General features: G+C 49.1%; 2 protein-coding genes across 2 annotated transcripts; both read left to right on the forward strand.

Moving 5' to 3' along the window:
• Positions 1-2,904: 2,904 nt before the first annotated feature.
• Positions 2,905-17,076, forward strand: BLACAT1 (BLACAT1 overlapping LEMD1 locus; the record flags this gene model as incomplete). The annotated part of the gene is made up of 2 exons (XM_081120965.1): positions 2,905-2,981; positions 16,940-17,076. The coding sequence occupies exon 2, from the start codon at positions 16,975-16,977 to the stop codon at positions 17,074-17,076; it is 102 nt and encodes a 33-aa protein (XP_080977091.1). The 5' UTR covers positions 2,905-2,981; positions 16,940-16,974.
• Positions 17,077-28,126: 11,050 nt separating this feature from the next.
• Positions 28,127-60,438, forward strand: LEMD1 (LEM domain containing 1; the record flags this gene model as incomplete). The annotated part of the gene is made up of 6 exons (XM_081121902.1): positions 28,127-28,207; positions 37,605-37,725; positions 38,288-38,410; positions 41,096-41,166; positions 59,265-59,341; positions 60,240-60,438. Exons 2-6 carry the CDS (start codon positions 37,644-37,646, stop codon positions 60,436-60,438), a joined length of 552 nt encoding a protein of 183 aa, XP_080978028.1. The 5' UTR covers positions 28,127-28,207; positions 37,605-37,643.
• Positions 60,439-60,948: the final 510 nt, after the last annotated feature.

The following is a 60,948-nucleotide window of genomic DNA, read 5'->3' on the forward strand; positions in this document are numbered from 1 at the left end:
CCAGCATGTGGAAAGGAGTCTAGGTTGGTTCTAGGGACAGCTTCCCTGTGTGAAAGCCAAGTGTCACTTAATGACAAAGTAAACAGAGTGATACAAGACTCTGGGAAGTGTTCAACTGGAGCAGGAAAGTCATCATCTGTGTCCTTTATTTTAGGGTTATCTTTAGCAGGCACAAGTTGGTCCAGTTGCAACAGCAACTAGAGGTAAAATGGGGGTAGGGTGTGGGGTTAGCCTAGAATGAGAGATAATACACCAGTGAGCCTCTTTCAAAACCTTAAACTGCAGGACCTGGAAAGGTCCGCTCTGGGCTATCCTTGCAAATATTACTCTGGACAGTTCTCTTAGTTCCCCCAGGTACAAGGGCCTTCCCAGTCCTGCCTCCCTCTCTGCAACGTGAATTTTTACTTGCCTTCTAAAGCTAGTTACCAGCAGCTCAAACTCCTTTCTACGAGTTTCTTTGCTCAGAACTCCTCCCTTCCTTCCCAGACCTGTCTTTACCTAGCTATCTCAGTCATCTTTAGGCCTTCCCTTAGGTCTCATCTGCTCAGAGAAGCCTTTCTGGGCTCTCCAGAGTAGATTAAGGACCCCTGTTATTCACCATCATCCCTCCCCCCTGTTCTACTGATTAGCTCATATCACACCAGTCAGTGCCCGTTTTGTCCACCAGACTGTCCATTCCAGGGAGGTGGGCACCATGCCCACCACCAGGTCACCTATGTATCCCCAATGCCCAGGGCAGAGCCTGGCCTTTATGACATGCTAAATCACTTGTTGAATGAATGGCTGAAGTTAGTCACCCCTACTTCTAAGTTCAAAACTTGCCTGCACCTTGGTGTAGCACCCCTCACACAGTTGTAATTTTATTGTATTTATTTATTTTTGTATGACTGCTGACCTGAATCTTTTCCCTTTATATTCCTGGTACCTAGCCCACATCCTGGCTGGCACAGGGGTGGTCGTGCATATTACTTACTGGCTGAATGAATGAATGAATGAATTCTTGGAAGGGAGCTGCTTTGAACCAGAAAGTATTTCCTTCCCGCGCAGTTAATGAGCTGTCTTCCAGGTGGGGCATGGAAAGGCCCAGGAAACAGGGAACAAGATTGGGCTGGAGCTGATGGGGCTGGAGAAAGCCAAGAGCCTTAGTGCCATCTCCTCTTTGTCATTGCTACCGCGTGGAGGGCAGGAGATGGCCCCCAGGGAGGGGTCTTGGTCACTAAAGGGATCCTCTGGAAGGGGTCTCAGGGCCCTCTCTAACTGAGGTGGGCTTGGCTCTGGTGGCTGACCCCAGCTGCCCTTGCCTCTCTCCTTGGAGAGGGGGGTGAGAGCAGAGGTTGGGGGGAGAGTCTGAGACCCCCATCCTCCGGGCTTCTTTTCTCCAGTCTCTTCGTCCCCAAGACACCAGCCAGAACTGAGAGGGGCTAAGGGTCAGGCCGAGCAGGGCGGCGGGGGAGGGGCGGCGCAGGCAGCCGGCTGCTGTCCTCCGGTGTCTGGAGCCAAGGCCCGGGGCTCTTGGCCCCCGCGAAGGGAGGCGAGCCGGAGCTGTGCGGTGAATGCAAAGAGCCGGGCGGGCTCCCAGCCCGGCGCCGCCGACCGCGGCCTCGGCCACAGCCCAATGAGAAGAGAGCAGATAATTTATTCTCTAATCCGCGAGCGGTGCGGGCGCGGGCGAGTGGCTGGGCCAGGGGGTGGGTCTCCTCTGCCCCGCGCCCCCTCCCGCGCCCCCTCCCCGCGCCCGCCCCCCGGCTCCCGGCTCCCGGCTCCCGGCTCCCGGCTCCGGGCTCCGGCTCCCGGCGCGCACACACGTTTCCTGACAATTAGCAAGCACACCTTGGCCGCGCGGCCTCCGGCGGCGCCGCAGCTTTTGTCTCCAGCCCGCCGGGCTGCGAGCGCGGGCGCCTGGGCGCGAAGTTGCCGCCCGGACGCGCTGCTCCGGAATGCCGGCCGCCGCCGCCGCGGGGCGCGGGGCGCGGAGGGCGGGGGCGTGGGGACGGGCTCGCCGGCGCGGGGCTGGGGGGCTGCAAAAGAGTGGAGAAGAGAAAGAAAAGTAAGGCAGCGCCAGCCCCTCTTCCTTTGTTACAACCCTGAGTGTGTGCGGGCGCGAGCGCGCGCGGGAGTGTCTGTGTGCAGATATGTAGGCGCGCGTGTGCAAGTGCGTGCATGTGTGCGCGCGCGCGTGTGCAAATGCGTGCATGTGTGTGTGCGGGTCCGGACCGGCCGGGGGCGGCGGGACCCCCAGGCTCCAGGCGGCTTTGCCCGCAGGGAGTCGCGTCCTGGGCCTTTCTCGCTCTGCCGGGAACTCGGGCGCGCGGGGAGGTCGCCGTCCCGCTCTCGCCAGCGTCTCCAGGCGCTGAGCTCGGAGTTTGTTCCCAGACCCGCACCGAGCGGGGGGCGCGGTGGCCCAGGCCGGGCCTGCGGCGTCGGGGGAGTGGAAGCGCCAGCTGAGGGTCTGCCCTGACCGCAGGGGGCGCGCGAGGGGGTCTCCGGGCACAGAGCAAGGTAAGGAGGCCGCCCGCGGCCCCCTGACACCCCCGTAGGAGCTCGCGGTGACCCCTGCGAGGCCGTGGAGGTGGCTTGCGGGGCTACGGAGGGAATGGAGGGGACGAGGGCAGAGAGAGGAAGTCTGTCTAAACGCCAAATCCCTGAAGTTCAGCGCATCGGCTGTCATTTCATACCTTAATGCATATTTATGCTGCGCCGAAATAGGTTTGGTAATTAACTCCCGGAGTCATCCGCAGAGGTTAAAGGGACCCCGAAGATTTGTGCATTGATTGGGTACCTCGGCGGGGGTGTGTGTGCGCGCCCGTGTGTGCGTGCGCCCCGTGCGAACCCATTGAGAAGAATAATTATTTTTCTCCACTGGAAGCTACTGCAGAGACTCAGACCAGGAGGGAAGAGAGGAAGCTTGGAGAGGGAGAGAGGGAGAGAAAAAGAGACAAAGGAAGTGAGTGCGAGAGAGCAGCCGGCTCAGCATCCGAACTGTGAGTACTGAGCGGAAACACACAGGCGGAAAGTGCTGCGAGTCCGGGGCCCCCGGCTGGGCTGAGGGCCGGGAGCGCTTCGCGGGGGTTTTGGCTGGGCGGTGAGGGGTTCGGGGGGCATGGGCGGACTCCAGGAGGCGGCTCAGGCACTCACCTGGAAGCCGGCGCTGACCGGCCGCGGCTGCGTCAACCGCCTCCCCAGGTCGGCCAAAGGGAACCCCTCACCGGCCCCCATTGCCTTTGTTCCTTTTAAAGGTTTTTGCAGCTGGTGGGATTCAGGGGCGAGTGTGAGAGAGAGCCAGGGCCCCGGCTCAGGAGGTCGCCCAGGCTCCACTCCTGCAGGAGAGACTAGCTTTGGGTGCCACCACCCTTTCCTTCACCCCTCGGTGTGGGTGGGATGGGGAAGGAGCTATGTATGAGGCAGGGATCAGGACTTTGTGACACCTGTGCATGGGGTTGGCACTAAGAAGGGAAAAGCAGAGGTATCTGGCACCCCTGAGGCAAAGGTCCTCAGGGGACCCCATCATGGGATGCTAAGAGAAACCCTCTGGGCAGGACCACCAACTCTTGGCCCTGGGTGGGCTTCCCACCTCCCTCCTCAAACCTAGGAGCCTGGAACACCTAAGAGGGGCTGGAGCTGGATGCCAGGGTGGGGCTGGGAAGCACCACTGGACAGGAGAGCTTCCCTCTTCTCCTGAGAAAGGGTCCCTGACAGAGTGACCATAGAGAACCGGCCGGCCACCGGCCCCTGCCTCTATGGGTTGGTCAGGAGAGGGCGCCTGGGGGCCCTCCCCTCCTGACTGTCATCCCACAGCCTGCCTTTGGAAGCACTAGAACCCGCCCTCCTCCCCTCAATTCTCATTAACAAATTGTTCAGGTTTGATTTTACTTTTTTTTCTGGTGATTTTTCAGTGTGCCTTCGTCTGCCAGTGAACAGCTTAGCCCAACTTCAGCCTTGAGAAGGGCTAACTTTGGAGAGATAGTTGGCTCAGTTGAGGCTGGGATGAGAGCCCCAGGACCAACAGCTCTGAATTGATTGTCCTCTAATAAGCCCCCTGGGAGGGCAGTTTTGGTGGCCTGAAAACCCTGGTTACATCCTACAGGAGGATACAGCTGAGGCTCAGGGCTGGGAACAGTGTCTATCTCTGTCACTCAATTCCAGCTCCCATCGCCCCATTGGGGCCTGTCACAGTCAAGTGAAAGGTCACACACACACACACACACACACACACACACACAGAATATCTGCCTGAGGCCACTTGCCTAAAGGCATGAAGAGGAAGGAGGGACCCTCAAATAGGGAGGGCCAAGTTCAGTTTAAGAAACCCCCAACCCCACCTCACTGAAAGGCAGTGTGGGGCCTTGGGTGGTGGAGACCAAGGGTCAGGGCTGTAGGACTGCTCTGAGTGCAATCATATGCCTGTGGGCCTGTCTTCCCATCACTGTCTGCTTGGTGGCTGTGCTTTATTGAGTGCTGCGTCCCAGTGCCTAGCACAGTCCCTGTCTTATTGTATGTGCTCAGTGCATGTTTGCTAAATGAGTGGCTCCCCTGAAGACCCTCTCCCCACACCCAACCCCCACATCTCTGCCTGCCTCCTCCTCTGAGACACACTCCACAGGGGCTTGGGGGAGCCCAGCTGTGTCATTCTTTAGGCTTGGCCACCATCGCCCAGTGTGGGTTGAGGGAAGCTTGGGAGGAAAGGAGTGGGGTGGGGGGAGGAAATAGGGTCTGGACAGATCCTTGGAACATTTTGATATTCATGAATTGCTCAGGTTGAAATGCATGTGAGTTTGCCAATGACCCATTATTGTATTTTTTCTTTAACAGCTTGACTGCTCTGAGAGGCAAAACTGTGGCCAGGTCCTGTGCTTGGGGAGGCTGGATTCTTGTGACACAAGCACTTCCCTGTGTTTTCTCCCTCCCATAGCCCAGTCCTGGGAGCACAGGAGAAATCAGATGCAGGGGCTGAAAGTATTAGAGCTATAAAGACCCCCCTTTGATCTCTCTGTCCCCTGGTCTCTCTCTGCCTTGACTGTCTGAGGCTATCCCAGGTCTCTCTTCTCTTCCTGTCTCAAAGAGCCCAGGGACCCTGCCAGGTGGGAGCTCCCTCTGTTTGCAGGGGGGAGGGTCAGAACTAGGTTTCTGAGACAACTAGACAAAGCCCCCCCCCCCCCCCCCGGAAAAGAAAATTCATGCTTGACCTCTCTGTGCTTTCTTGTTCAATGGAGAGCACCCTCTCCCTGGGGGGCTCTGAAGCCAGTGACTGAGAAGGAACCTGAGCGGATCATGCTTTGGAGTGGAAAGGGAGCCAGGAAGCAGTGGAGGTTTGTGCCATAGAGAAGGCTACCTGCGGGTCCAGAAATAGGGCGGTCATCCTGTTCTTGGTAGCAAGCACACCGCTGGGCTGGTTCAGGTCTAGAGGACGATGTGGAGATTGCCAGGCTCCACTGGAGCCAGTCTTCTCCTGGGTCAGTTATGGGCCAAGGACTGCACCCACAGACCCATCCCAATGACAACTCCAAATCTGGAGGCCTGTTTGGGGCAGAGGCAGCAGAATCAAATCCCTGGCACTCCTCTGAAGGTTCTGCAGTGCCCTTCCCCCACCATGGTGGGTGGAATGAGATGCCAGGGGGGGTGTTCCCTACCCCTAACCACAGCTTGCTCCAGCACAGGGACTCTCTTCCCAGAGAGTGCAGACATGAGGGGGCTCCAGGCACACACCAGACCTGAAATATGGGAGAACCTAGATCTTTTCCCCTTGTTTCCAAGCTTCACCATTTATTCATTCACTCATTTATTCACTCATTCATTCAACAAATACATGCCTGTATCATTCAGCCAACATCCTTAGAATAATGTGGTATGCTTCCAGTTTAACCTCTATGTTAGGGTGTGTGGGGTTGTGAGAGAGAGTGCTTCACTTTCCTAATTTAGAATCTTCTTAATGTCCTGGTTTCTTGCCACCATGGGTGAAGAGGCAGGGCTGCTGGGCTCCAAGCCCCTCAAAAGGTACATAAATCTATGAAAACCTTTGAGAGAAGTCAGCTACAATGTAGACTCATGAAATCTTGGAGGTGATGGGACCTTACGTTTGCTGTAACTTCCTTCCACATGCAAGAATCCCTTCGACACTAGCATACCATTTATTGAGCACCTACTGTATGCCTGGCAGTGGTTCTGAGAAGTGGTTGTGCACCTTGTGTTTGACTCTGGGACCAGAGAGCACACCGGCTCCTTGAGAAGCGGTTCTAGGTCTTGATGCTTTTCTCAGGCTGAGCCTAGTCTGTGCCCCTGGCCCTTCTGTGGCTTTCTCTCCTGTGGAGGGCGAATGGCTCCCTTCCCCCCCCCCCCACTCCTTGCAAAGAAGTGCTCTCTAGTTTGCCTTATTTTCAGCTGCAACCACCTCCAACCTCAATGCCTAGATGTAGGCTAAGGATTCAGGGTGACTGTGTGCCCTCGAGGGCAATGGTGGGACTGAGGGCTTCTTAACAAGGGGGCTGCTGCCGCCTGTTCCCCAGTGAGAAGGCTCCAGTTTCCAGGCTGGACCTGGTTCTATAGCAGGTGCGGACATTAAAGGACTTATTGCTGGAGAGGGGATGGCACCGCAGGGCCCTTAGAGTGTGTGCTCTCTAGTCAGGCTGCTGGGCCCTGCGGGGAATGGCAGGAGGCTGGGGATACCTCAAGTCCATGGCTAGCCCTCTTCCCCTCCCACTCTGCCTCCCACTCTGCTTGTTTGCCCGTCGGCCCTCTTTCTTCATTGTCAGCATTCTTCCTTCCAGGCTCTCCTTTCTCCCTCAAGCTTCCCCTGCCCCCTGTTCCAAGAGCAAAAATGCCCACCAGCCTCTGTAAGCCTCTTCTTACCAGAAGATAAGAAGAATCGTATTTGTGTTATTGAAGGCCTGGCGTGTGCATGCCACAGGGTTTTCACTTAATAAAATATTAGTTCCTTCCTCCCCTTCCTTTTTCTCTCGAAACATCTCTTACATTCCCATCTACTGCACTTTCCTCTTCTTTCACAATGTCTCTCGGTGTCTCCCCCAGTTCCGTCTCCTCCCCTCGTCTGTTTTGTCTCCCACCTCCTTTTGCTTCCTCCTGATTGTCCCCTGCCTCCCTCCCCCAACTTCTGCCACAGGCAGGCGGCTGGGCCCAGGCTGTGCTGACAAGAGCAGGGTGGGAAGGGCTGGTGGCTGTCTCGGCTTCTCATTAGAGGCCCAAGAATGTGTGGAGTCATGAGGGACAATGGGAGCCAGCCACAGGAAGAATGGGGCCTCTGTCGGGGCAGGAGAAGTTTCCCAAATCCTCAGCTCAGCTGAATGGAGTACCTGGGGGGCAGGGCGGGGTGGAAACTCGGGAGGTGGAGAGGAGGCCACAGGTGGTGCCTGGGGGAACTGGCAGGGCTCTCGCCGACTACAATGGGAACTCCGAGCATCTGTTGGCGTTTCTGGGGAGAGCGCAGACCTCAGAGGTGACTGCCTCTCTCCCGACAGTGGCCTGCCGTGGGAAACAGGGCCAGGGAAGCCAGAGAGTACATATAGTTCCTCGAGTGGCCCCAGTTCTCACCCCCAGCAGAGCTGCAGGAGGTTTGGGGGTGGCCACAGAGGAGACAGGAATGGTGGGATGACTCAGCTTGAGGAGGGTGAATCCTTGGGGTTCTCACCAAGTGGCTGCCTTTCTCTAGAAAGCAGATTCTCAGGGTTGGAGGAAGCAGGGTTTCCTCAGACAGGAGGTGAGACCTCGCTGACCTGCCTTCCCGTCCCCTACATTCCAAGGAGGTCTGGACAGGCCACTGCCTGACACCTAATAGCTGTTCTTTCCCCTCACTCCCTAGTCCTCTGGCCCCAGAAACACCTTGGAGAGAGGCTGCCCCCTTCTAGAGCTTACTAGGGGCTTTTCAGGTGGACTGGGCTGGCAGGCAGGCCAAGGACAGGGGATCCATGATCCGAGGGAAGGACCAGGTGAGGATGAGTGGAGGGGCCAGACCTGAGCTGGTCTGAGGATCTTCGAGATAGAAGGACAGACGAGTGCAGGAGCAGAGGATGTGGAGGGACACAGTGGGGTCTGGGAGTTGGGGCTGAGAGGTAGGGAGGGGCCTCTGGGCAGCTGCCTCAGGTCTCCTGCCAAAAATCAAACCATAAAAAAGCTGGAGGGGAGGAGCAGGGGAAGGAAGGAGAGAAAGGAGATGGGGAGGGAAGGAGGGGGGTGAAACAGCCCCTCCACTCCAATAGCCTGGCAGGGGGATGTGAGTAATACATGGCTAGTTCAGAGGGAGTGAGATCAAAAGCAAGCAGATACAAGAGGTTTGTGCTTCACCGACCAGACAGCCAGAGGCTCAATGAGACCTTTGTTACCCAGGCCCAAGTCAGGGTTGAAGGAATACCTGACCTCCTGCCTGCCCAGCCCGCCCCCACACCCACGGGCCACTGGGCTGGGGGAGGGGCGGCCAGGTCCTCACAAGTGACTCAAATTGAGTTGGGCACAGCTCAGAGCTGGAGGCAACTGGAAGAGGAAGAAGGCCTGCCCCGGTGGCAGGAAGAGGAGCTTCTGGGGGTGCGCAGAGGAGTGAGTGGCTGCATGGAGGCTGGAAGTGGCTCTTCGGGAATTGTGAGGGAGTTGGAGCCTCACTGGGCTCACCAGGTGAGCAGCCCCTTGGACCCCAGCCCCTGCCCAGTGTCCCTTGGGAGAGGACTGAGGGCATTCTGCTTGGAGCCCACAGTGTCTGCAGGTCCTAAGTCTGGGATTTGGGGGCCCATCGGAAGGGAAAGGGAGAACCAAAGGCTTCAGCTGTTGGGATTGATTACCCAAAGTTCAGGTGGGAAGTTGGGGGGTGTCCGGTTTGGCCCTTAATACTGGGCATGACTAGTGTGTGTGTGTGTGTGTATGCCCACGCATGCATGGGAGCGCTGCTGGGGAGTGTGGGAAGCCAACCAGGCTCCTGCAGAGAGCCAGTGAGCCTCCTCCAGAGGCTGAGAGTAGGGCTAAGGTGGGGGTTTCACCTGCTCCCTGGCAGAGACAGGGCCTGATCTGTGCCTAAGGCCTCTTACCATTCCATTGAGGGTCCGAGAGAGGTCAAGACCAGGCTTGGGGATCTGAATTCCCTGAGGCTTCCTGAACTCTCCTCCAAGGCTGATGTGTGCCCACAACGAACCCCATCAGGAAGGGGGAAGAAGAGACAGTCTTGTGTTTAGAACACATCTTTTCCAGAGTCCTGAGACCTTGGTTTCCTTTGACTCAGCTCTTCACCCTAGTCCTGGACATGCCTGTGCCACCCACCATATCCTGCCCATGAGGGAGGCAGAGCACCAAGCAGCCCTCCCACAGCATCACCCAGCGATAGCTCCAAGGCTAGCTGTTCTCAGACGGTGGGAATTTCAAGCTCTGGCCCTTTTCCTGCTTCCATCTAGGTCTGAAGACAGAAGTCCCACTTCCCTCTAAACCACACATGAATGTGAACAGTTTGTAACCACCAGGACTAGTCAAGGAAGTGTGGGCCATCCCCTAACCTTGGGGGTGCTCAAGAAACTTGTTCATCCCTCTAAAGAAAAGGCAGGCTCTTGTCTCTGCTCTCCTCTACCCAGACCCTCCTCCCTTCTACTTCCTGTGGCTGGACTAGAAAGGGTTAAACTCTGGAAGGAGAGAGCCTAATGTGGGCTGGTCCTGGGCACTGCAGCATAGCTGTGAAAAGGTCCGGCCTTATTCTCTAAGGAAGGGAGTAGTTAAGGACCCTGGGCAGGGGGCTGGAGGCTAATTAAGGAAATTTGAGGAGGTCCTTTATGGCCTGGAAGCCACCCCTCATACCCGGAGGGAGGCCTATTGTGTGGGGACTTTTGTGGGGCAAGAACTGGAAACTCATTACTGGGATGGCTTTAGTGCTTCTGGGGCCAGGTGGTGGGGGGTGGTGAGAGAATGTAACCTGGGGGGCCCAGTACCTCAAGGGAGGCAGTGTGGGTGGGTGGGTGGGGTTGGTGGGAAGGGGCATGAGGGCACCCCAGGTACCTTCAGATCCTTGAGTCCTTTTGAGATTCCTGCTGCTGGACCCCCCTCAGCTCTGCTGTGGCCTATGGCTTTTCATTCCTATGTGATTGCCATTCCGAACTCATGTAGGGCTAAAAGCCATGGGCTACAGTGAGGGGCCTGCTCCTCCTGAAACATCTGCGCCTCCCCTCAGGACCAGGCTGGGAGACAGCCATGAAGGCCACCAGATGGGGCTCTGCTTGGGGGCGGGATGTGCAGGGGGCCTGGGGCTAGGCTGTGTGACCTTGGCCAAGTCACTTCCCCTCTCTGGTCCTGGTCCTTCACTCTGAAATGAGGCTGGACTGGTGATTCTAGAGGGAAATTCCCTCTGAGGCTGGAAAGAGACATGCGAGGGTGCTGAGGTCTGAGTCAGTTCCTTCCCCCTTGCTGAGTTACTGAGGCCTGGCCTGTGCTCTGGGATTTGGGGGCTGGAGTCAGGAATGTTGGGCCACTCAGCACCTGGACCTTTGCTCAGTACCTCCAGGGCCTCCAGGACCTCTGCTTCTTGGCCTCACTCACTTCTCTGTGGTCAGCTTGAATCTTCAGCCTTTTTCTGTGTAAGAGAGACCTTGGGACCTCTCAGTGGCTGAAATGGGAGTGCTCAGGCTGGCCACTGGGGAAAGGAGGTTCTGCACAGAGAGTAGGGAGGCAGCACCCCCCACAGGCTGCTAGGTGGAGCCCAGGGTCCTAGCTCCTGGCTTCCTACCCTGTCCAGGCATCTCCTCCCTCCCTCCTGGGTCTATGAAAGACCTGCTCTCCCTCATCCCTCCTGCCTGACTGGCCATACCTAGTCCTCTCCCACAATCTGCCTAACTCTATCCCAACCATCCTGGAAGACTCCAACAGATGGCTCTGAGGCATGCAGTCTGGCTAGAGTGGAGGAGGAGGCACCCTCCCTTCCCCCTCCCCTCCCCTCCCCTCCCCTCCCCTCCCCTCCCCTCCCCTCCCCTCCCCTCCCCTCCCCTCCCCTCCCCTCCCCTCCCCTCCCCTCCCCTCCCCTTCCCTTCCCTCTTCTCCCCTCCCCTCTCCTTCCAGCCCCCAGTCTGCCTAAGACAGACCACTGAAGTCAGAGTACTTACTATATTTGGTATTGAGAATCAGAAGGCAAGTTACTTATACTGTCTCCGAGCCTTTAATTTCCCCAGCCAACATCTACCTAGTGCCTGTCGTGTACCAGGTACAATTCTGTCCGTCTTGCCTGTGCTGACTCATTTAATCCTGGAAACCACCATTGAAAAAGGTACTATTATTATCTGAGACACAAGGGAGCTAAGAAACTGGCCTCAGCTCATAAGGCTATTAAGGGGCAGAGCTGGGATTTGAACCTGTGCTCTTACCACATCAAGCTGGAGGTTGGGAGCACCAACAGGAAGTGCTGTTCCCGCCCAGGGGTTCTTCTCACAATGTCCCTATTGGACCCAAGTCTATAAATTGGCCCCCAGGGCTGGATTCTAATCACTATTTAAAGGTCCATCACTGGTTTTCCTTCTTCGAGGGTTGGGGTTCAGGAATCAAAATAATAGGAGAAGCAAAGAGAAAGCCCAAGCCAGATGGGTTTTGCTGGGGCTGATCGAAGCCACTTCCCTTCTCACCCCAACTTTGATGGTGCACAGAACAGAGAAGAGAATTTGCCAGGGTTTTCACTTGCCCTCTGGGTTCTCTGGCCCAGAGATCAGAGGTGGCTTGCACCTTCCCCACCTCCCTCCTGCCCATCTGCCCTGGCTCAGGATCAGCCTATCCTGTTCCCTTCCATGCTCTGGGGACACCCAAGCACCTGACTTGCCTCCTTTAGCTCCTGACCTCCTAGTTGAAAAGTTGGGCTGGAGCAGTACCCTTCCTGCAACTGGAATCCTGTTGCACAGTTTGCCAGGAAGGCCCCAGCACCGGCCTGGGCCTGGGATTGAGGGGACAGGTGACTGTTCCAGACATGAAAACTCCAGCAAGGCTTAGCAGTGGCTGCTGGGTAAATGTTTGTTGAATGAATTGAAGGAATTGTGAACTGGTGGAAAAGGGGAGTGTGGCAAAAGCAGTAAGTTGTCACAATCCGGGACAGAGAGCAAGCCCACAGCTCAGCAACTCACCTGGGACAGTCCTACCTAGATGGGCCTAGGCCTGAGGAGTTCCTGGGCTTATAAAGTTGCAGCTCTTTCTGTTCTTTGTCTCTTGGCCTAATGCCCTCTCTCTCCGGACGACTTGCAGATCAGAGGCTGCATCTATCCCGTTCCCTGTTTGCAGGCAGCTGAAACCTAAACTGTTCTGAGCAATGTAAGTCTTCCGTAGTCCTCAGGGACAGCTGCAGAAGGCCTCCCTCTGCAAAGTGCGTCCATGTTAACAACACAGATTCAAGCAAATCTCTGGCTGAACTAGTCCTATTTTTCAGTGGAAATGGAGTTCGATCCTTTCTATTGAAAAAAAAATCACTGTTCTATCTAGAAAGGGCTGGCACTAACATTTGACCTCTGTGGGCCTTCCTGGCACTGCCAGTTTGGGCCACTGGGTTCTGAGCTGCCATTGCAGGTCAAGTTGATGCCCCTAGTCGTGTTTGTGACAACTGTTAGGTGAGCCAGCCTCTGCCAAGCAGGCCTGAAAGACCCCATAGGCCAGGGCATAAGGACACTTCAGGGCTGTTGGTATTCTGACCCTTCTAGCTCCCATAGCCCCAAGTCCCTCAGAAGCACTGGTCAGTGTGTGGCTGTCCTTATAGTTGGGGGGAGCTTCCCTTCTCTGCATATGTGGGCAAGCAAGAAACAAGGGGGCCTTGCCTGGGCACGCCCTGGGAGACAGAGAGGACCTCGGCTGCAGATTCCAGGGTGCTCTGTTATCCAGAGGCAGGAACTCAGTCTCAAGCAGGCCAAGAAGGAGTTAATCTCCAAGGAGAACTCGGGCTTCTCCCAGACTGGAGGCCTGTGCCCAGCTTTGCTGCTGCCAACTCTGGGAAGAAGTCCTGGGATCTGTAGTTTGTGCCACCACCCACCCCTGGCCTGCCTGTTTATCAACACAGTCATGGAGACTACAGTTCCCAGAAACCTACAGAGGCCAGGCTTTAGGGGGAGGGGTGGGGTGTGAGGCTCAGTGGTGGCAGGAGAGGGAGAGGGAGAGGGAGGAGGTGGGGAGAGAAAACCCAATTCACCCCCTTCCTTTCTAATTCTTCCTCCTGTGTGTCTGCTCCAGCGCCCGAGTTAATCCCCCAAATCCGGTCTCCCAGGCCGCAGCTGCTTCCCTTCGCAGTGATGAATGGCTCGGGGAGGGAAGGTGAATTCATATTTTAATTACTGAGGCCCTGTGCTAAGGGGGCTGGGGAGGGGTGGAGGGCTCAGTATTGTTCTAGAGGCTGAGGGTGTCCCTCCTCCCTGGGTCACTTCTCTTTGGCTATTACCTGGGGTAGGGGATGGGGTGGATGGAAGATGGGGGGTGCCTTGATGGAAACTACCCTGCTTCTGCTTTGGAAGGTGAGGGGATGGGTGCGGGGAGGGACAATATCCCTTTCTTAGTTGTCAGAGAATTCCTAGCCTGTGGCAACACTTGTAGTTATCTTCCTGCCCTTCCAACCCCCACTGCCGCCCACTTAGAGAGGACACTGCCCAAATCTGAGACACCCAGGAGTTTGGGGTCTGCGAGCCTGGAGCCCTGGCTTTCCCCTCATCTTAGTGTCCAGCCTGTTCTGAGTCCCTTCCTCTTCTTCACGTGTTCAAGAGACCTCTTACCCACTGCCCCACTTTCGCTGGAGGTTCTAGGGTTGCAGGACCCCAGGAGGGTGGCTGGCAAAGAGAGGACATGTAGGGGTGAGGGCCAAGGGAAGGGGTCAGCAGGGAGGCTGGGGAACCTCCCGGTGGTTTGGGAGGATGCTCTGTGGGTTGGCAGCTCTTCGGCTTGACTCCCTCCAAGCCGGCAGGCAGAGGGTCCTCCGTGCCCCGCACCCAGGCCATCTTGGACCTGAGCTGGAAAAGGCCAGAGAGGAGGCTGTGGAAGAAATCCGGAAACAACAGCTTGCAGTTAGATGCAGCCAATTGTGGGATAGCAGGGGTTTGTCCAGCTGCTACCTCCCTTTCCTTCCTCCTCTGTTTTTCGATCCCTTAGCCTCGGAAAATTGAGGTTGGAGGGGGAAACTGCAGGGTAGGGGGGACGTTTTCATCGTGAGCACAGATGAGTTGGGAGTGCACCCAGGCGCGGGTCCAATTGCTTCACTGAGACTCCTGGACTCTGCCCATTTCCACATTCAGACCCCTTTCCCCTCAAGTAGACACAGCAAGAGGTGGTTCCCCGGGGCCTGACTTCCCCAGGGAGCCCTCCAGCTACTGCGGGAGCCTTCTGCCAAGTGAAGGGGTAACCATAGGGGGGCAAACAGAGAGCAGCAGAGGGGCTCCCCAGGTACCTGCTGGTGGGGTGGAGGGACTCTGGGGGAGGAGAAGGCCCATAGCAGGAGAGCTAAAATAGGAAGGGGTTCTCTGCTCTACGACCCCCCACTTCTGGGGCTGACCAGGGACCTGTAAGCCCCAGACAGCCCAGGGCTTGTAGTCGTGCACCTCACAGGGCAGACCCTGGCAGGCCCTGGTGGAGAGGTGAGAGCATTTTGGATCAAAGACCTGAGCGGAATCACCAGGCTCTCCTACTCGCTGTGCTTCGAAACAAGGGCCCAGGAATCCCGGTGAGGCAGTCAGCTCTGGACGGCTCTGGGAGCCAGGCTGCAGCCCCCAGTGGCTTAAGGAACCTCCTTTCCTCCACTGCGTAGGTCCTGGCTCCTCCTACCCTTCCGCAAGGCATCCCTACAGGAAAACCTCAGGATTTTCTCACCTTCCCAAAGGAGCCCAGTAGGAACGTGAACGTCAGGGGACACGTTTTGCTGTTTTTAAGAAAGCTGGCCTTGGAAGGGAGGGAGCTTTGAGAGAGGAGTGGATCTTTGCACCCTGGGACCAGATGCCCTGAGCTGCCATGAGCTCCTGGCTGGGGTGCGAGAGGGGAGTGATGGTCTGAGCTACTCTCCTGGCTTGTTTTCATTATGAGTTCCTTCCCCTGGATCTGCTTTGTTGATTTTACCCCAGATATTTTTCCTGTAATCATGGGACTGTTTTGTTGATAGTACCTTTGACACACATCCCCCAGCAAAGAAAGTGTGCAATTACTAATGACAAGGGAACCCTCCTGTTTTCCCTCCCTCCCTGATCAAGCTAAGGTTCCCAGTGGTTTGGGGTCTAAGTGTTAGACCTTGATGAACTTCCTGGTACAATAAAATGAGGAAATGAAGGCCCAGAGAGGTATAACCACTTGCCCAGGGTGACACGGCATGCCAGCGTCAGAGCCAAGAATAGAACCCAGGCCACCTACGCCCCAGTGTAGATACCTGTCTCTCTCTAGGTTTGTCTCAGGAGGGATTCAGAGATAGCTGCAGCAGATAGATCTAGAAATATAGTAGTTGTGTCTCGGCTCTGTCTATATATACATATCTCGCAGATTGCTCCTGCTGTCTATATATACTCCAGGAGAGTGGGTGTGTGGACAGTGCTGGAAAGCGGGTGATTAGACCAGTCTACCTGCCCTTGCTGACTCACGCTGGGCCTCCTGCCCACCAGCTGGCCACTGGAAATGCATTGCACCTATAAATGGCAGTCAATCACTGTATTACCCGGACACTGAGGGGTGAGGGAGAAGAGAATCCTGACAGGACCTAGCTCCACTGTGGGCACTGTGCTTGGGGAGGGCCTGCCAGCTGGGCCCCCTGCTCTACCTGGACAAACATGAAGGAAGTTTGGCCAGGCTTGTGGAACTGTCCAGAGAGCCACCACCGGGGCCATGTCAGGTTCCCCAAACATGGTGGGAACACTTTGCAGGGGTGCCTAGCATTTGGGGCCTGGGACATCCAATGTGATCTCTATTGCAAGAGGGGCTAGGGCGGGGACAGCCCCCTGCCTCCCTCCTTCCCCTCAGTGTGTGGGCTGCCTTCTGTGTTGTTAGAGAGAGGAGTGATTCCAACCAGGCACAGGATGGGTGCAGGCCTCGGTTCCATGCAGGGCCTTTCCTTTGGACCCAGCTGTTCTGTTCGAGTTGACTGAATGCACTTCTCCCTCTGGGGCAGGCAGCCGAGGCTGGGGAGGCCTACATGAGCACTTAGAGAAAGGGATACTCTCGCAGAGTGGATCTCCTGAAGCCCTTTCCCACCCTCAGCCAGACTGCCACAGGCACTAGAGGGACCCCTGCTTCCTGTGCTGAGAGCCCTGTCAGCCAGAGGTGGGGGACAATGTGCCTGGCTGGGGCAAATCCAGCTTCTGCCTCAGACTTATTTTGTGCCAGGGAAGAAGGTATACTTTTACCCTTATTCCATACCTCCCACGCCCTTTTCCCAGCATAGGTGCTCAATAAAATAGCCTCTTGGCTAAAGGAACCTCTGCTTTCTGTTCTCTGCTGAGGACGGGGGTGTGTGCTGCCCTGAGCGGTCAAAGAAAGTGCATTATATTCCCATAGACTCCCCTAAGGGTATCAGCACCTGGGGCTGCTAGGGAAGGAAAGAAGCTAGATGAGGGACTTCAAGGCCCACAAAGTCCCGCCTTTGGGTCGTCAGACCCTGCGACCTAAAGGAGTGAATGGAACGCTCCCTCCCAACCCGTGTACAAGGGCCCAAGCCAGGGCTTTTTGGGGGCCAGTCTGCATCCTGTTCCAGCCACAGGTGTGTGGCGATGGGGTCAGCTGCGAGCTTCTCTTCCCTGCTCTGGACTCACCCAGGCTCCAACTTGAGGAATGCCATCAGCCCCCCACAGACCAGGAAACAGGTTTCAAAGCTGCTGTTTGGTGGCATACCCCTCCCCCGGCAGGTACAGGGATCGAGCAGGGCCTGCGCAGCCCCAGGGAGTGGCAGCGACTCCATCAGGACCTGGAGGGCTCTGGGAACATTAACCCCAGCTTGCTTCTCTCTCCTGCCTTCCTCCCGCCGCCTCCTCCCCGCCTTTCTCTGCAGATCTCCTGTGAGCAGCCCCCAGCCTCGCCCAGGGCATGCCCCAGTTCACTTTCGCCTGCTTCTGCGGCTTCCACGGCTTCTGCAAGATGAAGCGGAGGAAGGAGGAAGTTCGCCGGGAGCGGGAGACAGCAGTGTGAGCAGGACGGGCCCCTTCTGCAGCCCCCCAGGCTCCAGGCCTCGGGCGCCCACTTCTGGCCGAGCCTTGGAGTAGGATTTGGCCGCTGCTCCTCTCGGCTTGGCATGACTGGACCTAACCCGAGGGCATCCGCCTCCTGTGTGTCTGGGCCCCCGGTGCCCATGCCCTGTGCTTCCAGTCCCTGGAGACCTCCCTGGAGACAGGTCCCAGTCGCTCCAGGGGAAGCCCAGGACCTGACAAGAAGCCCAAGAGGCCCCAGGAGAGAAACTTCTTTCTTGCCCTGAGGGCTCCAAGACTCTGCGCAGGGTAACTCCTCCCCTGAGAGATGGCAGCCTGGCCATTGCCACACAGGAAACGGGCTGCTGGCCAGAGAAGCTCCCAGTAGCCTTGACCCTGAGAAGCCTCAGCTAGACTGGGCCTGTTGGAGGTGGAGACGAGCCCCCTCCAAGCCCAGGGAGGGGTCTCTCCTGGGACCCCAGGACATGAGGCCTCTGTGGTTGTGGGAGATGAGTCCTTTCCCATCCTTCCCACTGTCCCCCTGGGCCAGGTGGAGCCAGGCGTGAAGGGCAGGCTGGTTGTCAATAGGATGGCTGAGTGTGGGCAGTGAGAGGCCAGCTATGTCTCCCTCTGCCCCGCTCCCCCCACCACACCACGGAGCAGCCTCCCCTCCAGCCCTGGCCTCTGATCCACTCACTTCCTCCATCCTCTTTGGCAGCAGCACAGATGGGGGGAGCTGTTCCCTAGGCCCTGACTCCCCTCCCCAGGGACTGTCTTATAGGCCCAGACTGAGGGGCCCTTTCCTGGACTGAGCCGTGCCCTCCCTGAATTCTCCTGTCTCCTGTCTCACCCACCTGCCTCTTCTCTTCTCAGAAGCCATAGGGTGGGAAATGCTTGCATGTGGTGCCTGTAGGGGAAATTCTGGGGAGAGGGAGCCCTCTAGGACTTTCCTGGACTTTTCCCCTAATCTCTCTACCCCCATTTACCATAGGATTCAGTCTCTGTTCCCACTCCCAGCCTATTTCCAGGAGGTAGGAAGCAAACAGAAAAACATTTCCTTCCTTTCCTTCCTGCCTCCCTCCCCTGATTTTGATATAACTTAGCCTGTCATTGTGCCTGGACCTGTCAGGTGCTGGAGGGTCATGCAGACAGCAGAGACAGCCCAGAGACACCAGCAGATTCTGTAGCTTTAGCAAGTCTTCTCTCCACATCACAGGAGCAGTCAGCCCAGGAGCAAAGGCAGGCCCCAGGCCCCTCAGGGACAGAACAACCTTTCTGACAGATAGCAGGTGACCTGGGAGGGGGGCGGGGGGGGGATCAGCGTCCTAGGGACAGAAGGAGGGGCTGTGTGCCCCTTTCCTTGGGATGTGGGCCTCTCAGGGCAATTGAAGAGGGCAGGAGACCTATTCTGCTGGTTCATCCAGAACCTGTGAGAAGCAAGGGCACATTCCATCCTGGCAGTCTTTGCCCGTCCAGCTCATGCTCAGGGCATTTCCTGGGCTTCTGGCAGATTTGGTAGATCCAGGTCATTTCTGTGAAGCCAGAGCACAATTTAAGATTTCTCTCCTCCCATCTTTTGCCCTACTCCCCAGCCCCAGCCTTCTAAAATCTGTTATTTCCTTTTATATCCAAAGAATTATAAACAGAAGTCCTTCTCTCAAGGAAACAGCAATAAAGGCCAGTGGGGTCACAGGGCATAAGAAAAACTCCCTGGTTCTTCAGCCTCTTGGACAGCAAAAGCCTTGGGTGAGGCAAAGAGATAGGCAGGAAGGTTGCAAGGTACCCTGACTGAGAGGCAGGAGAGCTGCCTCCAGGGCATGAGTGTCTAGCGGTTGCCTGTGATCTGAAGCCCCAGAGAAGTCACTCCTGTGGTAAAGAATGAAACTGTATCCCTGAGACTCAGAGGTGTTGGGTGTTATGTCCTGACCACACGGGCTCACCCCGAGGAAAGGTCAAAAGAGTGGAGAACATATGCGGGAGGGGTGGGGAGCGAGAGCTTGCCCCCGGCACCTCTCAGGCCTTGGCAGGGATGGCAGATGCAGAGGGTTGGCAGTGAGCCTGTCCAGAGAGCTCCTTCCCCTGGGAGAACGTCCTTGGCTCTGGAGGGACACTGGATATATTGAGCCCCTGCGATGGGAACATGGGAGAGGTCCCAAGGTCAAGGTATTTATTTCTGAGTGGAAACCAGCGGTGCCTGCACACAGCTGCCCTTGGCCTCCAAGCTAGTGGTCCCGTCTTGGGGCCAACGCTGCAGCTGAAATGGCCTGAGTAGGAGGCAGTAGCAGCTTCTAGCCAGACACCCCACATTCTATTGTCCCCGTTTCCTTTGCAGCCTCTCGGGAGACCTGTTTCCACCTGTCTGTCCTCGGGCTCACCTAGGGGAGAGGTTTAATCCCAAAAGGCAGGTGTGGCCCCAGAGTCTACAGACCCTGTATGTGACCCGGGGCCTCTGACTCCAGTCCAGGCTTTTCTTCCTCAGGTTCTTTTGAGGAGCAGGCAGGGCCTGGCCCCTGGTTTCCTGCCCCACCCTAAGTCTCACTCCTTCCCTGGGGTCAGGTTGGGTTGTCTTGCCCTCTCATTTCCATGATTCCCTCCCAGACTCCACCTTAGGGTGGGGACTGGGAGCTCCTGGGGTGAGGCTGGGTCCACAGGAGTGGATGATTCTGAAGAGGGGTCTGGCCTTTTGTTTTGGGGGCATGGCACTGAGTCCTTGTAGAAGGGTGGAGCCTTAGTCTCCTGGACCTCACTTTCCCCATCTGTAAAAGGGAGAACACCCCATGCCCATGTCCTCTCTGGTACTGTGGGCTGTTGAATGGGAGACAGATATGAAGGGCATACTTAAGGTTCTGTGACTTGAATGCAGTCAGGGACCCTGGCCCAAGGTACCCTGGCCCAAGAGACCCTGAGGGGCTTTTTGTCTCAGGTTGAAGTTTTTTTAAAAAAATTAGAATGTCTTTCCTTCTCCATTCCCAGGCATGGGGGTGGGGGCTTTTGAATGTAGCATATGGGTCAATAGAAGTATATAGGGAGGTTAATTTGGGGGGGAAAAAAAGCAATAATTTAATTAACTGAAATATGCATGAGGTAGCACAGTGGGATGCAAAGGGCCTTGAGCGGGGAACCAGGTCTCCTGGATTCTAGCCCGGCTTGGACACTGATGGTGTGACCTTAGCTAATCATGTCCTATTTCTGGGACTCAGGTTCCTCAGCTATAAAGAAGAGATTGCATTCATGTTCTCCAGGTCCCCTCCAGAGAGCAGGGCTCTGGTTCTGGGAAGTTGAGCATCAGTGGGGCTCAGGGCTGTGGAGCCAGGGGTTGCAGGTTTCCTGTGCCCCAGTTGGTGTGCTCTGTGCAAGCAGCAAATGGGGGTAATGTGGTAGATCCAAGAAATGGGGGGTAGTGAGAGGGAAAGTCAAAGCACCAGAGCTTCTGCTGGGGTCCTCCCCGGGCATTCGCTACCCAGGGAGCCAAGACGCCCTGTGCCGCCGCCTCTCCTCCTTCCTACAGCCAGGCGCAAGGGGAGCAAGTCTCGGCCTGGACTCCAGCTCCAGGCCTTGTCTAGATCATCACAAGTGCCACTTCTGTTCTCTCTCTCTCTCTCTCTCTCACACACACACACACACACACACACACACACACACACACACACACCCCACTCCTTGCAGATGGGACCTCAAGGATGTGCTCCCTGCCCCAGTTATGAAACCCACGGGCTTCCCTTTGCTTAGCTGCTGGTGAGCCCATCTCTAAACCCATTCACCCCACTTCCTTACCTCCCCATCTGCAAGGGGAAGTGCCTCAGGCTGCAATCGGCCCTGTCTACACACCGAATGAGCATCTTGCCCAGTGGTTTGGGACGTGCTGGTGGTAGGATGGGCTGGTGACCGTCTTTGGGTAAAGAGCTGCAGCCCCAGTTTCCCAGTGCTCCTCCATGGCTGACTCCTGACCTCCGAAAATTGCTTCCTCTTTCCCAGCCTCTATGAAAAGGTAGCGATGAGACCCATCCCCTCCCTACCTCACTGGAAGGCGTGCATTGCAAGGGCACATTGTATCAGATGTGCCAGATGTGGTTTAAATTTTTGGAGACAGACATTTGGTTCATAACCGTGAAGACGGGCTTTCACCAGAAAAGGAAATCTCTCCTGCTTTTGGTGGGCTCCTTGCAGGCTGGTCAAGTAAACCTGGTTTGCCCTGAAAGTGGCTGCTGTGTCCAGCAGGTGATGGGGCTGACACCACCAGAACCAAAAACCAGAATCTGTTTCCAAAGAATGAACACCCATCCCTATGACTCAAGAACAAGAGATGGCCCTCACCACCATCACCCGATTTCCAGTGCAAACAGCTCCCCAAGGCCATTTTGCTAAACAACTGAGGAGCAGGGAGTATGGCTTTTCAGAGCAAGTCCACCACCCAGGCCATACCTGCAGGTCAGGGCCAACTGTGTCGGGCTTCTGGCCAGTCCTCCCTGGGCTCCCTCAGAACCACAGACCATGAAGAGGAAACAGAAACAGAGGAGCCCAGAAAGTCAGGACCACCCACAAGGAGGGTGAGGTGTGGGGCTCAAGGCATCCCTGGAGAAGCTCATTATGCTGAGGAAGAAATCCCAAAAGCCAGGAGCGCCCCCAAACTGGGCAGCCCAGGCTCTGGAGCCCCAGGGTTTCCTAGTGGGCAGCCTTCCTCCCCTCTCAGCTCACTCCTGTGTTCCATCCGAGAAGTAAGAAGCAGAGGAAAGCTGGAGGGGGAGATGGCAGGACCCAGACCAGATCCTCAGGACTCTCCCAGCCTTCGTTGCCATGGCAATGTTGCTATTTTTATCCCCTTGTTCATGATGCTCAAAGCTCTCACTCTGTTCCGGAGGCCAGGCTGGCTTCTGCCCTCACCCACTGCAGCACCTCCCAGGGGCCCGAGGAGGAATATGAGGAGTGGAGGAGAGGGGAACCCACCGGCTCACCCCTCAACCAGGGGAACTGTTTCCCAGCGGCTGGCCTCTGCACTTTCAAGCCTTTTGGTTTCCAGCTGGCTTAAGCACTCAGTTTTATATTTTCAAAGAGATCACAACTCCCCACGTCTCCCTGAGAGGCTCCAGAGAAAAAAAAGAAGATGCTGCTCAAGATGAGCTTTCCAGGCAGCTGTGACACTGGGGCGCTGCCCTGGGGAAAAACAGACCTGGTTCTGAATAATGTCCTGTTAGTACAACTAAGCGGCCCCTTGAAAGGGGATGGAGGGCTAAGTTTGCGTTAACAATCAATACACCTAACATCACCGGGGGATCTAAACCAGTACTTCCCTTTCCTCTGCCCCTCCACAAAGAACTGGGGCAGCTGAGCCTCATCTTTGTCCAGTCTTTATGCCCAAAGCAAATTAGCATATATTCTCCAGGCTGGACAGCAGACTCCTGGGTTCCTCTCCTCGCCTCCCCTCTTCCCCCCACAACCATGTTTTCCTTCAGGGGCTTGAGGTGAAGCCAGGGTTTACCGACAAGATTTCTTAGAGCCATTCAGTTTCTGTCCCAGCCTCTGGTCCTCTCCCTATATCCCCACCTTCACCCCAATAACAAGGTACCCCTGCAAGTCAATGGTACTAACATCCCCCACCTATAAGCTCAGTGAAATATGAACCCAGCAGCTGGGGTGATTGTGTTGGGAATTGTGGGAGGGGGGGGCGAGGGGGGAGCATTTCATACACTTTCTTAAGACCATGACCCTGAGACAGGTCCAGGTCTAACCCAGTCAAGTAGCAATCATTGTACTGACTTCTGGGTTGAAGTTCTACCTCAGCTGAACTGACTCCTAGATGGCTAATTTTCCTAGGGTGGCTGGGACCCATTTACTAAGCCTCTACTTGGTTTCATTTTGGCTCAAGTCCCGCGGTTTCCCAAATCTATGCACCGGGAGTAAGCACTTTTCTGGTTGCCTCTGAAAAGCTTGCCGACAAACGCTGCTCTGTTAATTGCTGTAATAAACAGACTTTATTATATCCCTTTGCAGTAAATGAATTATGTTGTCAGGGTAGGTGGGGCATCCGCGTTTATTTCGCACTGGGCTACACTGCAGCAGCAGAAGCTAAACATTTCCACCAACTCTGCTAAGGAGAGGAGGGAGAGGGAGACTGGGGGGAGGTCAGGAGCCCGAGCATGGTGGAGATGGTGGGGCCTGGGGGCTTCAGGACACACAGCCCTGGAGCCCGGAGACTCACTGGTGCCATCCATGAGCTGAGGGAGGGCAGGCCTCCTGCCTCCTCCATCGCAGAGAAATCGTGGGCTAAAGCTGGCCTGAGGAGAGGGGTGGCAAACAGGGACAGTAGTTTGGGACTACAATATGATTGCATAGACTTAAAGGTGCCTTTACTTTTTTTACAGCAAGAATAAAGACCTTTGGCTGGGCTTCTCAGCACTATTGATAGAACAAATGGGAATTTTTAGACTATAAGGAGAGAAAGATGCTATAAGATGGCCTAATATTAAGAACAAGGTTTATTCTATCATGGTATGTGAGTTATCAATAAAACTCTTGTAAAAAAAGAATTACTATATAACTCCACTTTGATTGAAGGGACAGAGATTCCAAAGTGTCACAGAGGGGCCAGAGAGTGAGGGCCATCAGGTCTGGCCCAGAGCCAGCTGCTCCTGGGAGAAGTGGCCGCCTTTCCTGGTTCAGCCACGGTGGTGCCAGTGCCTAAGCTCCCAATGAGAGTTCCTTAACCTTACCTGGCCTGGGAAAGATGAGCATCCCCACCTTTCAGTCTTCAGGGGTCAGCTGGGATGCCTTCCCCCAGCCCTTCTGCTCTCAGCACCCCAGTCCTCACCTCCTTGTGTGGGGAAGTGTGTGCGGAGCACTGTTGTCAACTCAATCCATTCAATCAATATTGAGTCCTGACTGTGCAAAGCCCTGTGGGAGGAGCTGTGGGAGAAACAGGAAAATCAGACATTGATTTCCCCTTGAGGAACTCACAATTTCATAAAAGCAACATGCCAAGGCTCAAGGGATGCAAGGGGCCTCAGAGGACAAGCAAAGTGCTTTGAGGCTTCAGTGGCCTGAGAGCACAACTGTTTAGAGAGTGGGGAGGTATCAGGGAAGGCTTCATAGAGGAGGTGGAATTTGAACTGAGCCTTGAAGAATGGAGAGGAAAGTGTCCAAAGCACAGATCCCGGAGACTTCTATTTTCTTTGCCAATATCTACAGACAGATGCCAGACAGAGCCAGCAGTAACCTCGCAAGCAGGTGCTATATGCAGCCTCTTGTGTCACAGGTGGGCCCTCTGGCTCCCCAACTTTTCTCCTCTCCAGGAGTCTGGCACCTGAAATTTCCTTAGTGCTTCCTCTCTTCTACTTTAGGCTTGGTCCCCTGGGGTTTATAATGTGAGAGAGAGGCAAGCACTGGTAGTTGTCAGGCATTTGTCCCACAGCATCAATGACTGCATCAGATTCCCTCCCTGGAGCAGGTTGCATTAGGATGGAGGGAAAAGTCATGAGAGCAGCAGTGGGCATGTGGCTGGGGGAGGGGGCATCTCGTGGGGGAAGGGGTCAAAGAAAGGTGTAGCTGAGAGCTCTGACAATGAACTTCCCCTGCCTCACAGCTCTGCTGGCCAGGCCTGTGCCTACTTACACTTCTTCGCCCTCCAGACCCCTTCTTTCTGTTCTCTCCCTCTTCCTTTCTCCAACTGCCTTCGCCCTCCTCTTCTTCTAAAGAGACAGTCCGGAAACCTCAAAAACATCACATGATGTCCCACCATGAAGCTCAGGGTCAGAGGCCTGGGCTGGCAGTCCTAAAGCTGCTCTTTCGGTCCTGGCTCTGCCCCACCTGAGATACTAACTTGTTGGTGGCCAGATAGGCACGTGACTTTGTCTCTCTGGACCTCGGCTTCCCTCCTTGTAGAATGAGTGGATCTCTGTCCCACCTCCCTTGCTCTCCACTGGCTATGGGGAGGAAGGGAAAAGACTCAGGTTCTGATCTCAGGTCTCTTCAACTAGCTGCGGCAGCCTAGAGAACTCACTTTCTCCCCAAACCTCTGGCTTCCACATGGAAAATGCAGATAATCATACCTACCCTACACGTTTTTGTGAGGGCCAGATAATATATGCAGAAGTGCTTACTTCACTCATGACCGGCACAAAGCCGGAGATCAATACAACTTAATGGAAAGGGTTAGCTGAAAGAATTACAAATGGCAAGAGATTCTGCGTATCTGACATATTGCACTTCCTCGAGCACAGTGCTGGGTACAGGGCAGAGATTCAGAAAACAAGTCCAATGGAATTGAAGACAGGTATGGAGAGGTCAGGGCTGTTAAATTAGCTCACCTGTGTCCTAGGGACCCCCTCCTTCCTCAGGAAACAGGGAACAGTGCAGAGACAGGCTTGCCCCTGCTGGGTGCTGCGGTGTCACTGAGCTGGGGTTCCTCCAACTTCTCCTTCTCCTAGCCCTCTGCCCCACACCCTGCCCCCCAACCGGCTGAACACTCCAGACATTTCGGGGAGCCTCCTGCAGGCGGCGCTCTCCCATCATCTCAGCCTCAGCAGAGTTGGGCATCGAGGGGAGGAGGGGAAGTGTGAAGGAAAAACAGGCCCACCCGTCCCTCACATATTTACATAGGAACTGTCAAAATAGTTATTTTTAAGTCGAGTTCCATCTGCTTCAGGTTTACAGTCGGCAGAGCGGGGGCGGGGCGCTGTGCGGGGAGTGCAGGCTGCGTGGGGCCTCTGGGTGCAGTGGGTGTGCCGTGGGTGTGCCTGGGCCGTGTGCGCCTGCGGGGGCACTGCCTCTGCCTATTGCCACTTTGCACCTAGCTCTGGGAGCCGCAGGAACTGTTGGCACCAGCCTGCCTGCCATCCCAGGCTCCCCTTGTCGCCAGAGCAATGGCACCCCATCCCAGCTCAGGTGGAGCTCTGTCCTGTGCTCACAGTCCACTGGTAAGGACATTCCACGACTTTGGTCGTCCACCTGGCCCTGGCCCTGATTACACTCAGTCTGGAAGTTCTCCTGGAGCCTACCTCCGCACCTCCTAGCTACAGCTTGGGCCCATTCCACATCTAAAGCAAGATTTCATGGGCTCCAGCTCCAGGTCTGATCTTGAGGATCAGCTCCCCATCCCCAAAGGGCCATCCGCACCATCAGCCCTTTCTGGAGGGTGGGAGCTGGCCTTCTTTGGGAGCCGGTCAACCCGCAGAGGGCCTGAAGCTGAGGACCCTTGGGCCCTCAAGCAGTGGAGAGAACGGACTTAGTTCTAAATATCAGGAATGTCAAGAATTAACTCCCCCCCACCCAAGAGTGAGGGGCCTCCAGGTTTGACAGTCACGCTGCTTCTCTCTAGCTCTCTTGCTGGCTCTCAGGGGCAGTGGGATTTGAGACAGACGCTGGCTGGCCTTGCTGTCATCAATATGTGTCCCAGCCCTGTCCAACGTCTGCTCTGTAATGAGCAGTGTTTTGGAATGTCACCTCTGCTAATGGGGAAGCGGCACCTGTGCACAGCCGGAACCACCTCTCTGTCTTCATTAGGCAGTCCACAGCCTGGCTGCCGGCTGCCCTCGCTGGGTGACAGATGACAGGGATGAGGAGCGATAGCAGCAGCCTCCTGCTGTCCAGGATTCAATCCCAGACAATGACCCCGAATGCCTGTCCCTGTCCTCCCCCCCCCCCCCCAGTGGACCGCTGGGGGAAAAATGCTTTTGTAGAGCAAGTGCTGCAAGGACAGATAACAGCTAAAAATCAGGCAAAGGAGAGTGGAGGAGACATTTCTAGAAACAGACACCTGCCCTACCCATGTGGTCTCCTATCTAGATTGCATTTGGGGGCATCTTCCCCCTCCCTGTCCCAGCTCTTCACAAGCCATCTTCTGTGTCCCTTCTAATAAACCTGTGCACCATGCAGCAGTCGCAGGATGAGGGTCCAACCGAGTCTAATTCCAGACTTCCCTCTAGCCGGTCCTGCTTATTGCCTTAGCAAAATCCTGCTCCTTTTAAACCTCGGCCCTCATAGCCTTCTGAGTCAAGGGGACACTGAGATGAGCCAAGCCCCCAAATGGCATGAGACACTGACAGGGCTTCAGAGGCCCCCTGCTGTCATGATAAAACATCACCATGGATACCAGATTCCTCTGATTCTGCTCAACCATGCCCTCCTCCCCCACGGCTGTTTTAAATAGCGTGGCATCTCCTTTATCTCCTCCAGCTGGACCCACAAGTGGCCTTCCATACTAGCTACAGGACCGGAGGTGGCTGTGGTGCCAGCTTTGGAGAATTCGGGGCAGTGGTGATGATCCCTTGGAATTGCCCCAGACAACTGTCTGATCTGGAAGCTGCAGGGAGTTGATCTCTGGACTGGGGCTGGTGGTCGACTTGGCTTCACTTTGCCAGGCCCTCACTTTGAAAGGCTGTGAGGGAGCCACGGGGGAGTTTGGGCTTTTCCTACTGTCCCTCTCTCCTGTCTTAGTGAAGGACAGACTTGTCCACCTAGATAATCATCCTTTGATTCAAGTCGGAGAGTCCTCCTGGACACCCCCACTCTCTACGCCACATTGATCCATCAGTAAATCCTGTTGGCCTGCCTCCTACATCTCCCTCAGATCCGATCTCCGTCCCCACTGCCACCACAGTAGTCCAAGCCATCACCTTTCTCGCCTTGCCTGTCCAGTCCCGTCCCTCCTATGCCCTCCTCCTGCTGCTCCAGCCACCCTGACTTTCTCGTAGTTTCAGGAACACAAGCATGCCCCTCCCTGACCACCCAATCTAAATCAGAGCCCTGCCCCCCAAGTTCTTCTGTGCCCCGTTATCACGCTGAAATTCCCTCAGTCACTTCATTCGCTGTGTGACTGCTCTCCTCTCCAAAGATGGAAGCTCTAGGAGGGCAGGAACCCCATCTGCTTCATTTACCCTTAAATCCGTAGCGCTAAGAGCAGTGTCAGGTATGTGATAGGACTCAGGAAATATTTGCTGAATGAATGAATGAAGGAGTTAATGCATGAATGGCTTGCTACAACCTAATGGTATCCTCGTACCCAGTCCTGCCCACTCCTATCATTCTTTCCATAGCACCTAAAGGCGTCTTTCTCAATACAGATGTCATCGCGTCACCACCGCCCATGCTCACAGCCCTTTGGTGACAGGCAAGTGTTGACAATTGTTGAAGCCGAGTGAAAGGTAGGTGTGGTTTGATTATATTTCCACCTCATTTGATCATTTACTTCAGCTTGAAACTATTTAAAATAAATCGAGTTTAAAAATTATGGAAACAGAAAAACACCATAAAACCTTCAATGGCTCCCACTGTCCTCAGGATAAAGCCCGAGGGCTTCTTCTCATGGTTCCCGGCCCTTCACCAACCGGCCCCTGCCCCTCACCAGCTACCCCATTGCTCTGCACCCCCATTGCTTTGCTACCCCATTGCATTGTTTCAGAGAAGCCTCGGGAAACATCTGTGCTTCAAGTACCAGTAACAGGTAGATTCTCTGGGACCTAATTTTGTTTTGTTTTCATTTTATGAGGATGGAATGGTAGAATTTTTTTGTGGCTGCTAGAAAGCTGGGTCACACTGAAGATCGCCCTGCATGTACAATAAAGGTCTACATAGGCTATTAGGGTTTCCACGTCCTATAGCTCGTTCTTGCCTCCATTTAATGCTCCCACTTTTTTCTTTTGCTTCCACTTTGGTTATGGTAGAGTCTCCTTTAAGCATGGGAATTCACTGGCCCTGGTTTAAGGACAGGGATGGATGTCCCACCGTGCTCTCTCCATCTCGGTTTGCCCAGTCTCTCATTAAATTTAGCTGCTCCTTATACTGAACAACACTCCCCTTTTACTGTGAGTAAAAGCCCACTCCCTCAGTGCCTTTTCTCCCTTCCACCTGTTCCTTAGAGAAAAAGCAGATCCCTGACCGGTCTTTGTTGGAGGACAAGCTACTCTCAGCTTCCCTGAACTCACAGGGAAAGGTGGGCCATCATACTAACTGAGGTGGAGACACCTGTGTCCCCTCCCCACCAAGAGCTCTGGGATAAGACCCTACTGCCACAACATCAAAATGACGCTTTATCACAACTCACACCTGTGAGCACTTACCATGGACACTTACTGAAAAAAGTGTTTTAAACACTTGAGGTGCATTAAGTCGATCCTCAATAATCCAGGAAGAATGCACTATTATTATGACATTCCCTTTTTACAGATGTGAAAGCCAGGGCCCAGGGTAACAGAGCTTGTAGTAAGTGACAGGTCCAGGACACAAACAGAGCAGTCTGGCCCCAGAGTCTGTGCTGCTAACACTCTGCACTTGCCTCTCAAGGTTCTTTGGTGGGTCCTGAGCTCCTGGCTGAGACCCTGGCCATCCAAAGCCTCCCTGCGTTCCCTCCCTACGTTCATTACTATCTCACAGGGAGACAAGGCAAAGGAGCCTCCCTCCCTACCGCATCTCCCACCCCCACCATGCATCCTGCCCCGCAGGTCAGGTTAATCTTCCTGGCGGCTTTGCTGTCATCTCTGAGCATCCTCAGTCAGAGGCCTGGTGGAGGGGATGCGAGGGTTTGGGGGGGAGGAGAATCCATCATTGGCCTCAGAGGGCCCCAGAATGGGAGGCTTCTGGGGGTAGAATGGACCTGGGGCCTACACCTTAACAGGAAATCCTGGGGCTCCTGGTTCTACCATATGCATCCACTTCTCTAAGGTAAATCCTTTGCAGAAGTCTTGTCTCATCCCCAGTCCTCCCCCTCCAAGCCTTTCTTCATGCTGTGTCCTTGCCTAGAATGCCCTCCTGCCTCCTGCCTCTCCAGACCTCACCTGTTCTTTAGGTCCCACTCTGACTTTCGTCTTCTCCAGGAAGCTTTCCCTGAACACCTCCCACCCTCACTCAGTGGTGATTTTTTTCTCTGCTCCTGAACTTGGTATTTGATTATAAACTTTGACTTCTTACATTTTCCCTTGTGTGTTTTTGGTTTGTTTCTCCATCTATAATGTAATCCCTTTGAGGACAGAAACCACATTTTTCGAGTCTTTCTATCATCCACAGATTACCCCAATGTTCTTGCTTGTGTTTTTAAATTTTATTTAATATTTTTATTGATTTATTAAAGAGAGAGGAAGGGAGAGGGAGAGAGAGAAAGAGAGAAAGATCTATTGGCTGCATCTGCATGCACCCCAACTGGGGGTCGAACCTGCCACCCCAGTATGTGCCCTGACCAGGAACTGAACTGGTGACCTTTTGGTGCACCAGATGACACAACCAACTGAGCCACATGAGCCAAGGCTTGCTTGTAGTTTATACACAATAAATCTCCTTGTGCAGGACCTACAGGATACCAGGAAGGGAGCCCCCAAGACCATCATTTGTCAGCATTTAAGGTTTGGTTTGTCTTCATAACAAGACTAGAGGCTAAACTCAGTTTGGTTTTAAGCAGCAGCACAGAAAACAGGGTAAGTGGGTAGCTTCCTAACTATGTATAGAAGCAAAATTCTTCCTTCATAGGAGCACAGTAGGTCAAAGCAGGCAGGGATGGAGTTGTTCTGGCTGCCCCAGATTGGGGCTGCCCATGCCCCCACCTCTCCACGGCAGCTCAGAGGAAATCTTGGGGCTGGAATATCATAGTTTGGAAAATCGCTAGGGAAGATCACTTCTTCACATAAGAAGAATTTACTGAATTACTGGGTTACTGAAAGAAGAAACGATATGCACTCATGCTATTAAAAGCATATTTGCTGTTGTTTGTAAAATGGCAATTAAGCGACTTTCCCCCCTTGTTTCCTACAAATTTGTTTTTGTTTTTCCTCCATTAACCTTGTTCATGCCTTATTCTCTCTCCATTTTTTTTTTTTTAAACAGAGAGGAAGGGAGAGGGAGGTAAGAGAGAAACATTGATGTGAGAGCAACACGTCGATCAGCTGCCTCTTGCACGCCCCCTACCGGGGATGGAGCCTGAAACCTGGGCATGTGTCCCGACTGGAAATTGAACCAGCAACTTTTCGTTGCACAGGTCGACGCCCAACCAACTGAGCCACACTGGCCAGGGCCTCTCTCTCTCTCTCTCTTAAAATGTTTTTATTTATTTGAGAGAGAGAAACATCTGTCTGTTGCCTCCCACACACACCCTGACCAGGGACCATGCCCAGATTGGGAATAGAACCAGCAACCTTTTGGTGCACAGGAGGACACTCCACCAACTGAGCCACATCGGCCAGGGCCATGCCTAATTCTCTTGAGAAGAAGCTTCTGCCAGAGCCCTCGCTGCATTCGATTAAACGATCCATTCACTCCTTTGCTATCCCCATTATACGGGTGGCTCTTTGAGAGCAGACACTCTGCTTTATTTATCTTCTGTTCAGTCTGAGCAGGGTGCTTGGTACGGAGCAAGTGCCCAGTAACTGAACTCCCAAGGGATCTGAGTCTAGTTATAGGGCCACCTCTCAGTGAGCCAGACCCAAGTCCATGGTGGCTTCCCGTGGATGGTCCACACTGAATTATAATGTGGAGTGGCTTTACCTTGCCCTCCCCTCCCGTGCTCCCTCCTTCCCCTGCCCAGCTGTCATGGGCTCAGAGAATATTAGTTAATTTTAATGTTAGCCTAAGAAAGATTAATTAAGGAGGCAAATTTGCTCTAAAAGGTGTAATTAATTCCAGAGCCAAATAGAAGAGTGTTATGGATTATCTGCGTTGCTGCTGCCTTCAAATAGTGTGCATAATCAAGGGCTGCCGAGGCGAGGACAATCATCTTTCAAGTGTCACTGCTGCGTAGACCAAACTCCATATGGTTCCTTACGTAAGCAGGCTCATGGCTAAGACAAAAGGTTTAGACCGAGGTGGGGCCTATGCAAGTGAAGTAAAGAGGAACCATCTAATCAGACACCCTGGCCTGGCTCTTCCAGCTCCTAAGTCACTCATCAATTGTGCATCCTCCTCTCCAGTCCTTCTCCAAACTGGCTGGTCCAAGTTTGAATCAACTCTCTCCTGGACTGTGTAATAACGCCCCCAAGTAGCCTCCAGACTCTGTCTTACCAGCTCATTCTCTATCCAGAATCAAACCTCAATTGTATCAAATGTATAAACACATAATTCTCCATCCAGTGTCAAACATGAATTTAATCATGTCACATCCCGCTTGTAAACTTTCAAACGTGCCTGGAGATAAAGGGTTAACTCCTTAGCCTGGCCCACAAGATCCTTCACAAATTGGCCCCAACCTACTCCTCTGGCTCATTTCCTCTCTCCTCACCACACTCCTAGATTGACTGTCCCCAGCCCCCTGTTGTAGGGCAAACTATTGCCCATTCTGGAAGTCTCAGCCTAAGTGAAACTTTCAGACCTCAGGGGCTTCCAATTCTAGGCTCTTGTTCACAGCTTATCTTATTTTCTTGTAATTATTTGTTTTCTTTTCTCTTGACGGAGACAATGAGCTCCTTGGTAGGGCTGTAGCTTTTGCACCTTTGTATCTTCACCTCTCCCTAATCTAGGCCAAGTATAATGCCTGCCTCACAGGAGATAAGCAATCAATATTTGTTGAAAGAAATTGATGCGTTAATGATTTCAACAAGGATGCCAACCAGACTAGCTCATTGAAACCCAAACTTTCTCTTTTATCCCCCAGTCAATAGCCCATGCACCTTGAAATATCTGGGAAGATGCCCGACTTCTCCACTTTCTTTTGCCTGCTTAGCTGAGGCTCAGAGGCAGGTGGCTTCAGGAGGAAAGTCGCAGGAGAATGGCAAGTGATGCCGACTTCAGCCTGACAGCTGCTGATCTTTGCTTTAGTTGATTTCCCCCTTTGCAAATGGTTCATTGGCAATTGAAACTGCAAATCTACTATCTGCTCCCCTATGTAAATTGCATTTACATTTAAATTGTGCATTCTTCCAAAGGATGGGGTTAGTAAATAACAGCAGATTGAACTTGAGGAGAGGAAATTGTGCCCCGCGTCAAACCTGAGACTGAAGTGACATCTGGCTTTTACTATTTCCGTTATTTCAGTTTAATAACAGCATGTGGCATTAAGGGAAAGAAATTGGATCTACATTTTAATGAAATGAGGAAGCTCTTGGGGTTTAGATATCTTATCATGTTGAATACCTAGTCGATTGGCAATTAAAACTTCCCTCAAGAACTGGAATAAAATATCTTTGCAGCCAAGGAGGAAATAAAAAACAAGCTAATGCCCAAGACTGCACAGATAAAACCAAGGGAAATGGGTGCTGTAAACATCAAAACCAAATATTTCAGGATACTGCAGAGCACAGGAATTCTTAAATGGAATAATGCTGAGAGTAGAGTCATGGATACGCTGGTGGGATCTTCAACAGAATAACCTCAGACAGAATAGTTCACACATAGTAGGGGGCTCAACCCAATCAAAGCATCTGATTGAATCCTTTGTCAACCTAGCTTGTTTTAATCCCCAGAGGTCTAATCAAAAAATATTTTAGAAATGCCTGTTTCATCCCAATAGTTTAACTGCTTAAATGGAAGTGGTTCCACCTGCTGTCTGCTTTTTTATGTAAAGCGATTCTGAGAAATGTAAACAAAATGCTTGTGTATCCTAATAACCCAAGCCTATAATTTAATTGCTTTGATTGAAACAAATGTGTTATTTTTCAGTCTTTGTCTGATGCATCCAATGTTTGAATGTTGGCAAATGCATGTATTGCATGTTTGTTTGGAAACTGAGCCATAGCTCTTGGAACTGTTGGAAGGGAAACAGCACCAGGTGTTAGACCGGTGGAGTCAGACTGGACCTTGGTTCAGAACCTCGATACTTGAGTTCTGGCTAGGAAAGAATTCAGAGCCAAGACTCAAACTAGAAGAGAAAGTTTATTTAGAAAGCCAGAGGTAAAAGAAGTGAGTTGTAGAAGAAATGGACCCAGAAAACAAGTTACAGAGGCAAAAGAAGGGACCCTTGGAGGATGGGAGAGGTGAGTGAAGGAGGGCACAGTGGGTCCTTCATCCTGAGAGTATTTATCTGGAGGTCTCAGGGGAGGATCCCAGTAGAATACTCATTAGCTTTTCAGGTGTGTCTTTTCAGGGTCGTGGTCTCCACTGATTGTTCGGAGCCAGGGCAGGAGGTCATTAATCAATGCAGCTAGTCCTGATGTCAGCCATGGCATCTGTATGGTTTTGCTGTTTTTCTGGACCTGGAGCTGAAATGCAACTGAGGCCTAGATGTTATCCCTAGGGGTTAATGTTTAAGGGAGTGGTCGTGCAAGGGCCCAAGTGGGAGTTGCTTGAGGCCACCATTTGGCCCCTTGTTCCTCCTCCAAGGGGGTCTACCACATGACTAGCGACACGCTAGAGGAGGATAGGTCAGGGGAGGGTCCAAACCTCATGATCATTGATATGAAAGGTCAGGGGGTCTAAACCCCATGACCTGCTCAGGGAGGAAAGGTTACCCTGGGGCGAAGTCCTTGTTTTCCCTGTCTTGCCCATTGCTAGGCACCAGGGACTTTCCACCCAGCGACCTTCTATACCTGGCCCATCATCCTTGCTCTGCTGATGTCCAACTGCCTACCACAGAACCACAGCTTGGATCACTTAATGAGCCTCCCTGACCCCGCACCCAAAGGTGCTCCATCCTTTCCCAGCATCAGGAAAGTGTTGAAATGGTAGAGCCCCACGGGCAAGTGTAAATAGAATGGAGCCTCCTGAGGAAGAAATCGGATGTGGAAACTCTCTGAGGATAGGACACATGAATGAGTAATGGGGAACATTCATATAGTGCTTACTGTGCATTATAACTCATTAAATGCTCACCACAGCCCTGTGAGGTAGGTACCATTGTCATCCCCATTACAGATGAAGGAAAGGAGACACAATGAGTTTGGTAACTTCCCCCACCTGACATCACCCAGCTGCAAAGAGATAGGCTGGGATTTGACTCCAGTCGGGCTGGCTCCACTGTCCCCTTATCCCCCTTCAGGTAACTCCTTCCTATGCCTGGCATTTAATTAAGGCATGTGTTTTCCCAGAGTTACATTTTGTCTTGCATAACTGTTTCAGCATCATTTGTCTTGCATGATTGTCTCAGCAAACCCAAGCTAATAGTCTAAGGTATCTTTCCTTAAACAAAATAAAGCAGCAACAACAAAAACTGGCCTTTTTTGCATCTGCAACATAGATGCTCTGCCCCAGAGTGCTCACAGGAGTACGCAGAGAATGAAACGAGATCTGAGTGTGCTTTGAAAAGGCCGAAACCATCAAAATTCTGCAACATATTATTTATCTGTACTCTATCCTGATTCTTATCATATATATATATGTATATATATGTGTATATATGTATATATATATGTGTGTGTATATATATATACATATATATGGATTTCAGAGAGAGGGAGAGATAGAAATATCAATGATGAGAGAGTCATTGATCGGCTGCCTCCTGCACGCCCCCTGCTGTGGATCGAGCCCACAACCCGGTCATGTGCCCTGACCGGGAATCGAACCTTGATCTCCTGGATCATAGGTTGATGCTCAACTACTGAACCACACCAGCCAGGCCTGGTTCTTATTTTTAAATGAGCAATTCCTTAACAAGTTAATATAGGTCACTTTCATTTTCTCATTTTATCTAGAAGACATGGCCAAACTACTCATCTACTACTGTGGGTATTATTATGATGGCCTAGATGCTTGATGTGTGATTTCTCCTTTATCTTCCCAGTTTGGTTTGCTAGCAGCTCCTTCTCCTCGCTTCCTGTGCATGATAACTTCTCTGCCTCCCTTGACATTTCATCATGGCAGTCTGCCTATGAAGTCAACCAGTGCCTCCTCTGTTTGAACTTGGGTTAAATTAATCATCAGACTTTCACATCAGTCTGTTGCTATGGGGGTTACTGATGTCACACTGTCAGTATTATGATTATCATAATATCTAACAAGCAAAAAGGGATTGTTTGCTAGCAGAAACCCTTGGGTGAAACTCACCCAGCTTTAGTAACCAACCCAACTGCATACACTTTAGACAACCATGTAAAGGGGTAAGTGGATTAATCATCCAGTTGGATAGCATTCGAATATTTTTTCTTCCATATGTGTGTTCCCTCTAGGCAATTGTCTAGTGTCACTTGAAATTGATGAGGGCTCTTTTGGAAGTTATTTTTGGGAAAGGTGGTGAAACAACAGACAGCTGTTTTCTGGAGGAAATGTCACAGGATCTGCCTAAGCTAGCTTCCAGTAAAAAAAAAATTAAAAATGGGAGTGCACTGTCCTTTTCCTTTCTAACATGAGATTGTTTACTGGTGACCTAAAAATGTTAATTCAGCCTCTCAAACATATAGAAAAGAGGGAGCCCGGCTCAGCGGTTGAGCGTCGACCTAGGATCCAGGCGATCGGGGTTCGATTCCCGGTCAGGGCACATGCCCTGGTTGTGGGATCGATCAATGACTCTCTCATCATTGATGTTTCTGTCTCTCTCCCTCCCTCTCTTTTCCTCTCTCTGAAATCAATAAAGATATATTAAAAAGAAAGAAAGAAATTATCTAGAAAAGAGGGAAACACATTTATTAAGCACCTCTCTTGTGTTAAAACGTGACCCTGGTCAATGTATAGCTTTAAAATTGGAGACTTATTAAGCTACGAGTTCTCAAGCAATCTTGGTATACATGACAATTCACAGCTTTTTCTAGCTTGTGTTCAATGTTCTTCCTAATTGGACATTGACTGATCACCAATAAAGGCAAAGTCATTACTTAAAATTGGTCCAGATCCTCCAAAGCTGAGTAATTGTCTTGAAGTCATTTTTGCTGTGATATTAAAAAGCCTGGAAACATGATAGAAATGAGGTACAATAAATAAATCGCTAAATTAAAAATCTCTGTTAAAAAGCTTGACAAATGTGTCTGTCTGTTTTAGGATTTTGTTAAGTAGGTAAAGGGGTAAGTTTGGGGGCATAGAGGGATAAAACTGGTCAACCAAGAGGCTGCGCAGGTTTGGAAAGCCACGTTGAGATTGGCGTAAATCTATACAAATCAATTTGTGTGCCAGGGAATGAACAGCTGACTTTTTTCAAATGCCAATTCAGCTATTACAGAGTCTGCTGGCGGTTAATTAAAAACTACCATCTTGTTACATTCAGAGTTAAATTACAAGTGAGAAAACTACTACTGTTTGCAATATCTGGATGCTCTGTACTCTCTGTACTCTCATCAAAAGGAGGGCAGGGATAAATAACTTTTATTTAATTCACGAAAAAATCTCTCTCAGCTCTTTCCTATTTAATCAACTTCTTATCTTCTCCGAGCTGAGTCTTACTCCGAGTTCCCAAGCAGTAATACAAATATGTGTCCATTTGTTCATTATGGGAGAAGATTTTCTCACATTAGTTGAGTAGAAAACTTAGAAACACTTGAACCCCAACATGGGGGAAAGTGACACCCATCCAAAGCTTTGCATCAAAGCAACTAAACTTGGAAGAGATTTGTGGCAGAAACAGTAAGAAACGGTGATTTTTTTTTTTTTTATTGCCTCTGAGACTGGGGAGCTCAGTTTGTACACACTTCAGGGGACTGGTGAAGTTTTAGTTGTTCTTTGTAAGGCTGTCTTAATGAATTTAATGTTTTACTGTTTCAGAGATTTTGCTATCAGAAAAGAGACCAAACTTCTATCACCATGGTGGACGTGAAGTGTCTGAGTGACTCTGAATTACAGAACGAACTTGATAAGCTTGGATTTTCACCTGGCCCCATACTATGTATGTATGCAGCAAAGATTAGAGACTAGTCATTTTTATTACTCATATACTACCCCCAAAGATGTAAAATTATTTACATCATTAAAATAGAAATAGGGAAATTAAAAAATCAGGAAAACCATAAAGAAGGGAAGAAGAGAGAAATACACTCAGATCCTTCTTACAGATTAGTAAGTATGGGGCCAGACAGGAAAAATCTTTTCCCCCACAGTGAAAAACCAGTTACTCTAGATTATATCACCCTGGGTTCTTTCTCATTTCTAGAAGGTGCACTGTGTTAACTACGTGTGTACTTACTGTCCATAGGTAGAGTTACAACTTTGTCTGCCTTGTTCTCAGATGTAGCCAGTGCCTGAGCCCAGGGCTGACTCACAGAGGCCTCACCTTAAGTGCTTGCGGGCGGGACAGAGTGAGTCGAGCAGCTGTGGGGTCCACTTCATTGCAAGAACCACAATTAATAATACAAGCTACAAGAGCAAGGATCTGAGTTGTGAGATGCCTCGAACCATTAAGATCCCATACACAAACAGGGCAGCTTAATCTCTTCTCCACTCTTCCTCAGCTTCCACCAGAAAGCTGTATGAAAACAAGTTAATGCAGTTGTTGGTCTCACCTCCCTGTGCGTCACCTGTGATGAATGGACCCGGAAAGCAGAGCAAAGCTCAGGGCCGTGATGACAGTAAAGGTACCATCAGAGGCTGTACTGCTTGATAGCAACTTTGCACTTATTAACACTTTTATTAACACTTTGTCCAGCATGACTTACGCAGCTTTAAATGGCAAGAATGAAATAGCCATGTGGCCTATTTGCACACAAAGCCTGGAAATAAGCCCCCGGGCTGCGAAAGGAATGCTTAGGTCCATGTATGCATTCACGCCAGTGACTCAGTTGGGTGGCAAATCTGTGTCTGATTTCTTAAACCAGAGGTTCCTACAGATAATTTCCAGGTCTCCTTTGAGGCCTCAGCCTCTGCTTGGCCTCAATCAATAAATTTGATGATTATTTTCTTTGGATTAAATGATTCACATCCATTAAGGAAGATGAACCAGACCCTACCTCCCTATGCCTACTGCCCTCCTGACTTAGTGGGAACTGACCACAGCTGGTGTCTCCCAGGTCCCAGTGGGTGGGGAGCAGTGGTCTCTGGGATCCAAGAGCTTCCCTTACAGTGGCCCCTGCCCAGGCGCAACATTCTCCTGCTGGGGTATCTAGTTTAGGCTCTTGGCGGTAGAATTAAAGATTCCCACAGTACATTCCAAGGCTCTTTCACTCAGTAAATACTTATTAGGAGTTTTCTATGAGCCACAGTAAAATAATAGGAAGTACCATTTATTAAAGGCCACCAATGCATTTCCGGCCTAACTTGCATTCTCTCATTAACCCTCACCACACTTCGCTGAAGTTCAGAGAAGCTAAGTGATGGGCCCAACATCATAGAGCTAGGAAGTGGCCCCAGAAGATAAGCCTCCACTAGCATGTGCCATCAAGAGCAAGGCCCATCTGTCTTTGTCACCAGTACATGTCCAGCTGCTAGGACAGGACCAGGCCTGTAGCAGGAATTCAGTATATGTTGAATGAAAGTGATACAGAACTGAGATTCAAACCCAGGTCTGGCTCTCATAATTATGCTCTTCCCACCACATACCCCATACTTTTCTCACAGTTTCTATTGTAAGGATAAACACATTACATTTTTGACTATGTTTGATCTACAAAAAAATGGCCATTTCATATAGTTCAAATTAATAGTTCAACCAACAATAAAAGCGCCTGGGCTCTCTGAAAAGTCCCCTGCAATGGTATGAAAGGTAGCACAGGTGCTGAGAACTTTCCCCAAGAGTCTGGAATGGCTGGCCTTATTTAGAGAGGGCAGCAAGGTTTGGGGATGGATCCCACTGCCCCTGAGCAGGACAGTCAGCATGGGGGTGCCTCAGGGCAAGTGGCTACCCCAGGCCTTTTCTGGACGTGGGACGTGTTCACAGTCCTGTCCCAGACCTGGGGCTGCCTCTGTTTCCTGCCCTGGAAAGGAGTTGAAGGGACTAGACTAGCCCTCTGAGAAGTGTGGTGCCAGGCTAAAGATTCCAGAGAGGAAGGCTTGTGCACTACTGCTCGTGACTGCTGAGGACTGAAGTCCAAGCTGCAAAGCCAAGCTGTCATTGTCTCAGTCTGCACTGCCCTGGTTCCCAGCACACAGCCTTCCACATAGCCCTCCACAAAGGTGCATTTATGCTGGGGCTAGAAGAAAATCAGCCCTTTGGTTTGTAAGCTTTGCATTGCTTTACACTGTGCCCACCCGATGCTAGCCAACCACAGGCAATCAGGTGAAAGGTGGAAGTTCTGGTTCAGTCCTACCCTTGTAAAGCAGCTCTGTGATGTCAATGGCCAGTGGTGGGTACAAGTAGGAACCTACTTCTCCAGGTCAGGGCTGAATCAGACATTTGAATTTGCTCATTGGAGGACCCTCCTAGACCCTGTGATGTCAATGGCCAGTGGTGGGTACAAGTAGGAACCTACTTCTCCAGGTCAGGGCTGAATCAGACATTTGAATTTGCTCATTGGAGGACCCTCCTAGACCCTGGTACCATGAGAATGGAGGGGTTGACATGAAACTAATGGGGTCCTGGAGAGTCAGCTTTGAGCATTTCACAGAAACACCTAGTCCTGAGGTGGGGTTGTTGTGGGAGGGGAGCGGCAGTTCCAGACCTGAGGCTGGGCATTAGGGCATCCAAATAATGCATGGATTTGGGTTTTCTCATTTTCACTCATTGTTTTGGCACTGGGTGGGCATAGCTTTAGTTATCTACCCTTTTTACAACCTTCCCAAATATTTTTGACTTGGGAGCTCATTTAAAATCCCCTCCATTAAAAGTTCATTGATGCTGAAAAGCACACGATTGCTCCAAGTTTATCAAAAAGCTTCTTCACAGCCTGAAGGCGATGGCTGGTCACCAACAACCTTCTCTGCCCCGGCAGCTCCCCTGATTTCACAGCCTTTCAGCACAGGCCTGGCCTTCCCTCCCCGGGTGCCTCTTGGGATTCAGGAGAAATCCTCCTGCCCTATCTCGACATTCAGAGATATGCAAGGCTTACAGCTGGCTCCAAGGGACTGCAAACAGCCGCCCGGATGAGCAGCCCGCTCACTCAGCGTGGATTGTTCTCCCAGGAGCATGATCGTGGCAGCTTCCCAGGGGAGGCCTAAGTGTGTCCCGCACAGGCCACTGCAGAAATGCTCTTTTCCCTCCGAAGGGCAAAGCAAATGGTCTTCCCCTCCCCCAAATCTTCTGCCCTGTGATGAATAAAATTCACCCCGATGCTTGGCTAGCTCGTACGTTCTCATGGCCTATTTTCCTCTTGTTTCCCATGATCCAGAGCTGAATGGCATTATCATTTTGAAAGGAAATATCGTAGTCTCATCAGAAAAAAAGAAGGGATCCAAAAGAGTATGTACAATTCTAATGCATGAATACTTTTACAAGTTTAAATACAAGAAATAGCACTTTTCATGTGTATTAAGTAAGGAAATAGCAAGTTACTACATTCTGTCATAGTGGGGAAATTCTAGTTTTGTGAAGCCCATTGTAATGCCAGTTTCTGTTTTGTGAAGCTATTACCATGTTCTAGCCCAGGACCCAGAGTAACAGCCCCCCTGAAAGAGCAGCCACCCTGGTGTCCTCTCCAGCTGTTGTGCACTCTCACCCTTCGCCACCTGTAGTCTCCATTCACCTAGAGCACTGAGCACGGTTCTAGACCCACAGGGAGCACAGGACATGTAAGTTCCTGTCCCCTTCTCTTCCTATACCCTGAGATCTGGCTTCTACCCTCGCCACCAAATTGCAACACATGGCCCAAGTGGGTGAGACTAACAGGGTTTGGGGTGAGGCCCGGCTGGTTTAGAGCCCTTGCCCTTCCACTTGCCAGAGTGTGACTCTGGGAAGCCACTTCATAGACGTGAGCCTCCGCTCAGTTTGCTTAGCAGCACCTGCCTCGGAGGGCGAGTGAGAGGCAAAGGCAGGGGACGCTCTCAGCGTAGAACATGGCACGTTGTTCGCTCCCATAATTCGGAAACTCCAAGATATCAGCACTAGAGACTTATGCTTGGTCCCTCTTTATTTAGAGCACCTGCCTCCTTTGATTTTGGCAACTCTGCTCTCTCCAGGTTCTTAATTCTGCCCCCCTCCCGCCTGTTTCCATCCTGGCTCTGCCTTTTGGGCCCTGCCTGCACATGGTGCCTGGGATCCCTGGCTTCAGCCCCTCCTCTTCCTGCTCTGTGTCATTTCCCTTGGTCGTGTCATTCACTTGCCGCCTCTATGCTGTGACTCCACATGTAACCCTCCACGCAGGACCCCTCTCCTGAGCCCCAGGCCTGCCTCCTGGAAAGCTCTTTCCCTCTGTCCTGCACTCATTCAACAAGTGGTTATTTATTTACTTATTGTAACCCTCACCCGATGACATGTTTTTATTGATTTCAGAGAGAGGAAGGGAGGAGGGAGAGGGAGAGAGAAACATCGATGTGAGAGAGAAACATCGACATGAGAGAGAAACATTGATGGCTTGCCTCCCATACATGCCCCAACCTGGGATCAAACCCAAAACCCAGGCATGTGCCCTGAATGGGAATTGAACCCGAGACCCTTTGGTGCATGGGACGATGCCCCAATCAACTAAGCAGCACCAGCCAGGGCAACAATGGTTATTTATAATTATGAACATTTCCTAGTTTATACAGATGTATTTATACTTCTCCCGTGCTTATCCCCAGCACCTCACTCCAGGACCACCTGCATTTGCAGCCTCTGTTTCTCTCGATGGTTCCACCACCTTCCCACTCTCCAGGCTCAAAATCACACTGTTACCTCGGGACGCCCACTCCCCATAGCTCCTCACATATAAACAGTTGCCAAGTCCTATGGATTTGAATTATAATTTTCAAAAATCTATCCCTCCTTTCTCTTCCCACTGCTACTCCCCTAGCTTGCACCATATTACGTTTTGTCTTGGGGTTGTTGTTTTTTATTTGAACAATTGCAGTACCCTCATATCTGGCCTCTTCCTCCAACCTTTACCAATTCCAGTTCAGATCTACAAGCAGAGACTTAATCATGTATTCGTTAGCCTGGAAACTTTCAAAACAAGGTGCAAACTTACTATACATCATGAAGAGACACCAGTCTCTCCGGTAAATGTATCTCCCTCACCATCCAACCCAGTGCATGCCCACCTTGTTTCCCTGCCTCTCACACCTCTTCCCAGGCACCTTGGCCTCAACAGTTCTTCATGCCTAGAGTTATTTTTATTCATTCACCCCACCCCATTTATCTTCCTGTTAACATTCTGTGATCACTTAAGCAACGTCTCAAAGGCCACCCCTGTGGATCCCTTTAAAATTGCATTTTATCCACTCAGTAGCTGTCACGGGGCTTTGTACACAGTAAGAGCCCAAAGATCACTTTATCAAGTCTGCCAAACAGCTCTAGGGACACACAGATTAGTTTGCAAATGTGGTCTAGTATTTAAAATACTTGTTGAGTTTAAATAAATAAAAGAAACCCCAGGTAAATATTCCTGCAGTAAGTTGTTACTTTAGCTTTCTATCTGAACATAATTCAAATTTGATGAAGTGGTTCTGATATCAAAATTTTCTAAAAAGATTTTTTAAATCTTTCAAATGGCACCTTGTTTCTGCAGAAAACCCTTTTGTATAGTTCCTGCAAAGACATTTACAAGAGAAAAAGTAACCTGCATATTTAAAATGCATCAGGCGGGGGGGGGGGGGGGGGGGGGGCCAATGCCCTCCAGGCTTTGCTTTACGTAAACCTGAAATAAAACCACATCAATATTTTGAATTGGCAATAGAATTAAATGGAAAGTTTGTGATAACATAAAATGTTTTGATCAGAAGGATTATATAAGCCATTTTGATTCTCAGAAGAGCCTCAAGACATCTGTTCAATTTTAAATCCGAAAGTACATGTAAATAAGCATTTAAATTTCCATGTAAAAGGTAGTAGAAAGTGTGTCTATTTAGACACTTGTCTAACACCATAGACTTTAATTACTTAAGAGCAGTGGTCCGTACCTAACAGTCCTCTAAGTGCCTAGAAAGGTAGTTTCCACATTTCTTTGAAACACCAATGAATGCATATTTTCCTCTCATTTTAGTAGGTTTCTAGTGGAATACAAATCACCTTGAGATTTGGAATATGTCAGTTTCTGGACACTTTTTAACACTGTACATGTGTGTTTTAGTTATTTTTTTAAGATTTTTCATTGAATTTTAGAGATAGAGGAAGGGAGAGGAGAGAGAAACATCAATGTGAGAGAGAAACATCGATTGGCTGCCTCCTGCACATTCCCTACCGGGAATCGATCCCCAAACCTTGCACATGCCCTGCCTGGGAATCGAACCAGCAACCTTTAGGTGCATGGGATGAAGCCCAACCAACTGAACCACACCAGCCAGGGCTGTCTGTGTATTTTATTAAATTGCATATGCAGCCCATTTGATTTGGTGATTAAGACCACTCAGAAAGGGAGGTCAGTATTTTTTTATTTGGAGATTTTCTCATCAGATAGATTCTAGACACAGCTTAAGCTTCCACCAGTGGAGTAGGGAGTGAAGCTGATGTGTGTACGTGAGGCTCTAAAACCTCTAGAGGAGAGACAGGATTCAGGGATGGCAGGGAGGCAGAATAACCCTCAATGTCAGGCTGCATAAAGCGTGGTTTGATGGGATGGCCATGGAACTTATCACTACAAACAGGATGCTTTTGAAAATGAAAGGGGACACTAACCAGAAGGGCGCTGGAGAAACAGGAGTAAAGCAGGACTGTCCTGGCAAACCAGGGCACATGGTCATCCGGGTTCGGGAGTGGTGCCGAAGGCTGAGTGCCTGCATGTGCACACTGGCTGCAGAGGGCCGCACCTAGTGCCCAGAGGGCGCTGGCCCAGGGGCGTGCTCCCGAGCGCCCCTGGCCCCTCTGGGCATTTCCTTCCTCTCCCCCAGACACCACATGCTCTTTCTTGCCAGAATCAACATTCATTCTGTTCTCCCAGCCTGGAATATTCTCTCCTCATCTGGTCACCTACATATTCTAGGATTTTCTCAAAATGTGTTCTGTGTGTCTGGCCCTAGGAATCTGCCTTTTCCATCAGCCCCTATTCCCACCCTCTGTCCAAGTCCTTTTGCTCTAGGGTGTAAAATTTTGACGGTAAACCTATGTCTTTGAATCCTCTCCATTTAATTCAAAGCCAGGCATGTGGAGGCCGGGAACACTCAGTCCCTGTTGGGTGAACTGAAAGGAGTTTTTGTCCTACATTGATGCTGACGGTCTCTCTTTTTCTGATTTCCTATTCTGTACCACCTCTTTTGTCTCTTGGGCTTACCTTAATGTATTCTCTTGAGAGACAATGCTTAGGTCATGGTGAATTGATGACCATCCAGGGAAGGGTTGCAACAGAGCTTCCATCCCTGGGTCTCACTCAGCCTGTGAGTTAACAACTATTTATCAAATACAGGACATTGTGCTACACCTGCTTGTTCCTGTCCTGAAGAAACTTAAAATTGAGCTTTGGAAACACAGAATACGTGTATCAAAAATATGTACTCTAGAGCTGGACTGCTTGGGTTCAAACCCCAGCTCTGCCACTAACTTGGATAAGACACTTGACCTCTCTATCTCTTAACTCCTCAACCATAAATAAGGGTAATAATAGTTTCAGCTTCATAAAGTGGTATGATTAAGTTAAAGTATGTGAAACAGAGTAGTGATGGCACATTCTAAGAGCCGTCTAAGTACAAATAAGAACTATTGCTATCATTAATATTACTATTATATAAAAAGCATGATATTTAGTTACCTGCAATACAAAGCAACATGCTTAAGTGAAAAAAAATATAACGGAAATTGAATTTTTAGTATTGAACTGGTCAACCATTGTGCCATACCAGCTGGGTGGGACTCTTTCCTTCTTAATCTGATACTTAAATCCTTCTTTCTCCTGCCTCTTTAAACGTTTTAAAAAATAATTTTACTTTAAACAAAAATAAAAAATTATTTTAAAAAAAAAGAAAAAAGAAAAAGAAAAAGGGACATCTGTAATACTTTAAACAAAAATAAAAAATTATTAAAAAAAAATAATAATAATAATTTTACACTTACAAAAAGTTGCAAGAAATAGTACAAAGAATTCCTGTTTTCTTTTCACCCAGATTATTTGTTACCTTTTACTACATTTGCTCTGTGTGTGTGTGTGTGTGTGTGTGTGTGTGTGTGTGCACTGTGTCTTTCTGACTGATTTGAGAGCAAATTCTAGACAGGAAGCCCCTCAGTTCTCTGGCATATATTTGCCTACCCCCAAAGGACACTTTCCTACATGTCCACAAAATAACTGCAACTAAGGACATTCACATCGAGTCAACGCCAGCGTCCAACATTCAGATCCCACTCGAATACCACCAGCTCTCCCGGTAGTGTCTTTGCTTCTGGGCCCCGTCCAGTCCAGGAGCACACGTTACCTTTGAGTGTCAGGACTCTCCAGTCTCCTTCAGTCTCAAACATTCATGCCCTTGACCATTTTAAAGGGTACACGCCTTTCCTCCTGTAGGGTGACTTTTCTGTCTGATTTTCCCTTTGGACTGTTCGTAGAGGCCATGTCCTCGGGCGGGACGTCCTCAGAAATGACGCTGTGCTCTTCTCAGTGCATCGCACCAGGTAACGAGGTCATCCTGTTCCATCGCTGGTGACATTAACCTTAATCACCTGGAAAAGTTGGTGTCTGTCAGGTTTCTCCATAACACCATCATTTTTCCATGTGTAGTGGAACAGTATTTTGTGGGGAAATATTCTGAAGTGGCACCAACACAGCTCCTAGTCAAACCCATCCATCAGCCCGAGCTCCTGTAGATGACTGCCTGAGTCAACCCCTGTCACGATGATGGCCCATTGCGACTTTCTATTTCATTAACCCCTCTGCATTTCTTAGGAAGATCTATAAGGAAGACCTTCCCTTCTCCCTCATTCATTCATTCATTCATTCATTCATTCATTCATTCATTCGTTTGCTCTTTGTTTCATTTGTTCTTTCATTGAGTCTTATTAGTATGAACTCACTGATTCTTTTTAATTGAATGGGCTATATCTGTTGATATCATTATTTATTTTAATGTTCAAATTGTCCCAGATTTGGCCAGTGGGAGCATTTTCAATATGGATACTGTGTCCTTTTGACATGGCCTCACGATTCCTTGAGCATGTCCTGAATTTCTGGCACAAAAAGATGTTTCAGACCCATCTTGTGTTTTTTCTGCCCCAGGAGCCTTGGATGGTGTTTACTGTAGGATGGTGTTTAAAAACCAAGATTTTGCCCTGGTTGGTGTGGCTCAGTTGGTTGAGTGTTGTTCCAGGCACTGAAAGGTCGCCAGTTCAATTCCCGGTCAGGGTACAATCCCAGATTGTAGGTTCAGCCTCAGGTCGGTCAGGGTGCATAGGGGAGGATCGGTTTCTTTCTCACATCAGTGTTTCTCTCTTTCTCTCCCTCCCCCTTCTTCTCTCTCTAAAATCAATAAAAACATATTTAAAAAACACACACACCAAGACCTAGGCCTTCAGTGAGCTCATTGCTGTTGGGAGTCATTGCTTCTAGATCCTCTCAGTGGCAGAGCTGGAAAATAAATGTGTGTGTGTGTGTACACATGCATCTATAACTATTTTTATGTATCTCTGTATATGTTTAAAAACCATAAGTTCATATTGATCTTCAATTACAATCCAACATTTCAGTGTTCTTTCAACCTTTCCCCTTCCCGTGTTTGTAAGTCTGTGACAGTGAGAAACCTGGCTTCCATTATCCTCAATATATTTACATTTTTCTCAGCGTTCTAATTTCCTCAGTGTAACCAATCTCCTAATCACAATAGCCACCTCCTACTCTGCATAACCCTCATCACCACCTCCTCCACCCTGGACATGGCAACACCTCCCTGTGGCCCTCCCATCACCGTCTCTCTTCCTTGGACACAGGGCACACGGAAGCCTCTACGTTGTCCCCTCCCTACCACTGCCATTCTTCAGTCACAGGAACCCCGATATACACGGCCCCTCCAACTCCATTTCTTTGGCCTCTAGGTATTCTGACCCCTCATTTATGTCCCCTCTGCCCCACTTCTTGTGCAGGACACACTGACATCCCAGGGAAGGACAAGGAAGGGAAGGAAAGCTTCATGTTTCTTTTCTTTGCTTCCAATTCTGAGGCCTGTTTCAATGCATTTGTGCCAAAACTTTAACAGGATTTTTACTCGTGTCTCAATTACTGTTGTTGCTGATAAGATGCCTTGTCGGCCTATAATTAGCAGGTGCATGGCCTACCCCAGCTGCTGCAATCGGAAGACCCAATGTACCAAGGGAATATATATTAAAGCTCTACCATTCAGTGTGCGGTTTGAGTTGCATGTAAAGGTTTTAGGCGATCTGATGTTAAACATCTCTATAATAGTTTCTTAATTGATTGGAAAACATCCTTACTTCCAGTAGTAGTTGTAGATTCCAGTTGGGTCAAAGTGAAGGGTAAATTACATATAATTTTATAACTAATAAGCCCTCAGTTCTTACCTTTGGCATGTGCTAATGGGAGCTAAATGCCATATTTACAAGAAACGCAATTTAACACTATTCTTGTAAAACTACTGACCTCCTAGTATATATGCTTCAATATGCTGACAATCAATGTGCCTTTATCTTATTGATTACATGCTGATTCTCCCTGTGTAACAGAATCAAGCCTTTGAAACACAAGAGCATCAAGAAGAGTTAGCGAAGCCAAACCCTGATTACAGTGATTCTAAGATGATAATAAAGGTAAACTTATTTATTTTCATAAAACTGGATTATGAGCAGTGGTGTTCTCTTTCTATAGGAACAATATGAATTTGTTGACAAAACTCAGCTTTGCTTTCCTTTTCATCTAAGAATATTTAACCAAATTGACTTAAGCTCGTTTATAATTTGTATTATGGGTACAGAGATATGTATACATTTTGGGGAGAGGAGTTTCCTGTTTACCTCTGCTATGAGCACCCCTGAGTTATTTTGATCTCTTGGTATTTATTAGGGCTTCATTAGCACCAGGCACTATTCATTTCAATGTATGAGTCCAGGCATGATTTATTATAGTTATTGATCATGGAATTTCCTATCTGAAAGGCTTCTTGGAGGAGGCTATGTGGTTCATCTTACAGATGCAGAAACAAGCAGAGAGGGGATACGACTTGCCTAAGACCACACAGAGTTAGAAGAAAACTCTGAAATGGAATTCAAGGCTCCTAATTTCCACTTTACTGCCCTTTCCTTTATATCAAGCTGCCAAAGGAAGAGCAAAACCAACCAGGCACCTGAGTGGTGAAATAGCTCCCTCCAGTGTCTCTTCCCATGGTATCCCAGGGCGGCAGGACTTCTCTTCACCTAAGGCAACAAAGGCTTTCTTTCTGGTGATTGCTGTGCAATGAGAGTCCATCTGAGAGATTTTTCAATGGCCCTTCCATCCCCACATGAAAGCCATGGTACAGAAATCAGCACAGTTAAAATGGGCTGACTGATACGCATCTGGGCACCTGGAATTTGCCTCAGTAGACAGAAGAAAATTCAAACCTGAAAACTTTTTTGATATTTTATTATAACATATGCACCTAAAAAGGTATAAAGAACTATGTAATAAGCCTTTAGAGTCTCATGCTAGAGATTAAAAATTAAATAATTGTCGGTTCAGCTGAAGACCCCAGTGTAGTCCTCCTGATCATAGTACCTTCCTTCACTTCCCCCAAGGGAACCACTATCCCGAATTTTCTACTTATAATTCTTTTCCTTTTCTTCACAGTATCCACAAACTTTAGTTTCTCATGATTTTGGATTTTATTTAAATAGTATTGTAGTGTAAGTATTCTTCTGTAACCTCCCTTTTCCAGCCGCCCAATATCTGTAGCTCTCATTCATTCGCTTTCACTGCCATATAATTATTGTAAAAGTATATTTACCCAGTCCTTATTTACGGGACATTTGAATTGTTGCCAAACTTTCCTAAGACAAGCAATGCTGCTACAACCATTGTGGCACAGAATCCACTGAGTACATTTGCAAGGATTTTTTTCCAATTGAATGAATGTACCTAGAAGGGGAACTGCTGACCCGAAGGATATATGCCTGATCTTCAGCTTGCGAGGTCGTGCAAATCACTCTACAGAGTGGCTGCACCGTTTACATTCCTACCAGCAGTATATTAACGGCTCCCTTGTTCTACTTCTTTTTCAAACTTTAGTATTGTCAGATTTCATTTTTGTCAATGTCCTGAGTGTGAGATGGCATTTTATTATGATTGTAATTTGTATGCCTCTTATGCTAATAAGGTTGAGCATCTTCTCACATGTTTGTTGGTTATTTATGTTTTGTTGTCTGTAAAATGTCTGTTCGTGTTTTTTGCCCATTTTTCTATCAGGTTGTTTATCTTTTTCTTAGTAATTTATAGGAGCTCTTTATGTATTTTGGATACTAATCCTTTGTCAGCCATAAGTGTAGCAGGTCTCCTAGTAGTTTGGCCTTGTCTTTCTTTTTTCCCAACAGTTCATAGTACAACTGAGAGTAAGGTACAGAGATTCTCATATAACCTCTCCCCCGCCCATGCAGAGTGTTCCCCATTGTTAACATCTCCCACCAGTGGGCTTGTCTTTTCACTTTTTTCTACTTGCCTTTTTTTTTTAATCCTCTCCCGAGGATATGCTTTCACTGATTTTTAGAGAAAGAGGAAGGGAGAGGGAGAGAGGGAGAAACATTGACATGAGAGCTACACATCCATTGACTGGCTGCCTCCTGCACGCCCCCTACTGGGGGGTCGAGCCCACAACCCAGGCATGTGCCCTGACCAGGAATGGAACTGGCAACCTCTTGGTGCACAGGACGGCTCCCAACCAACAGCCACACCAGCCAGGGCTCCACCCAACCTTTAAAAATGGCCATCTTCGTGTGTATGAAGCAGTATCTCACTATGGTTTTGATCTGCATTTCCCTGATGACGAATGATTTTGAGACTTTTCATTTGCTTATTGAACATTTGTACATATTCTTTGGAGAAATGTTTGCTCAAGTCCCTTGCCCATTTTTTAGTTGGGTTGTTTGTCTTTCTGTTGTTAAGTTGTAAGAGTTCTTTATATATTCTGAATGCTAGACTGTTATCAAAAGGAGGACTTGCCAATGTGTTTCCGCATCCTGTGGGCTGCCTTCCCTCTTTCTTCATAAGTCCTTTGATGCACAACAGTTTACGGAAGTTTGCTTATGATATTTCTTGGCATGAATTTCTTTAGGTGTATCCTATTTGGAATTCACTCAGCTTTTTTAATCTGTAGATTTGTGTCTTTTGCCAAATTTTGGACCTTTCCAGCTTCAAATACCTTTTTCACCTCTACCTCTTTCCCCTCTCCTCCAGGGACTCTGAGAACACAAGTATTAGATCTTTTATTATAATCCACAAGACCCTGAGGCTCAGAGTTTTTGTTTTGTGTTATTTTCTTTTTTGGAAGAGTTTACACAGTTAAAAGAGACCATAGGTAATAATTCTGTGAGTTCTCCACTCCAGTCTCTTCAGCAGCAAGCATGGCTCATTCCCTGGTCTCTGTTTGTCTCCTTCAACCACCCCAAAGGGTGTAATAACATTATTGATCTCTTCCTGTACTAGCCGCAGTACTTAAACCAACTCAGATGATGTGTCCACATTTTCTTGGCAGTCATAACAGACATGTTCTAAAATGCCAGCAGGTGCTAAAAGATCTAGTCAAAGTTATTCAACAGGAGTCTTAGACATATAAAGACCCAATTACGGAGTTTGATAAATGCTTATGTTCACTTTTACTTTGATGGGGCTCAGAAAAAGCTGATGGAATGTGAACCCATGCTAGTGAATGACTTCTTGGTTGCTTTTCTTGAGGATTTCATTGAAAATTCCCATTTCTTCATATTTGAGACTTTTTGTCACACCCGCCATTGTATCAGCATTAACATGTTGGCAGATAAACTGAACATGACTCTGGAAGAAGCTGAAAGGTGGATTGTAAATTTGGTTAGAAATGCAAGACTAGGCGCCAAGATTGATCCTAAATTAGGTCATGTGGTTATGGGTAATAGTGCAGTCTTACCCTATCAGCAAGGAATTGAAAACACCAAAAGCCTTTCATTTAGAAGTAACTTAATCATAATAGTAGGTTAGAGGCTCCTTATTGGGCAACTGAAGACTCTGGCTTCTACTAAAGAATTGTAAAGAAAAAAACAAACCAAAAAAAACTATAAAGGAAAGATGAAATAATGAAACCTTTATATAAAGGGTGATGTACATTTTAGAAACAACATATTGAGTATGACTTTTAGAGAATTTGAATAAAATTGGATGTTTCATTAAGTAAACGAGTTCATTGATTCTGTCCTCTGTCTTCTCCAAGCTTCCTTCAAGCCATCTTGCGAGTTTTTTACTTCAGTTGTTGGATTTTTTTAATTCTAAAAGTTATACTTGGTTTTTCTTTATATATTCTACTTATCTGCAGAGAGTTAATATTTTTTTCAGTTGTTTCAAACGTGTTTATGTGGTTCTTTGAAGCATTTTATGATGGCTGCTCTAAAATCCTGGTCAGATAATTCAACATTGTGTCATCTCGGTGTTGGCATCTGTCATGAGTCACTCAAGTTATAAGAGACTTTGGGTTGTATTGAAATATTCTGTGTCCGTGTCCTTCTCAGACTTTGTGCTGATGGGGGAAGAGAGACCCCAGCTCTTCACTGGGGGCAGGTGCTAGAAGTCCAGGTCCCCCACTGGGCCTCCACTGACACCCTGTAGTGTGTTTGTTGGATCGTTATTGCCGGGCTGCTGGGGGAGGACCTCCACTGGCCCAGCTTCCCATGCATCTTGGCTGCTGGGTGTGGGCTGTTTGGCTGGGGTAGGGCAGTTACCGTCAAAAATGTTTTGTCTGTGAGGCTACTCCTTTCTCCTTTCCTAGTCCTTTGGCTTTCCAGAGGCTTTTTTGTTTGCATTCTTTGGTGTTTCCAGGTTGCCAGGCTGGATGCTGGGCTGTGTGAGGTAAAAAGAAAACCCAGGCCATTCTCTGCGAGCCATTCCTCGGGTCCTGAGATCACTAGCCCATCTGGGTTTCTCCACCTTTCAGTCTTCTTAGGTTTGCTTTTCACAGAGTGCCCTGATGTTGCCTGTGAAAATGGGGTTCTTCTTCCACGGAGTCGCAAGGACAGCATTTCAGGGACCCACGCATGGGAGGATGCGGTGTAGTGGTAGATTTACTAGCACTGGAGCAAACACAAAGGACTGTCCCCAGATGCCCAGTGCCTCACCCACAACCAGGTGGCTTAGCTCCGTCGGGCTGTGGAGGAAGTCCAGCCTTGTCTTCACAAACCCAGAAGACGAGCTGGGGTCCAGAGATACTGTGCCATTGCCTGGCATGGGCCGGGCACCCGAAGCTGCTGTGGTTCAGTTTAGGCCATGCTGAAGCCTGGTCCGGTTCAGCCTCTGCTCCCGGCTGGACCCCCGCTGGCTCTGCTGCCCCCAAGCCAGTGCTCGGAGCACATGTTTGGGCCCAAGCAGCTGCTGGGGAGGGAGAATGCAGGAACCATGGCGAACCCCTGCTACCAGGAGGCCTTTGTTAGGCTCGATTACATTGCCTCCGGCTTGGGAAGGGGTAGGCTTCCTTCCAAACTAACCGATCTCTTTCCTGGCTGCCGGTGGGCTTGTGTTGGGCCTTCCCCCATCCAGTCTCTCTCCTGGATCTCATCCAGTCCGATCCTTTTCCCAGGCTAGACACCTCCCCTCTGCGGTTGCCAGCTTGGCTCCTACTGCACGTGCCTCAAAGTAGAAAGATCTCCCCTGGCACCCTCTTGGTTTCTACTGCGCGCATGTGCCTAGCAAAGAAATTTCCCCTTTGTTTACCCTCCCCCACCCCACCCCACCCTCACCTTGTCTGGGCAAGTGGACCCGTTGTACTCTGGGGAGACTGGAAAGCCGTCCCTCCTCCTTACACAAGGGGAGGGAGGGGTGTTAAGCCCCTTGGTCGGGATTCGGCCGTCCCTTGGGGTGTCTGAAGCTGTAGCTTCCAGACTTAAGCCTGATTAAGAGTAACTTCCAGAATCAATCAGGCCCAGCCAGCCTAGCTCCCTTCTCTTTTGTTAACCCCTAGCTGCCTATGCTAACACAGGGGGCTTGGCTATATTCAGCAGGAGGAACTTGGAGAAGTATATCTGTCTCATCGTGTTCTCAACACCATTTTGAATTGTCTGTCCTTTCTCTTCTCATTGACAGTGTTAGCTTCTGTCACTCATCAAATGTCCACGCACCCAGGATTTGTTTGAGTCAGGTATAGTAAGGTGACAGACACGGAGACAACTGCCTTTCAAAGAAGTTTATTACCTGCAGTACCCAAGGGGACTGGGCACGCCATGCCATGCAGGGCCACACGGGGAAGTAGCAGGGTCAGTCAGGAGGCAGGAGTGAGAGGAAGGTGTGGACGCCAGGCTTTGTTGTGACTTCTGCAGGAAGGAATGGGTAAGGCAAGGTAAGCATTTGAGGATTAGCTAATTTGACTAATTTCAGCAGGTCCTGGGCTATAGGGGTGGACCCTAGTTGGCCAATACCTGGCCCTGGGCTGATGTGTGGCAGGGAAAATATTGGCTTGGTAAGTGAGAGATAAAAGAGAAGGCTGAAGGGGTTGGTTGGCTTGCGTATGAAAGGCTTGGTCACAAGCAAGTCTTTACTCTCTCTAGGAATTAGCCTTCAGAGAGGGAGGCCCTCCAGGGTTAGCGAGGCCCCAAGATGCCAAAGCATCATAAACTACAGAAAATAAAAACCGTGATGAATACAGCGGGTCTCTATTCTGATCAATTTGTCTAGCTTGTGCACATAGAAGAATGCCTTCATTACCATAGCAACCCCTCTCACCTTGTTGTTTTAAAATGGTCTTTATTTCTAACTTGTTCCTTTGTTCTTCCAAATACACTTTAGAATGAGCTTATCAAGTTCCATAAAAAATTCAGATTTTACTTTAAATTGAAATTTTGTTGACTATAAGTTAATTTGGAAAATGCTGAATCTTTACTCTGAGTCTTCCTGCTGATGAACATGTTACATCTTTACATCTATTGAAATTTTCTTTAATGTCCTTCAGTAAGATTTTATTATTTTCTCAATAAAGGTCATGCTTATCTTTTGTTAGCTTTATTACTAGGTAGGCTTTTAATTTTTGTTGCCAAATTTTGTTGGAAGTAGTATCTTTTGAAAAATATGTTTTAAATGGTTTGTTGCTAGTGTATAGAAATGCAGCTGATTTTTCTCAATAACTTTTGTCTTATAACAATGAACTCTTAACAATTATGATTTTTCTGCAGACTCTTTTTAGTCTAATTTGTATACCTTTTATTACAATATTATGTGAGTGATAATAGTAGGAATACTTTCCTTGGCTCTGATTTTAAAGAAAATGCTTTTAACATTTTACCTTTGAGTGTGATTTTTGGTGTAGGTGTCCGGAGACACCTTGTATCAAGTTAAAGAAGTTCCCATTCTATTCCTGGTTTGCTAGATTTTTTAAGCAGGAATGGAGATGATCATAAAGGTTGTAACCTTTCTTTTGTTAATGTAATGCAGATTATTTTAAAAGGTTTTTAATTAATTTGAAATAATTATTTAGGTTAAAAGAACACAATGTTTTAGAGTTTTATTAAATCAAGGTTGAGGTAAAAACAGTAGAGTGAAATTATTGTAAGATCTTTCATTAACTTAATCACTTTTAGTCAATAAAGGGATTTGGGGTTGACTCAATATTAAAGAACTCTGAATCAAGGGATTTTTTTCTGCCTGTAAGGAGGTCATAACTGCCAGTTTGTCAAGTCATTTGTAAAAATGTCTGGTTCTACATCTAGGCCTTTAAAAAAAAAATTGCACTAGTGAAGGAGAGTGATTGAAAAATGTAACACATTTCAGTTTAAAGAGAATTTCATCCCCACCCCACGGAGCGCCACTGCCTCCCGACTCCCCAAACTCCAACAGAAAGCAGTCCTGGAAGAACAAGAGAAAGGAAGGGTGGGGACCTCCGCACTCGGCACCCCTTCTTTGGTTGCCCATAATTGCAGGTGCCAGCCTATGACATTTCAGGCTAGGTTTGGGTCTACACTGTAGAATACACATTTTGAGGAAATGCAAACAAACTTGTATTTCTTTATGGACAAATATTAATCATTTTAGTCAAAGTAGATCATTTTTCAAAAACCAAATACATTTTTGACGAGTAATGATTTAATGAGAATACAAGATGGTTATTGTTCTTTCTGGCTCTGAATATTAGCCCTGTGTTTTGTAGTTAATTATAATACATCATGACACAATATCTCATGTGCAACCCATGCTCAGATTCAATACGATATACATAGAGAGGCAGTAAGAATTAGCACAAAATAGTCTACCTGGAAAAATCTTAAAAAGCCAATTCATCTGAAATATTCAAGAAGAATCTGATGTCTGTAAGTGTTAAACACTTGTAACATGATCTGATAATTTACTAATTAATAAAAAAACAGTAATATTTAACATATTTTCAATGATGAATTCTCCCAATAGAAATATTATAAAACATAGGCATTGGAACCAGAATATCTGGGCTTAAATTATAGTTATGCCTTTTACCATTGCATAACCTGGGACAAATACTTTAGTTCTGTGAGCCTCTCTCTCCCCATTTGTAAAATGGGGACTGTAATGGTTAACTCCTAGAGTCGTTAAAATATTAAATAAACTGAGGCGTGTTGAATGTCCAAGATAATAAACATTCACCACTTGGTATTTCCACTTCCCTTCTAGCAAAGCAGCACTATCATTCTGCCTGGGTTGACACCTGACTCCACCATCTCAACCCCTGTGTGATCCTGGGCAAGCTGCTTAAACTCTCTGTGCCTCAGTTTTCTCATCCATAAAATGGGCATATAGAAACATCTTCCTTACAGGGTGGTACTGAGGATTAAATTACTTTATTCATGTTAAAGGCTTAAAACACTGCCTAACACACAGGAAATGTGATAAACGTGTTGGCTGGTATTGTAACGAGACGCTCGTGCCTTATTATATCGGCATGTCTCGGAATTATGACATTTCTAACTACAGCTGTGATCAGTGATATGTGGACGGGTGCGCTTTGCTGGCTTGAATGCCAGGGGTGCCGTGAAGCGGGCAGGGACGCAGAGGCCACACAGTCCCCAAACAGCCATCTTTGCAGAGTCTGGCTCTGGGCATAGGGAGAAAGGAGGGAAGACGCTACACTTCCCCGGGTGCTGCTTAACATGACTAAGCACGGCTTTAGTGAACACTAATGTTTTTAGGTTCCATTGTAAATGGTGTCTATAGTGAAAACCATCTTATAACAGCATTACAAGAATGTTCTAAAAGCGGAAAACTGAGCTACAAATATGCCACCTGATGCAAAAGCTGATTTGATTTTCTTACTCCCCTCTAGTTTTTGTGTGTATACAGTATGCACTCGCGCAGTTGCCGTCACGGGGTACAATCCTATACTCTGTTTACTGTGTTTATCATTAATCAATATCCCTTTTCCCTGTCATATAGTCTTTATAATAATTATTATATTTATTGATGGCCACAGTTAAGTTGATAGGCCAGAATTTCCTTTTTTAAAAATTAAAATGTTCACCTTTTTCTTACTGTAGAACTCTATATTTAAATGACTTTAAAGACAATAAATTATAAAAGGAAAGGAAATCAAAGACCCAAACGTCCTTATGGCGCGAGGAAAGATGGGGAGAGTGTATTGGACTGGCTTAGAGCTGCGAAATCCTGTCATTCGATTTTGCAACAGGCTTCTACCCCAAATGCTTTATTTAACATATCTATTTTTAAATTGAAGAGAATTAAAAAAGAAGTTGCATGTGATGGGTACTTGGAGGTTCATTACACCAAGTACTGTATATGTTTGAAACTTTCTGTACTTAGAAAAATTAAAAGAAAGAAAGTGCTGACAAAATGTTTTCCAACACCTTTGTAAACAGTTTGAATTGTCTCTTGGTGAGCAGGCCCCCTAGCCATGCTCAGGGGTTCTGGGTCCCTGGGAAGGGGGACAGACACCAACTCCCAGTGGCCCTCCGGGATAGATATCGTGGCTTGATTAAAGAGAAATAAAGTAGAGGACGTGCGTATTAGGGCTGAAGAAATATAAAGTAGGCAACTGAGCTGAGTGAATGAGAATGATAGAGAAGACTCCTTGCAGGAGGGAAATTCTTTTTAGAAACTGAAGGATAATACGTGACCTTAGGCCAGTGACTTAAAGCTTCCTGCGCCTCTAGACTTGCCAGCTCCCAAATGGAGCAATGACAGTGCCCACCAGAGGAGGGTAGGGTGGGCCGGGAGGCCCTGGTGAGTTAATGGGTTAATGGGGCCTGGCACTCAATAAATGGCAGGTCGCAGCACCATGTGACATCACATCTTCACACCCTTGCCCGTCGCAGACACTTGAGAAAGACAAGGCGATCAAGGAAAGCCAGCAACACAAAATTAACAATCATCATGATCATAATCATTATTGCTAAGTGCTTTCATTAAGTGCTTACTGTATATCAGGCAATGTGTTAATCATTTTGCATAGAGTAAGCCGCTTAATTTACCACTTTATTTCACAGAGAGGAAGCAAAGGCAGGGAGAGCTATGCATTTTTACTTTGCAAAAATAACAACGCAAAAGAACTTTTGGAAAGAGAAAAGAAAACACGACCGTCCCTACTTCTCCCCGCCGCCCCTTTCGTTTCCTAAATTATTTTCTTGCCCTTGTTCAGAGCCAACTTGTTTTTTAAAAATAACTTTATTCTTTGTTTAAAAATGACGCATGCTCATAAAAAAAGCTCCAAGCAATAAAAGTACAGATAAAAGCACAAAATAGGAAGAAGATATTTGAGAACAGAATGCTGCTTGTGTCATGTGACCTTTGTCACTGGCACGTCTATTGTTCATGCATGAGTCACTGATGTAAAATATTACTCTGTGGAAATGGGAGGTTTCTGCTAATACTGAATAAAGGCTAACTTAAAGTTCGTGTTATGAAGTACGAAACTATCTGATGTACCAAAAACTTTATCAGTCCTCAGATTACAAGATTTTTTTAAAAGATGTTGATTTTTTTAAATCCTCAGTGAGGACATATTTTTATTGATTTGGGAGAGAGAGGAAGGGAGAGAGAGAAACATCAATCGGTTGCCTCCCGTAGGCTCCTGGCCCAGGGATGGAACCTGCAACCTAGGAACGTGCCCTGACCAGGAATCAAACCCGCAACCTTCTGGTGCACAGGATGAAGCTCCAAACAACTGAGCCACCCGACCAGGACACAATTTTTTTCTACAAAAAAAAAATAAGGTCCTTTGTACAACACATTAGAAACTATGAGGGCTCTTCTTGATAACTTGACATTATCTTTTTGATAAATAAGCTCTTCTTGATACTTTCTTTCTGTTCATTAGAGACCCAAGGCTTCTACCACTAAACCAAAAGCCCGAAATATCTACTGTCAGGATCATAAGCATGCTGAGAAAATAAGGTAATAACTTTTCTTAGCATCCGAGGAGATATTACTGACTTATGTAACTCCTGAAAAAAATTATTATTCAGATTTTTGTGGAGGGTTTGAGTCTGAAAAGGAATCTGTTGAGCAAGAAGGAAGGTTCGTCATATCTCATTTCAAAGCTAAAAGGGCCTTACATAACCTCGAGTTCACCGCTGAAGTGTAGAGGCCAGAGAGGCTGAGGGGGAGCCAAAAGTCACAGTGGACTGAGACCAGAGCCCAAGGCTCTTGATTTGTAGACCTTTGTTCTTTGTGTCTTGGAAAATGGGGAGAGAAGAAGAAAAAAAAAGAGCAGGGAGTTGAAATAAAAGCTCAAGACTGGCCATTTCATTAGAAAGTAAAGCTTTCTGGAAAGTTTCTGAACTTCTGAATAAACTTCAGCCAATTTCCAGGATTAAACTAGTGGAAACCGAAGACTCTCTAAAAGATTTCAGAAAGGATCCTCTTGCTCTTTTAAATGCAAAATAAGCAGCATATTTCTAAAGAATTTCCGGTCTCCACCCTGAAAGGCTGCGTTTAGACCTGTGAAGGAAGAAAGGACAGGGCCTGTGTACTGATGTCCCCCATCCCGCTCTTACCGATCCCCAGTAGAGACCAGGGGATCTGTAAGTCCCCGAGCCAGGCCTTGTGCCAGCACTGATAGACATTTCACGTGTGGGTGATAAAGAAATGCTCGGTGGGACATTAGAGATCTCCCATCCTAGTGGTACCCTGCTAACATCACTTGTTAAAATTGGCGTAGGTTTTCAATGAGAGAGGCCTGCTCCCTAAAGCCCCATGAAGGGTGCTCCCTTGAGCCCCAAGGCCACACACGTTCAGGGGGTGCTCGGTTCGTCACTGTACACAACCCTAAGAGCCACTAATGTTTTCACAGGTGGGCCTCAGGAGCACCATACACCAGATCCAAAAGATGGAGTAACACCGACGAGAAAGACTACTGCACAATAAACTGGAGCGTTGGGAGCAGCAAGCTAGAAATGTTTCCAGTGGGCTTGAAGCTTGCTGTGTTTGGCATCTTCATCATTGTGATATTTGTCTACATAACCGTGGAAAATAAGCGGCTCTTTGGTTAAGTGTGTTAGGAGCAGAGCAATGATTGCTTCAAGCCCTCCAGCTTCAGGAAAGAACAGGACTGCTCAAGGGGAGGGCCAGCCCCGCAGCAGGTAGTCTTCCCTTGCACGGTGCGGCTCTCATGGCCCTGTACCCAGGCTCAGCCTGGCAGAAGGAACAAGGGGGAGAACCAAGGCGTTGTGTCAAAGAGAATTCCATGAGGCATGCCGGCCATCATTAAAGGTGCTTCTACGCTGAAGTGCACTTGGAAAGGAAACTGAGCCAGCATTTTTCTTTTTCATGATGGTAACAAGCCATCGATTACATGCTCCTCCCTCTATTCACTCTTCAAATTGTCTAGCCAACTATGGGAAAGGCCACAATAGGTAATTAACAACAACAAAAAAGTGTACCTGGTTTGGCAAACACAAGCAAATATCCAACATCATCCAAAAACAATTTAGAAAGTGGTAGCACTTTCACCATTGAAACTTAGCAAGGTTTGAAAAACTTAAGGCCTGATGAGGGAGTGA

Source organism: Miniopterus schreibersii (assembly GCF_964146895.1).
Source record: "Miniopterus schreibersii genome assembly, chromosome: 19".
NCBI classification, from domain to species: Eukaryota; Metazoa; Chordata; class Mammalia; order Chiroptera; family Miniopteridae; genus Miniopterus; species Miniopterus schreibersii.